Below are 72,089 nucleotides of genomic sequence, written 5' to 3' on the forward strand. Positions count from 1 at the left end.
CTGGTGAATTCTATTTTAACACCATCGGGTTGTAGGCTCCCAAGGTGAAAAATGAGGTGTTTCTCTTCCAGTTGGTGTGAGGTGTCATCATTGCACTGGAGGAGGCTTAGGATGGACATGTCACCGAGGGAGTGGGAGGGGTAGTTCAAATGGCTAGCAACTGGAAGGTGTTGTTTGTCATGTACAGAGCACAGATGCTCCATGAAACAGTCCCCAAGTCTGTGCTTGGTCTCACTTATGTAGAGGAGGCCACATCAGGAGCAATGGATACAATAGACCAAGTTGGAGGATGCACAGGTGAACCCCTGCTAGATATGAAAGATTTGCTTTGGGCCTTGAATGGAGTTCAGGGATGAGGTGTAGGGACAGGTGTAGCACTTCCTCTGGTTGCAGGGAAAGGTGCCGGTTGTGTTGGGGTTACTGGGGAGTTTGGAGCGGATGAGGGAGTCGCAGAGAGAGCAGTTCCTACGAAAGGCATGAGAGGTGGGGAGGGTAATATCTCTTTGGTTGTATGGTCAGATTGTAGGTAGGTAGGAATTGGCGGAAGATGATACACTGGATGCAGAAGTTGGTGGGGTGATATGTGAGGACAAGGGGGATTCTGTCTTTATTTTTGTTGGGGGAGGGTGTTTGAGGGCAGAAGTGTGGGAGATGCAAGAGATGTGGCTGAGGGCATTTTTGCTCACCGGAGGGGGTAATGTGGTGGCCCTTGAAGTAGGAGGACATTGGGATATCCAGGAGTGGAATGCTCCAACTTGGAAGCAGATGTGGCAGACACGGAGGAATTGGGTGTAAGAGATCACATTCATGCAGGAGCATGGGTGAGAGCAGGTGTAGTCTAGGTAGCTGTGGGAAGCAGTGGACTTGAAAAGGGTGTCGGTGTTGAGGTGGTCACCAGAGATGGAGATGGAGATGGAGATAGAGAGAGTCAGGAAGGGGACAGAGGTATTTGTGATGGTCCAGGTGAATGGGAGGTTGGGTGAAAGCTGTTAGCAAAGGTTATCTTCTTCCCCATCTATCTGCCCTATCTTTTCCCACTACTCCATACCTACTTCCAACCTGTCACCACCCCACCTACTATTCCCCCGCCCTATCCATCCTCCCTTTCACCTCCTTGATCTGACACAACCTGTCCATCATCTCTCCCACTTGTCTGTCCACCCATCCCACTGGCTAATCCCCACCACTCCCTACCTGCATTCACTTATCGCCATCCCACCTAACTTTCCTCAGCCCCATCCACCTCTCTCTATTTATTTGCCAGGTCCCTTCTCCCTCTCCATTTCTAAAAAAGGATCCGGACCCGAAACATCAACTTTCCTGCTCCTCCTGATGCTGCCTGACCCACTGTGTTCCTCCGGCTCTGCACCGTGTTGACCCTTTGGAAAAACACAAGTTCTCTTGCAACTAGCAACAGTCGACATCTGCAAATAATTTACTTGTGCAACCATCTGTAAAATCTGCTAAATAATGGAAAAGAATAGAAAGAGGAAAACAGCTGTTAGGCTAATAATGCAAAGTAATTCAAATATTTCCTAAAGAGACTAATTATCAATCAGATAAACCATATTGAAAGAATGAGTGACTTTATTGTCATGTGTATTTTAAGGTGAGATAAACAGTAACATACAGCAAAAAGTTCTTTGACTTTTGCCATGGTCTGGTGCCATTTGGATCGTTTTAAGGATAAGAAAGAAAATAGACAAATATAGCTTAAAGAGAGTCCATCAGTCCTGAGGCAGCTCATTGTCAAGGATGCCTGTGCTGCCAGCCCTCTTTCACAGCCTCGCTACTGCCTACACTGGACCCAACCAACATCGAAGTCACCAGTCCCCAGGCACCATCCTCCGCCACTGGGCCAACCTTGCTGCCATCACAACCAGCGATGTAGCAGCTGCCAAATCCGATGCCAGGTCCGATGCTAATCCTGGAAATGTGAGTAGGGACTGTCTTGCCACCGCCACAGTGTCCACACTGGGCCCACTTGAGTCTGCATTGGGATTCCTCACCACTGCTAATGCTGTCCAAACTCAAGACAAGAGGTAAGTGAAAAAAAACCCCACAAAATAAAAGCGGTCGGAGTGGACGAGTCTCCGCTCAGGCATCCTACTCAGTTGCATCAGTTTCTTTTCCTAATATTTGTTTTCTACCTGCTCAAATTGCATTATATTAATTTTGCTTTCCTATGATTTTATCATTTTGTATTAATTAATCTTACTTTTTAAAAACTCATTTGGATGACTCAAACCTTGCAGGGAAAAGTTTGGAGTGTCACACAGGGAAGCCATGGCCTCGTGTTATTATCGCTCGACTGTTAATCCAGAGACCCAGCTAATACTCTGTGCACCCGGGTTTGAATCCTACCATAGCAGGTGGTGGAATTTGAATTCATAAATGTCTGAATTAAGAGTCTAATGATGACCATGAATCTAATGTTGGAAAAACACACTTGGTTTGCTAATGTCCTTTATGGAAGGAAACTAATCCTTACCTGATCTGGCCTACATGGGATTCCAGACCAACAGCAAACTGGTTGATTCTTACCTGCTCCCTGGGCAATAAATGCTGCCTTGCCACTGATGCCCTCATCCCTTGAATGAATAAAGGAGAAGAAAAAAACTTTAGGAAGTTATGTGTGAGGTGTTAGCCTGGTGAATACCAAACAGAATCATTTGTATGCCAAACAGCATTAGCAGCAAGAGATAGACTGAGTTAAGCGATCCCACTATCAACAGTTCAGATCTCAGCTTTGCAGTCCTACCACATTGAGTTGTGAATGGTGATGGACAATTAAACAACTCATTATAGGATGAGACTCCATAAATATCCCCATCTCCAATGATGGAAGAACTCAGTGCATCATTTGACCGATAATGGCAACAAGGAGCCCAAGAAAAACTGGAATCTATAGGTACTACGGGGAAAACTGTCCACTGGATGGAGTCACATCTGGCACACAGCACGTTGGTTGTGGTTATTGGAGTTCAGTCAACTCAACTCTAGGGAATCTTTGCAGGAGTTCCTCAAGGTAGTATCCTAGGCCCAATCATCGTCACCTGCTTCAGCAGTGTTCTTCTTTCCACTTGAATGAGGTTGTTTGCCAATGATTGCATAATATTCAGCACCATTCATGAATCCTCAGCTACCAAAACAGTCTCTGTCCAAATACAACAAGGCTTGGGGTGACAAGTGGCAAGTAACATTCATATCACACAAATCTCACATAATGACCATTTCCAAAGAGACAATCTAACCACTGCACCTTGACTTTCAATGGTGCAACTGAAATAACTCCACAGAGGCCAGTATTACGTCACACAGTCACCCTTTATTTATAAGTGGAGAGATCTTGACATTGACCCAGCTCCCTCAGAGCCAGGTCCCAGAGTGAATAGGATGTCTAACTCTCCAGCTTGTATCTGTCAGCCAAGGCCCCCTGACTGGTCAGGATTAACAGCCCCAATCAGGAAATCCGTATTCTATGAAGTCCACCTGGCTGACCTTGTTACAATCACTACATCCCTCCTGCTCTGAATCTGGGGATATAGGTGGGTTCTTATTTTTGTAGCTCCTCCTGGGGTGCTTTAGCACTGGGCCAGGTTGCTCCAACTCTGCCTCTGACACAAACAGTGTCTAATGCACAATAGGTCACGTCTTGTACCTGGAGTGTCTCGGGAGAAATTCATTCTCTTCTTCAGTTGACAGAGGTGTTGAGGCAGCGACATCAGCCATATTCATCTCAGATTCCAAGATATCTTCAATGCTTGATGGAGAGGGAGATCCCAGGGGTTCTGGAGCAATCAAAAAGGTATCGGGGAGCTGGCACATTTTGTTCTTGCACCGTTTGCGAGTTTGCAACTTTTATATGGTCCGTGTACTGTTCAGGACCCTTGCATCTACCCAAACTAGATACATCACTGGACCTGACCTCACATCAACCATGCCTCTTACCCATTCCCTTGCTTCCTACACCAAACTAAGCTCCCTGAAATAAACTGTCTCACTTACTTTGTGGAGTCTTGTGCTGAGCATTAGCATTCCTGATACTGTTTCACTCTCCCCTGCTGCCCCAGGTCCTGGAAGATTAGATTTAACCTGGTATGGAGTCTTCTCCCCATTAGCAACTCTGCTGGAGCTATCCCTGTAGTTGCATGAGGAATCGTCCTGTGATCAAGTAGGAATTGGGACTGTTTGATATCTCGTGAAGCTGTAGACTGCTTCTTTAAGCTTGCTTTCAAAGTTTGGATCACTGCTTCTGACAGATCATTAGATGATTGGTGGTGTGGAGGCCTCCTTATATGGCAAATACCATTTAACATTAGGAAATACTCCAATTCCTTGCTGGCAAATGATAGCTCATTATCTGGGCGGCACGGTGGCTCAGTGGTTAGCACTGCAGCCTCGCAGCACCAGGGACCCAGGTTTGATTCCAGACCCGGGTAACTGTCTGTACGGAGTTTGCACGTTCTCCCCGTGTCTGCATGGGTTTCCTCCGGGTGCTCTGGTTTCCTCCCACAGTCCAAAGATGTGCAGGCTAGGTGGATCGGCTATGCTAAGTTGCCCGTAGTGTTCAGGGGTGCATGGGTTATAGGGGGGATGGGCCTGGGTGGGATGCTCTAAGGGACGGTGTGGGCTTGTTGGGCCGAAGGGCCTGTTTCCACACTGTAAGGAACCTAATCTAATCTGTGACTAATGCTTCCGGGAGTCAGTGTATTGATAAAGATGCGTGCAGTTTTTCAATCATTGTCCCCATGTTCTATGAATGAATTCTATGCGCCCAATCATTTTGACTGGGTATTCACAACGATTAAGAACGTTGAGTCCATGAAAAGACATACATAGCCGACATGTAACCAAGTCCAGGATTTACCCGTCCATTGCCACAAATAAGGGGTAGATGCTGATTGTAGTTTTTGTCCTTGTTGGCACTTTGGGCACTGCCCCACCAATGTGGCTTCAACTGCATTCAATCCTGCCCACCCGAAATAACTTTGCGCCAACGTCTTGATTTTGGAAACCCCTGGATGACCCTGGTGGAGTTCAGCCAGTATCTGGTACCTTTGCTCGCAATGATCACTCTTGCTTCCCGTAATAATATGCCGACCTCTAGTGTCACCTGATCTCACCGGGTCCAAAAAAGTTTCAATTCTGGTTGTGCTGGCCCTTTGGTGTACTCCATCGCCACTAGCTGTTTCTGTTTGGCCAGGCCTGAATTTTTCTACATCCAAAGTCTGATATTGTCAGCTGTGTTATGGACCAGGCTAGACTTCCCTCCCGCTATCCTTAAATACCTTAAGAAGGTAGCCGAAATCAGTTAGATATGAAGTGGGTGTTCCTGATGTTATGCATCTGGTCAAAACACTCAGCCTTAAGCAAAACACACTTTATTTAAACACTGCAGTTAAAACACAAACAATTGAAAGTGGAATTTAGAAAACATAACTAATCGACTACTTGTTACAGTAACTTGACTAATTAATTGTTCCAATGTAGCACCATCCCATAAATACATCCCTTCGCAAAAAGCTAAATTCAAACACAGATTCTTACAGGCAGGAGTCCAATCCAGGAGGGAACAACAACCAGAGAGATTTCAGAGAATATCAGTTCGGAATCATTTACTGAAGCCTGCAACCCTTCTGGTACTTACACATCTTGTGGCTGCTACAGGTAAAAAAAACTGGAACATGTACTGGGAGAACTGACCACTCCCCTTCCATTGTTAAACTGTTTTAAAAAAAAGCACTAAAGTTTCAGGCTGGCTCCTTAGCCTCTTCGTGACTTCTGCCTTTCCAACCACGTTTTTAAAAAAAATCAGGAAAAGATAGCCTTTTTAAAGTGACAGCATCGTCACAACTGAGACTAGAAGTGTATCAACAAAATTTAAAATCATTACAGACTTTCAGTGATGGTACTACTGGTGCCAGCAGAATGAAGCTCAATGTAGCCACATTTGCTACTTGGCCTCCTGGGTGGCGTTCCAACTTGTAATAATAAGCAATTAGTATTAGAGCCCACCATTGATTTCTGCCTGAAGTTATGAACAGTACTGTGTTGTACTTATTAAGTAGACCTAGCAGGAGTTTGGGTCTGTTATTATCACAAATTTACCACCATAAAGTTATAGTGGAACTGCCTAACTCCAGATATGACCATCAAACCTTCCTTCTCCATCTGGATGTATTTACACTCTGCATTAACCAAAGTACTAGATGCATTGACTATTCATTCCTCTCTAATGGGCTACCTATGAGCTAATATCACCCTGATGCTGACCAGGGAGGCGTCACATGTCAATACCAGTTCGCACTTAGGATCATAATATGCCAACACCTTAGAGGATGAAGGCTGTTTCTCCACTTCCCTGAAAGCTATGGCTTGGCTACGTGACCATTTCCAAGGCTGACCCTTTTTTAACAGTTGGTGCAAAGATGTTCAGGTGGGAGGCCAGGTTATGTATGAACTTTCTGTAATAGTTCATCAGCCCAAGGAAAGACCTGAGCTCCAGTACAGATGTCGGAGCCGGCGCTCCTTTGATTGCCCTCGCTTTATCTTCCAGGAGTGTAACCTGGTCTTGTTGGCCCTGTAGCCCAAGTAGGTCGCTTGGGATGCTTGGTACGCATTTTTACCTTCTAAGGCGTACACCCACCTGGTAGAAACTTCTTAGGACCATGTCCAAGTTCTTTAAGTGCTCCTCATTGGCCTTCCCTGTTATTAGCATGTAATCTAGATAAATGGCATCCTGGGGTAGACTTTAAAAAATGTTGTCCATCTGAAAAATCTACTGCTGAAAAGTTGCACTAGCTGAGGATATCTCAAATGGCAGTCTCGTATATTGGTACAAACTCTTATGGGTAACATACATCTGGGAATCCCTATCTAATTGAAATTACAAGTACGCATGGCTCATGTCCAGCTTTGTGAAGGACAGGCCACCCTGCCAGCTTTATGTATAAATCCACTACGTGAGGGATTGGGTACTTATTCAATCGCAAAATGCGGTTATCATTTGTTTAAAATCCCCACAAAGGCTAACCGATCCATCAGGCTTCACAATCAGCACAACCGGTGCTGCCCATTCCACAAACTGGGCTAGTTTCATAATTTCTTCGCTTTCCACCTTTTGGATTTCTCTACTTTTGCCCGTGAGGCTAACAGCACTGGACAGGCCTTACAGAATCATGGAATTCCTTCCCGGCCAGCATGCAAGGTAGCCTTGGCTCCTCTGATACTGTCTAGACCTTCCGGAAAAAAACTTGCAGGCGAATTTCTGCAGGAGCGTGCTTTTCTCTTGTCGCCGCTGAACGAACTCCATAGAAGGCGGTATCCTGTCACTAAGTCACCCTTTATTTACAGGTGGAGAATCCTTGACACTAATTTCAGTGGGAAGAGCCATGAGAGTGCGAGCTGGGGCAGCTGGGAAGGTAAGTTTGTGTACAAAATACTTGCCTTGTGAATAGGTGGAGCAAAGGCTGAGCAGGAGCAAACATAGACACAGGACTGCTGGGTAAGTGAACTAATATATTTGGGCAGTGGCTAAACCCAAAACACTACACGTATAGTGTCTCCCACCCATCCTCGTCCTCTAACCAAATAAAGAAGACTGTGTGGAACGTCAGTAAGGTGAGATTTTTTTCTTTTTTTTTCCTTTCTCTTTCCTTTCTTTATCTCTTTGGCAATCTAGAGCAGAGGGGATGGAAGCTAGGGCAGTTGCATGCTCCTCTTGTAGGATGTTGGAGGTAAGGGTCATCACTAGAGTCCCTGCTGACTTCACCTGCAAGAAGTGTACCCAATTCCAGCTCCTCACAGATCTCTTTAGGCTGGAGCTGGAGCTGGAGTTGGATGAATCCAGATTGTTTGGGAGGGTGAGGGGGTGATAGAGAGGAGTAGTCTCACCTAAGTTACAGGATAAAGGTAGCTGGGTGACCGTTAATAGGTATACTGCTTTGGATACTGTTGCGGGGGATGATCTACCAGGGAAAAGCCATAGTGGACAGGTCTCTGACACATAAATGATAGTAAAATGAAGGGTATGCAGATTAGTTTGATCTTAGAGTAGGATAATAGGTCAGCACAACATCATGGGCTGAAGACCCTTTACTGTGCTATACTGTTCTATGCTATATGTTCTTAATCTAGCTCCCTTGGAGCCACCTCTCAAAGTGAGCAGTATGTCTGACACTCTTGTTCTTATCTGACAGCCACGCCTCCTTGAATGGGTCTGTTAATCTGATCCAAACAGGGAACTGATATTCTATGTGGTCCACCTGGCTGACCTTGTTAAAATCACAACAGTTACCATCACTGAAGGCCTCATTATTAACATTCTGGGGTTACAATTGACCAGAAACTCACCTGCAATGAACACATGAATACGGTGACTACAACAGCAGGCCAAAAATACAGCAGCACGTAACTTACCTTCAAAGTCCCCAAATCTTGCCCAAAAGACACAAGCCAGGAGTGTGGTGGAATACTGCCCATGTGCCTGGATAAGTGCAGCTCTAACAACACTCAAGAAGCTTAACACCAGGCAGGACAAAGCAGCCCGCTTAACTGGCACCATATCTGCAATCATCTACTCCCTCCAACGCCAATGCTCAGTAACAATAGTATGTACGAACTTCAAAATGCACTGCACGAATTCACCAAAGTTACTGAGACAGCACCTTCCAAACGCTATGATACTTCTACCTCGAAGGACAGGACAGCAGATACATGGGAACACAACCATCTGCAAGTTTTCCTCCAAGCCACTCACCCGATTTGGAAATATATTACTGTTTCTTCGCTGTCACTGAGTTAAAATCCTGGCCCTCCCTTATAGCATCGTGGGTCTGCTTATAGCATGTGAACTGCGCAGTTCAACAATGCAACTCACCATCCCTCAGGGGCAACTAGGGATAGGCAATATATTCTGGTCAAGTCAGTGATATCCACATCCTACGAGTGAATTAAAAATAAACTGAATCCTAGTGATGATCAAAATAAGGCAGGCACTCAGTTCAATTTTAAATATCTGTTCAAAATGCTATTTTCAGCCAGTACACCCATTATCATTGCTCATATAAGTGTTGCATACTGTAGCGGAGGTAATCAGGTAAAATGACATGGAGGGAGGGGTGTCTAATGAAAAAAAGGAGACCCATTTCAATACACCACTGCATAATTGCTGCCTGACTGAAGCAGCTGACTGGCATGTTAGTGATTCTGTCTAATGTTCAATCACTCATTAGGGATTGATTAACTCCAGGGCTTAGTTTATTTAAAACAGCAAAACACATTGTAAGTTATAAAACAGACATCACAGGAGAGCAATGGAGTTCTGTGTGTGCGGCTGGCAAAACACAGCTAAAGTACTTGGTATGGAGATTTGCAAAATTGTACTTTTTTTTAACCTGTTTTGCTTATTGACCTGTTCAGAGATGTTATTATGCACCTCTGGATCTGCTGGGACTTGAATTCAGACCTCTCAGTCCGGAGTTAGAGACACTACCACTGCAGCACAATATGCAGCACCTGCAATCCATTAAAAGTAAAGTTTCTTAAAGGCAGGTCGACATTACAGAAGATGAAGTGCAGGAGGTCTTTAAAAACATAAAGGTGGATAAATCTGTGTGACCTAATCAATTGCATCCTAGGATGTTGTGAGAAGTTAGGGAAGAAATTGCAGGGCCCCTGGCAGAGATAGTTGATTCATCTGCAGCTGTGGGTGAGGTGCTGGAGGACTGGAGGGTGGCTAATGTGGTGACTTTATTTAAGAAAGACTGCAAGGAGAAGTCTGAGGACTATAGACGGGCCAGTCTGACGTCTGTGGTGGGTAAATTGCTAGCGGTGTTTCTGAGAAAGGATTTACAGGCATTTGGAGAGGCAAGGACTGATGAGGGATAGTCAATATGGCTTTGTCCATGGGAAGTTGAGGCTCACAAACTTGACCGGGTTTTTCGATATGTAACCAAAAAGATTGATGCAGACTGGTAGACATTGTCCACATGGACTTTAGTAAAGCCTTTGACGCAGTTCTGCATGGTAGAGTGATTATATGGGAATTGATACAAAAATAATTTGAAGGTAGAAGACAGAGGGTGGTGCTGGAGGATTGTTTTTCGGACTGGAGGCCCGTGACCAGAGGTGTACTGCAGGGATTGGTGCTGGGTCTACTGCTGTCTGTCACTTACATAAATAACTTGGATGAGAATTTATGAGGCATGGTTAGTAAATTTTCAGATGACACCAAAATTGGTGGTACAGTTGAAAGTGAAGCAGGTTATCTAAGATGACAAAGGGATCTTAATCAATTAGGCCAGTAGGCTGAGGTGTGGCAGATGGAGTTTAATTTTGATAAGTGTGATGTAGTGAAGTTTGGTAAAGTGAAAAAGGGCAGAATTTACATGATTAATGGTAAGGCCCTGGGTTAGTGTTGTCAAACAGAGAGGCCTAGGGGTTCGGGTACATAATACCTTGCAAGTTAACTCTCAAGTAGACAGGGTGGTTAAGAAGCGTTAGCAGGTTTGCCTTCATTGCTGAAAACATTGAGTATCGGAGTTGGCACATGACATTGTGGTTATATAGGTAGTTTGTTAAACCACTTAGTACAGTGTATATATCTGTTCCCCCTGTTATAGGAAGAACATTATTAAATTTGAGAGGGTTCAGAAAAGATTCACCAGGATGTTGCCAGGACTCGAGGTTTTGAGTTATAAGGAGATGCTAGATAGGCTGGGATGTTTTTGTCTGGAGCCCAGGAGGTTGAGGGGTGACCTTATAGAGGCTTTTAAAATCATGGGTGGCAAAGATAAGGTGAATAGCAAAGGTTTTTTTTTCCCTAGGGTGGAGTAGTTCAAAACTAGAGGGCATATTTTTAAGGTGAGAGGAAAAAGGTTTGAAAGGGCCTGAGGGGCAACTTTTTCACAGAGGGTTTTATTTGGAATGAACTGCCAGAAGTGGTAGATGTAGGTACAGTTACAACATTTAAAAGATATTTTACAACTCCATGAATAGGAATGGTTTAGAAGGATATGGGCCAAACGCAAGCAAGTGGGACAAATATAGTTTGGGCATTATGGTTGGCATGGTCGACTTAGACCGAAGTGTCTGTTCACATGCTGTATAACTCTGTGTAATGTACCTTTCAATGGTGCAGTAGCAGTGTTCCTACCCTTGGACTAGAACGCCCAGGTTCATTCCCAACTACTCCAGATGTGTGTAATAATATCCCTGAATGGATTGATTAGAAAAATAAGTTAAAGAAAGATTTTTAAAACATTAATGTACCTCTTAGCACATACCTTTTAAACATGTCCCTTATCAATGGTGATGCATTGCATCCGTGAAAAACAAGGCAGTGAGTTCACCAGAGCAATTTTTGGGCACTATTTCTTCCATTTATTCTTTGTTTAAATTGTTCCATTTGAACCAAAATAGTGATCCTAGGCAGACTCAACAGGAGAAGCTGGATTTATTTAATGTTTTTAGTGATTTAACATCGACCCTTATTTTTCAAAAACAAAGTATGGATCATGAGCTCATCTCAGGGCTGAAATAGGAGAGTAAATCAAATGCATTTTGTTCAAACTAGTTTTCGAAAACACATCAAACAGTTATTGAGGTAAAGGCATTCTGTTCAGTTTTTTAATAACAAAATCAATTTCATAGCTTAAACAAGCAATTACAAATCACACAACTGGGAGATTGGTGATGGAGGAGCAACGTAGTGTGCAGGTTCCTGCTCAGAGCTTATCTGCAGCATCTGCTTTTACATTTCTTTTTCTTTTGCTGGTTCTTATATTCTGCAGGGAGTTCAGCAGCTTCCAGGTGCTTGATGTGGGTTTCTCCATGGCGGTGGAGGTGAAAGGAATCAAGTTTGTTCTCCCAGCGATGGCAGAGGGAGGCGGGTTTGGACCCCGTGCCCAGTGTGGGATCCGACAGCTTCGGCGGCGGCGGCTGCATTGCTGAGATCAGCCTAGGGCAGGCTTGCAGCTGCGATGTTGGTACAGGCATGATGGTGCTGAAGAACAGTAACTCCATTCAACAGCACAGCAAAAGGACTCTAGGCTGGCTGACTTCCTCCTGCTGATGTTGGCCTAAGCATCAGGATGGATCTAGACCCATAGCTAAGCACTTAAGAATGCCTGCAGTGTTGAACTTAACTTCTTTCTTTATTTTCTACATTGTACGTAAGATTTTGTACCTGGATACTTTTGTATCTAAAATGATGCTTGGTACGGCAGCTTTATACACTTATCACAGTGCTCAGGTGTCCTCATACTTCACTACTTGTGACAATAAAATCTAATTCACTAAATTAAACTTTATACAATTAACCTGACTTTTGGTGCAGAAAGACTTGTTTAAAAAATTAATTACAGTATTGAAAACTAGTTAACATTCAATTAAAAAATTAAATAAAGCATGAACTAAATTGAAATGGCAATACCTAATAGAAATATAATGCATGCTTTCCAATATTACTGTTATTACAATTCTGTTTTATTTTTCCATGTTTGATTTATTTTCTTTACTGCTGAGAAAATAATAACAAAATAGTAAATACAGTTGTTTAAAATGGAATCATAGCTGCTGGTTACTATTATCGCCAAATTACTTTCATGCAATTTCCTCTGGCAAGCAATTCATCTTCATGTGATAAGTCAATAACCAAAAGATAACACCCCTATTAAGAGTAATCCATGACAGTCCTTATCTGTATTGATGACAACCACATCCTGCCACTGAATTAAAAGTCAAAACAGCAAGAAGAAAACAGAACAAAACAGAAGAAGAAGAAGAATTGTCATTTTGTCTGAATTGGCTGACGAAACTGGCCACCCACTCTAATCCCACTTTCCAGCACTTGGTCTGTAGCCTTATGGTAATAGCAGTTCAGGTGTTGATCCAGACTCTCTTTGAATTTGTTGAGGGTTTCTGCCTCAACCATGAAATTGGACAGTGACGTCGAGACACTCACCATCCTCTGGATGAGAAGATTCTCCTCATGTCCCGTCCAATTTTTCCGCAAATCACTTCCATCCTGCGCACCGGCAATTGACCACTGCGTTAGGGGAAATAGGTCTTCCCTGCCCACTTGACCCAAGCCCCTAATTGTTCTGTACACGTCAATTAAAACAATCTGAGCCTTGGGGACCGCTTTGCAGAACACCTACAATCAATTCGCAATAAACAACTGCACCTCCCAGTCGCGAGCCATTTCAACTCCCCCTCCCATTCCTTAGATGTCCATCCTGGGCCTCCTGCAATGCCACAATGATGCCACCCGAAGGTTGCAGGAACAGCAACTCATATTCCGCTTGGGGACCCTGCAGCCCAATGGTATCAATGTGGATTTCACAAGCTTCAAAATCTCCCCTCCCCCCCACTGCATCCCAAAACCATCCCAGCTCGTCTCCGCCTTCCCCAACCTCTCACCTATCTCCTCCTCCAACCTCAAGCTGCACCTCCATTTCCTACCTACTAACCTAACCCCGCCCCTTGACCTGTCCGTCCTCCCAGACTGACCTATCCCCTACCTACCTCCTGACCTACACTCACTTCTACATGCTCCATCCCCCTCCTCTTTGACCTGTTTGTCTCCTCTCCACCTATTTTCTCCTCTATCCATCTTCGATCTGCCTCCCCCTCTCTCCCTATTTATTTCAGAACCCTCTCCCCATTTTCTGATGGAGGGTCTAGGCCCAAAATGTCAGCTTTTGTGCTCCTAAGATGCTGCTTGGTCTGCTGTGTTCATCCAGCTCCACAGTTTGTTATCTCTGAGCCTATCCAATCTTTACTCTTGGCTCGATTTTCATGGCCAGCACTGTTCTTGTAAATTTCCTCTAAAGTTCTCTCTAGAACAATTATGTGACCAGAAATGGGTACACAATTCCAGTTGTAGAACCACCCCCCCCCCACTCTCTTATATAGCTCCAACGTTACATTCCTGCTTTTGAATTCAATGCCTCAACCAATGAAGACAAGCATTCTGTATCAATTTTTACCACCTTACCTGCCTGTCCTGCCATCTTCAGAGACCGATGGAGTTTAGTTTAAGTCATTAATATATACCACAAACAGCACTGAGCCCTGTGAAACACCAGTGGAAAGTGCTTTACATTTGCGAAGACCTCCATTGACCTTTAACCTTTGTTTTCCATCACTGATCCAATCTGGAACCAAACTGCCTATCTACTCGGAGCTTTAATTTTTTGAGCTAGTTTGCCTTGTTGTACCTTGTCAAATGCCTGACTAAAATCTATGTAGATAATATCCACTGTTCTAATCTCATAAAACCCTCGTTCTTTCTTCAAAAAATTCAGTTAAATTAATTAGTTACAACATCCCCTTAACAAAGCCATACTGAGTATCTCTGATTAGTCTGTGCCTTTCTATGAAAGAATTAATCCTTTCTCTAAATATTAATTCTAGTAATCTACCTACCATCGAGGTTTTCCTGACTAGTCTATAATTATTTGGCCTACCATTCACACCCTTTTTGAATAAACATACACTGTTTATAGACCTCCAGTCCTCCAGTACCTCATTTGTACCTAATGAAAATTGGAAAATATTAATCAGAACATTCATTATTTTGCCTGGCCTCCTTTAATAGCCTTGGATGTAATTCATTCAGTCCTGTTGATTTATACACCTTCAAGATGATCAGTCCCTGAAGTTTGCCTCCTTCATTATGCTTATTTTATCTCATATTTTACATCCTCTTTAATTAGAATGTCGGCATCGACTCACTGCTTGTGAGGGCAAAGTACTCATTAACTACTCAGTACAAAGTACTCAGCCCACAACTTGTTCATCCATGTGCAAGTTACCTTGAACATCTCTGAGAAATCCAACCCTTTCCTTAATTCATTGAGAACAATAGAATGACTAAATCCTCTTTGTACATTCAGATCTGACATAACTCTTCAGAAGTCTTTAGTTCTGAAGAAGAATGATATTGGACTCTGAAGGTTAATTCTGTTAATGCTGCTGGAGATGAAGTTCTAGAATTTTTACCTGGAAATACTAAAGGAACAGCAAAGTATTTCCAAGTCAGAATGGTATGTGGCATGGAGGAGAACTTGCAGATGGTGGTGTTTCCAAATATTTGTTGCCCTTGCCCTTGGTGATAACTGTCAAAACTTTGGAAAGTGCTGTCTAAGGATCTTCTGGTGAATTTCTGCTGTGCATTTTGTAGATTATACATACTGAGGATTAGTGGTAGAGGGCGTGAATATTTGTAGTTATGGTGTCAATCATGCAGGCATATTTGTCCTGGTTGGTGTTAAAACTTCTTGAGTGTTGTTGGAGTGGCACTCATCCACGTAAGTGGGGAATATCCAATCTCATTCCTGATTTGTGCCTTGAGGTCAGATGCAGAAGTGATGATGGTCTTGTGAGATTATCATTAGATTATTAATCCACAGACCCAAGTAATGTTCTGGTGAACTGGGTTTGAATCTTGCCAAGGCAAATAATGGAATTTAAATCCAATTTTTAAAAAAATCTGGAATTAATAGTCTAACTGATTCACTAATGACTGCCCTTTGCAGGACGAACTTGCCCTGTTTTGGCCTACATGAGACAGTAATGTGGTTGACTGTTAACTGTCCTCTGAAATGGCCTAGCAAGCCACTGCAACAGCTGTTAGATTGGCTCAAGAAAGGAATGAAACCAGATAAAAACCACCTGGCATTGACATGGACATCAGAAATAATGACGGTAAACACAGCCCTATTGACCCTGCAGAATCCTCCTTACTAGCTCTTTGAGGCTAATCTCTAAGACTTGTCAAGCAATGGCCTGACATTGTCATACTCGCAGAATCATACAAACAGACAAAATCCCAGACATTACTATGCCCATCTCTGCATATGTCCTGTCCTGCTGGCAGCATAGTGGCATAGAGTGTCGAGGGAGATGCCCTAGGAGTCCTCAATATTAGCTTCAGATACCATTAAGTCTTATGACCCCATGTCAAATATGAGCAAGAAAATGGCTGATTACAACATATCATCCTCACTCAGCAGATAGTTTGGTTCTTCGCCATTTCGAATAATACTTGTGGGAGGAACTGAGGGTGGCTAAGTGCACTGGCACTAGTATTGAAACAGGAGGGATCTGTACCATTGGGCCAGTCTCCAAATGAATCAAGCTGGGACCAATGTTCTAGCGAAAAGGGTATAAAGTCTGGTCAACAGGATTGTAAACTAGAAAGTGGGGAGGGAGGGGGAGGGAAGGCTAAAACTTCCCCCAATCGGGAACAAAGCAACAGGCTAATATCTGTAGGTGTAGATTACACTGTGTGGAAAAATATGAAAAAAATGGCAGGAAGGGAGGACTCAGGAGAGGTTATTAAAGTCTCTAGCACAGACACAGATAGTACAGAGTATTTGGAAAGGGTTAGGAATCATACTTCACGCATAAATAAGTGGCATTGAGAAAAGGGATGGTTAATACAGGACTGAAGGAGTCGTGTCTGAATGCACGCAGTATAAAAAAGAAGGTAAATTAGATTGTGGTGGAGATCAAAATTGGCAGATATGATATGGTGGGTGTCACAGAGATATGGCTGGAAGGGGATCAGGATTAGGAGCTAAATATCCAAGGATATACATCTTAACGAAAAGATAGGCAGCTGAGCAGAGGGCATGTCGTTGTCTTATTAGTAAGAAATGAAATTAAATCAATAGTAAGAAACAAAGTAAGATCAGATGGTGTAGAATCTGTGTGGGTAGAATTGAGGACCCACAGAGTTAGAATTATGTACCAGCCTCGAAACAGTAGTCAAGAGCTGGGATGCAAGGTACACCTGGAGATAGAAAATGTATCTAAGAAAGGCAAAGTTATGATGATCATACGGGATTTCAATATGCAGGTGGACTGGGAAAATCATGTTGGCAGTGGATTGCAAGAAAAGAATTTGTGGAATGTCTACGAGATGGCTTTTTGAAGCAGCTTGTAGTGGAGCCCACTAGGGAACAGGCAATACTGGATTTAGTGTTGTAAAATGAGGCAGACTTGATAAGGGAGCTTAAGGTGAAGGAACCCTTATGAGGCAGTGATCATAATATGATTTGAATTTACTCTGTAATTGGAAGGGAGTACATAGAATGAGAGGTAACTGACTAATGACAAATACAGACGCATGAGGGAGGAGTTGGCCAGAAGTGACTGGGTGAGGATCCTAGCAGGAAAGACAGTGGAACAGCAATGGCAGGAGTTTCTAGGAGTAATTCAGGAGACACAGCAAAAATTCACCCCTAGGAAAAAGAAGCATGGTACAGGGAGGAAGAGGCAACCATAGCTGACTAAGGAAGCCAGGAATAGCGTAAAAGCAAGAAAGAAAGCATATAATGTTGCTAAGGGTAGTGGGAAACCAGAGTTTTGGGAAGCTTACAAAGATCAACAGAGGGCAACAAATAAAGAAATAAGGAGGGAGAAGATTAAATATGAAGGTAAGCTAGTCGGTAATATAAACGTGGACTGTAAGAGTTTCTTTAGATATATAAAGGGCGAAAGAGAGGAAAACGTCAGCATTGAACCGCTGGAAAATGGCCCTGGAGAGTTAGTAGTGTGGAACAAGGAAATGACTAAGGAACTGAATATTTGCTTTGTGTCAATCTTCATAGTGGAAGACATGAGTAATATTCCAAAAATTCAAGAGAGTCAGGGGACAGAGCTGAGAATGGTGGCCATCACCAAGGAGAAGGTGCTCGTAAAACTGAATGGCCTGAATGTGGTTAAATAACCAGGACCAGATGGACTACACCCCAATGTCCTTGAGGAGATGGCTGAAGAGATAGTGGAGGCGTTAGTGGTGATCTTTCAGGAAGAGTCAGGGACGGTTCCAGAGGACTGGAAAATCACTAACATGACACCCCACATGTTTAAAAAGGGAGTCAGGCTAAAGACATAAAATTACAGGCCAATTAGCTTAACCTCAGTCATGGGTAAGATTTTGGAGTCCATTGTGAAGGATGAGATTTCTGAATACTTGGAAATGCATGGTTATCTAAGGTAAAGTTAGCATGCTTCATCAAGGGAGGGTCATACTGAACAACTCTGTCATAATTCTTTGAGGAAATACTGAGCAGGTTAGACCAAGGAACGTCAATAGATGTTATCTACCTAGACCTTAAAAAGGCCTTTGACCAGGTGCCGCACTGGAGGCTGCTGAGTAAGATAAGGGCCCATGGTGTTAGAGGCAAAGTGCTTGCATTGATAGAAGATTGGCTGTCTGGCAGAAAGCACAGATTAGATAAAAGGGTCTTTCTCAGGATGGCAGCTGGTGACAAGGGACCACAAGGATCAGTGTTGGGACCACAACTTTTCACTTTATACATTAACGATCTAAATGAAGGAACTAAGGACATTCTGGCTAAATTTGCAGACAATATACAGATGGGTGAAGGGACAGGTAGTATTAAGGAGGCAGGGAGGCTGGAGAAGGATTTGGACAGGTTAGGAGAGTGGGCAAAGAAGTGGTGGATAGAGTATAAGTGGGAAAGTGTGAGGTTATGCACTTTGGTAAGAAGACTAAAAGCATGAACTATTTTCTAAATGGGGAGAAAAATTCAGAAGTCTGAAGCACAAGCAGATTTGGGAGTTCTAAGCCAGGATTCTCTCAATATAAACTTGCAGATTGAGTCAGTAGTTAGGAAAGCAAATGTAACTTCGCATTTATTTTGACAGGACTTGAATATAAAAGCAGGCATGTACTTCTGAGGCTATATAAGGCTCTAGTCAGGCGACATTTGCAGTACTGTGTACAGTTTTGGGCCCCATATCTCAGGAAAGATTTACTGGCTTTAGAGCAGATTTAGAGGAGGTTCACGAGAATGGTCCCAGGAATGAAAAGGAACATTTGACGATTCTGGGTCTACACTTGATGGAGTTTAGAAGGATGAGGGGGGATCTAATTTAAACTTATAGAATACTGAATAGCCTGGACAGAGTGGATGTTGGGAAGATGTTTCCATTGGTAGGAGAGACTAGGTCTTGAGGGCACAGCCATAGAATAAAGGGAAGAACTTTTAGAACAGAGATAAAGAGAAACTTCTTTAGCCAGACAGTGGTGAATCTATGGAATTCACTGCCAAGAAAGGCTGTGGAGGCCAGGTCATTGGGTATATTTAAAACAGATATATATTAGTTCTTGACTATCAAGGGACTCAAGGGTTACAGGGAGAATGGGGTTGAGAAACTTATCAGCCATGATTGAATGGCAGCGCACACTTCATAGGCTGAATGGCCTAATTTCTACTCCTATGTCCTATGGTCTTATGGTCTAATGTACACTGGGTGGGGGATTCTGATATTCATCATCAAGAGTGGCTCAGCAACACTACCCTATCGATTTGGTTGGGCCCTAACGAACAATTTTGCTAGACAGAGTCTGTGGCAGCTGGTGTGAGAACTAATAAGAGGGAAGAACCTTGTTCTCATCAATCTGCCTGCTGTGGATGCATCTGTCCATGATAGTATTGATAAGACTGCCATTCACACAGCCCTTATGGAGTTGAAGTAACATTTTCACATTGAGAGTACACGGTGGTGTGTACCACTATATAACGCTAAATGGAACAGATTTCAAACAGACCAAGAACTGAGCATCAATGAGATTCTCTGGCCAGCAGCAGCAGAAATGCACGCCAACACAAACTGCAGCCTAATGGTGCAGCATATCCTCAGTCTATGATCAAACCTGGTTCAATGAAAGGAGCAAGAGAACAAGCTACCATCAGGTGGCATACCTAGAAATGAAGTGTCAACCTGATGAAGCTACCAACCAGGACATTGCCAAACAGCAAAAGCAACCAGTGATAGACACAGCTAAGCAATTTTACAACTAATAAATCAGATCTAGTCTCTGCAGTCCTGCTACATCCAGTTGTACATGGTGGGGGTTAATAGAATAACTCACTGGAGGAAGATGCTCCACAAATATCCCCATTCAGCATAAAAAATAAGGTCGAAGTATTTACAACAATCTTCAGCCAGAAGTGCCAAGTGGATGATTCATCCAAACTACCTCTCGAGGTTCCCAAAATCACAGATGCCAGTCTTCTACCAATTTGGTTCACTCCACATGATATCAAGAAAAGTTGGATGCACTGGATGCTGCAAAGGCAATGGGCCCTGAAAGCAATAGTACTGAATACATGTGCTCCAGAACTTGCCATACCCCTAAGTTAGGTATTCCAGTACAGTGACAACACTGGCATTTATCCGACAATTGGGAAAATAGTTCAGGCATGTCCTGCGCACAAAACACAGGGCAAATCCAACTGAGCCAATTACCATCTCAATGGTCCACTCTTGATTATCAGGAAACTGATAGAGTAATCAACTGTGCTATCAAGCTTAGCAATAACTTGCTCACTAGCACCACTGTTTGGATTCTGCTAGGGCCATTCAATTTCTGTCTGCATTATATCCTTGATTCAACCCCAGGCAAAAGAGCTGAAAATTTGGGGTGAGAGTGACAGTCCTTGATACTGAGGCTGCATGTGACCAAGTGTGGCATCAAAGACCCCAGCAAAACTGGAGTCAATAGGAATCAGGAGAAAATGCTCCAATGGTTGGAGTTATACTTTCCCTTCATCATAAGGTCAGAAGTGGAGTTGATCACCAATGATTGTACAATATTCAGCACCATTCACAACACCTCAGATGCTAAAAAAAGTCCATATTCAAATACACAAGATCTGGACAACATTCAGTTTTGGGCTGTCAAGTGGCAAATAACATCATACCTTACAAAAGTCAGCAATGACCATCTCTTAACATGAAAAAATCTAAACATCACACCTTAACATTAAATAGCATTGCCATCACTGAATTCTGGGGTTTACCATTGACCAAAAATTAAACTGGACTTGCCAAAAAAAATACAGTAGCTACCAAGTAACCAGCAGGTCAGAAGTTAGGAATCCTGCAGTGAATAACTTGCCTCCTGTCTCTCAAAGTCCGGCTCCATTGCTAAGGCGTAAGCCAGGAGTATGATGGAATACTTCCCTAATGCTTGGATGTATGCAGCTTTAATAATATAAGAAGCATTGTCACACCATCTAGGACAAAGCAGCCTGCTTGATAGGCACCTCAACCATAAATGTCCACTCCCTGTCAACTTACACTCAATGGCAACAGTGTGGACCAGCTACAAGATGCTCTGCAGAAACTCACCAAAGTTTCTTAGGCAGCACTTTCCAAACGTATGGTCATGTCCATCTAGATGGAATCAAGTCTCCTACCAAGCCACTCCCCTTGCTGGCCCAAGGAGAGACAGAGACAGACTGAAGAAATGCCTGCTGTCGGCCTGACAACTGCTTGCTTAACGTGTGATGCTAACAGACCTTCCCAGAAAGCTGTCAAACAGTTGTCTCACCTGCTTACCAAGACCCCTTTCACCAGTACAAAATTCAACCCAACAAAATAAATTAGATGTTACCAATAGTCACTCCGAATGACATCCAGACCCTATTTTTGAGGACGCTATCATTCCTGTAGCAAGTGACAGATTTCAGTGAAGTCATCCTGAGTGAAGTATAGCCATTTCATACATAGCTCCTTAAACAATCTAAACATCAACGAGAAACAATCTGGGTGAATATGGTTTGCTAATGAGAACCTTTCTTCCCATTTCTGCCTTCCTCTTACAGCAGTTTGTCCTATTCTGCGTTCATCCTTCAAAACAAGATTCAAATGGAATGCCTCTTGGTACAGCCATGTGTCCAAGTGGTTTGTGCAGAAGCCTGGATATCAGCAAATCGCTTCCAGCCCCTGCCTCAGCTTTGCCTGTTAACTTGAAAAATCATGAAACGTTATTATGATCACAGCATCAACCAGAACATAGCAACCTTCACCTAATCTGTGAGCACTTAACAATACCGTTAAATAGTGCTGTTGGGCATTTGGTCCTTCCTGCTTCATGTTCAGTTCTTTTGTTTAAAGGGGGCATCACTGGAATTTCAAGATTGGTGCTACTGGTGTAAAATCAGCACAACATGCTGATTGGCATCATAATCTATTTGCTGCGCATATTTCAGCGGATGTTAGCTGCATGTACGAGAACACCCTCACCAAGGCGACATTCAATCTGATTTGTGCCTTTATATGTGCTCACAGGAATCAGATATCATTTTGGCACCCACATAATGATCTGGGATTCAGCCTGATTCAGCCTGCATGGTTAAAACATGACTTCTTGATAATTCATTTAGTAGGACAAAGCGTTAATACCTGAGCATGTAGGTAGTCAATGTCAATGATGATATCATGATCAGATAATGACAAAGCTTTTAAAATGTCATGTCAATTAGCCATATCTTTAACGTAGATTAGTGCATCCCAAACTTCCTTTAAATCTCTACTCAACAACAACAACAAACTGATATATGGCTCGTCCAGATCAGTTGTTGGTCTAGCCAGATGAATACTGTGGCTACAAAAACAGATCAGAGGCTAGGAGTACTGCAGCAAATAACTCTCCTACTGAACCACAATGCCTATTCACTATTTATAATGCATTTGAGGAAATGCTCCCTTTTTGACTGGCATCACATCCACAAACATTCACTTCCTCCAACACCTATGCTTATTAGCAGCAGTGTACACAAGTTGGATGAACTACAGGAATTCACCAAGGCTCTTTAGTCAGCATGTTCCAAATGCACAATCACAAATATTTAGAAGGACAAGCACAAAAATTACTTGGGAATACTACCACCTGTAATTTATCCTTCAAGTCATTCACCATTCAGATTTGGAATCATATTGCTATTTCCTCAATGTTGTTGGGTCAAAATCCTGGAAATCCCTCCTAACAGTACCCATGCCAAATGAGCTACAGTGGTTTATGAAGGCAGTTCACCTTCTCAAGTGCAATTAGGATTAGCAATAAATATTTGCACAGCCAACAACACCGACATCTTATGAATAAATAAGAAAAATAACAGACAAGGGAACCATCAAAATCTCAAGATTCTAGAAATATGATTTGTTTTGGTTTCACAATTCATATGTTGATGTTTGCTGATTTTCATGGCTTGTTTATACAACATTATTATCTAGTTTTGTGAGACACATTTTCTGATTCTGATGTGAAATCATTTAACTCATAACAATAGTTGTGATTGTGGCTTATGTCAGTCTTAATAGGTAACATTTACTTGTTTGTACAGGAAAGGTACGTAATATGAATCCTTTGTTATTACCAACACAGTTTTATTTTAGAATAAGTTTATAAAGTATAACTTCTTGAAAATGCAAGCTATAATATATTTTTGTAGCTCATGGGAGGCTTTAGTACTCACAAGGAACTGATTCAAAGTCTTCTGGAGGGGCAACAATGTTCAAAGTCAAAATTGTCAAATGTATTATCTGGCACTCGAATGTAAAGCAAAAAGATCAAAAATGTTTCACGTGAAAAAATAAATTGGACAATTCCCAGAAAATTCAAAATCCCATAAAATCTGGAGGTTTTTAGTATTGACGATTTTAGTTCAGACAGCCTGGTTTTAACAAGATGCCACCAGTCTTAAGATGACAGTGCAACATTTGACTCTGAGCTCCTTGTTCCCTGCTCTAATCCTACATGCTGTTGTTTTTCTGACCACCTTTATAACCTTTACTTTATAGCCCTTGGATTCAACTGAATTGGTGGGAGCCACATTAAGTATGCAAGTCTAGGTCCTAAAATATCCTTAGTACTGGATGCAGTTTGTAAGTACAAATGAGTTGGAATGTGTACTTAAAACACAACGTTGAAAACTGGGAGCTGAGCAGAATGAACAATGGTCCTTAAGGAGATGTTTTTTGTTCTTTAAATCTCCCAATTTTTAAAAAAATCCTGATTGCATTTTTGTGAAAACAGGAAGTTGTAATGGTTTGACTATACATTGCATAGAACTAATTGGCAGCCTGGAGTAAAGTTCAGACTTTTGGACTGGTTCAAGGATGGACATGTCACAATATCAGGTCACCGAAGTTCATATTTATAGCAATTACACACGTATTCAAACAGTACCAGTGGCAACATGTCAAATTGACAAATACCTCGTGTACTGTACTCACTGTCTCCTTTTCATGTGTGCTTTAGTCAAAGGACAGGTCCATTCGCGAAGAAACAGGTTGAAATATTTGGCCCTTGCAAATTATTTTTACAGCTTTTCTAAACCAGGAAAAGAAGAAGCCATAGATTATAGGATTAAGCGTAGAATTCAAGTAGCCAAACCAAACAAAAGCATCAAACAAAACAGGAGGGATTGAATAATTGACAAAACCATCTATTGTATTGCAAATAAAAAATGGAGACCAACAAATCAAAAATATACCCATAACCATAACTAGGGTTTTGGCAGCTTTTCTTTCATTATTTTGTGAAAATCTAGTTTTGCTATTTCTGATATTTTGAATTTGACTCGCTATTTTATTTATATTTCTGACCTGTTTCTTTGCCACAAAATAAATCTTAGAATAAATACACAGCATGATAATTCCTGGGATATAAAAGGAAACTATTGATGCAACCAGCCCTGATATTTCACTGAACGTAAGTATGCAACTTCCATAATAAGCAAAGTTATTGTTGTAAACATCATCCATTCCTTTTAAATTTAATTTTAAGAATACTACAACAAAAGCAAAAATAGCTGAAACAGTCCAACTGACGATGATCATCTTCTGCACTGAGGAGAAAGTAATCCTTATTTTGTATCTCAGTGGGTCACACACTGCGTAGTAACGCTCAACAGAGATAAAACACAAATGTAATATTGAAGTTGTGCTGAGCATTATATCAGAGCTGGAATGAATCTTGCAAAACAATTGTCCAAAATACCAACACATTTCTACGGATCTCACCATGCTGTAAGGCATAACCAAACAGCCCAACAGAAAGTCAGCAGTGGCCAAAGAAAGAATAAGATAATTGGTGGATATGTGAAGCTGTTTGAAATGCAAAATCGAAATAATGAGTAACATGTTACCAATAAGAGTACAGACAATTATTAGCAGCATAAATATATACATTGTAAACCGAACGCCATTTGATCGGGTTGCTTTAGGGCAAGATTCATTTACAAATTCATAACAGCATTGAACAGTTTCTGTTGCCTCAGAGAGATTTGTGTCCATTGCATTTCCTTTCAAAAGCTCATCTGTATTTGATTTCTCAATCTAATTTGAAGTCTTCATTGAATTCCATAAATTGGTGTTGCCACGCTTCATGACATCAATCTAATTTAGAAGGTGCAAAACAGAATAAAACTGTTTAATTCCAACATTGACTCTAACCTGCTAAAATATTCAAAATGTCACATTTACAAAACTTAAAAGTAGTTTGAGATTATGAAGTAAAATGTGACAAACTGAAGGGTTACCCTTTCCAAAATGTGTTTGATTTTATTTCAAACACCAAACTCAAGATTACATTGGCTAAAAGTGAATCAACTCTACTTGAATTGTTGATTTTACACTAAAAATAGATCAGTACTTGGTTTGGTCAAGAATGTTGTAGAGAAACAGTATAATCGGTTGTATTTATAGTTCTTGGATGCCACCCATTAATGATTCAGATGAGGAGAAATTTCTTCACTCTTTTTGTTTTTTTCTCGTTTTGTTTTTTGAACAAAAATGGATAAAAGGCAGCTTTAAACCAAGGATTGTGGAAAGAATTAGTGCAATTTCATTGTTCTGTTGAAGCTGTTCAGGGGAAAATGGCTAAAGTGATATATCACCATGGATGTGCACTGCGCAAGCTCACTCAGAGACAGAGAGCTGGTTGCACAAACCCATCAGGAACAGTTGTGGAGGCCAGGGGGCTCAACATGTTCCTGGGCAGGTGAACAGAGAATATGTTTGAAACACAGAAGCAGAAGCTGGCAGACTGCAAACAAGAAAGAGTCTGTCACTTTCTGCAGTGAAGTAAATGAAACTTGAAAGAGGCCGAGCTATTCACTCCCACCACTTGTTGCAAGCAGTTGTCTCTAACTAGTGACTGAGGAACTGTACACCTAGTCTGCAGCAAAGAATTTGGAGCAACCAAGCAGCTTGGAGGTCTAAAATGCTTGGGAAGCAAAAAGGTGACTTCATTGATTCTTTGAGACTGGTGTTATAGACATGTGCTTCTGCAGTGATCTTTCCTTCCACCACTAACTTCCATGTTTGTTTGTTTGTCTGCGCAGGGGTTTAAGAAGGAGTGTGGAGTTTCAGCTAGTAGAATTCTACGTTGAGAACTTAATTTTGTTTGCCTGTGGTTAAAATTGATTTCTTTTGTAATAAATAGTAGTTTTTTGTTAAGTACAGAAACTTGGTTAGTATTTTCTGTTAACCTGAATTCATCTGACAGCAAGATTCAGGATCTTGAATAATTTGATTTAAAGATTTAACTTCTGTAATGATTTCAGGAGTAGCATGTCTCGAACATCCGTACACTTTCTCAAGTGTCATGCTCTTTCAATCGCATCGCGTCATACTTCTCCACTGTCTGACCACTCAGCTTTCACTATCTGCTCAATCCATCAACATGTCAATGACTTTTCAGGTTCAATATAATCTGCATCATAGTTTACAATGTTTCCAAGTGTTGTGTCATTTGCAAACCTTTAAATTGTCCCTTGCACATTAAGATCCAAATCATTAATATTTATCAGGAATGCAAGAGTCCCAATACTGGGATGCACTGCTACAAAATTTTTTTTTGGTCTTGACAACATCCATTGACAGAACTATTCTGTTTCCTGTAACTGTGCTGAGTCTGTTATGGCACCATATAGAAAGCCTTTTGAAAGTCCATGCGGACCACATCTCTACAAAAAGACTCCAGCAAGTCAGTGAAACATGAGTTTCACATTTTAAAAGAATCTTCCTAATCAGCCCTAATTCATTCTACACTGCATCTCAACAAATATCCTCTAACTTTATGATAGAGGGAAGGTGATTGACAAAGAACTAAGGATACTGGCACATTAAACAATACCCTTTGGAACCACTATACTGATGTGCTATAGCTGAGCAACTTATCAGCATAAATCTGTTTCACTGGATTAGTAATTCAGAGGCTGGGGTTGGTGTTCTGGGAACATATGTTCAATGCCACCCATGGCAGCTGGTGGAGTTTAAACCTATTTGATAAACTTGGAATATAAACTTGACCATGACACTTTTAAGAAGGAAAGCTGTTACCCTTACCCAGTTGGCCTACATGTAACTCCAAACTAACACCAGCAACTGCCCTCTGTAATGGCTGTGTAAGTCATTCAGTTCAGGGGCATTTGGAGATGGCAACAATTGCTGGTTTCACCTGCAATGCCCAAGTCCCACGAAATGATGAAGAAATTAGAGATTTAATTATCCAAGATGTAAAATTGTATTTTATAATTCTACAGAAAGTATAGTTACAGCAATATATATGTGAATTAACTTACCTTTTTAGCTTATAAATATATTTGTGGAAATCCTTTCTTTTTGAAGTACACATCGATAATTATTTAATTCCTAATCATTCCCGTATGTGATGTTGATAATCTGTAGAAAATGTTGCAATGAAGTACAGTTTGATATGACAATGTTTATCGTAGAGTAATAAATGATTCATTATTTAAAATAAATTAAATAGATGAATATTTATCCATGTATTATTTTTCTATCATGAAGTTTAATTCAAACACAGTTATTGCATTTTATTATTTAGGTTGCAATAAAGATTGCACTTTTTGATTTTCTTAACCAACAAATACTTGGGAAGCCAACTTCTCAAATTGAACAATCTTCTATTTTCAAGGTAATTTGAATACTTACACTAAGACTCGTCCTTCATTTTCATTGTCAAATTATTTATAAAACCCTAAATTAAGTTCAACACACAAACATTTATGCTGAAATTTTACACAGATTATAGTTGGTATGGAGTCCCGTATGTTGAGTGATGTAACTTAACTTTGAGTTCAAAACATTAATATTAACCAAATGTTTACCTGAAGCTTTTAATTATATTGTTTCTATTCAAAGATTTTGTTCAAAACTAATACTGAGCTATTCACGTTATATAGAAATTCGTAACGCCTAATAGGAATTAGTTAAAATTTAATTGCATGGTTATTTTGATGTTGATTTCTCTTAACGATTCAAAATCATTGTTTAACTTGCATGAATTTATAAAATTTCTTAATTTATGTTTGGATCGCATGAGCAGAGAGTTCAGGATGTTGATCCAGTAACACTGAAAGAAAAGCAGGACATTTCTGAGTCAGGATGGCAAGTGCCTTGGAGGGAAACATGCCCATTGTGGTGTTTCCGTGTATTCACTGCCCTTGTCCTTCTGTATGGAAGCGGGAGGTGATAGCCTAATGGTATTATCGCTGGACTGTATAATCCACAGACCCGGATAACATTCAATTAGTGACAATAATAATTAGGGATGGGCAATAAATGCTGCCAAACCAGTGATACCCTCATCCCATTGATGAACAAAGTAAAGGTCATGGGTTTGAAAGGTGCTGACTAAGGAGGCTTGGGAATTTCTGCAGTGCATCCTATAGATGCTGCTGCTACTGAGCGTCAGTGATTGAATGTTTGTCAATGTGGAGACAATCAAGTGGGCTGCAAATGCTGGGGTATCAACTAAAAAATAGTAAACTGACTTCCCAGTATTGTTATATAGTAAGGAGCAAATATAGGATTTGAGAATAACCAAAATCATATTTCAAAAAATGGTGTTTAGCAATCCTTATATTTTCTTACATAATCAAATTGGAATCATTGTAGCACTATTACACCTCTTTAGCACAGCAATCTAAAACTTCAGCTCAAACGTATCTAAGTTGTTTTTATCTCCTTTCTAATGAAAGGCACTGTCACATTTTCAGATTTGGCTCCATAGAATAATTGATTTTTTTTCATTAATTAGCTACAAAGATTAATTGGAATGTACCTATTACAAACCTGACTGAATCACTCAGCACAGAACAGATCACTATCAGTAACAGTAAAGGTAACTTGCGTAAAATATGAGTTATCTATATCCAGTGTTTAGAATGCAACAACATGGAATTCTATATGAACCATATATATGGATCAGCTGTTTAAACAGATAAACAAATAAAATTGCAAAATTAACCTGTATTTTAATGTTTTTGATAAGTTACAGAAACAGCTCAAAATGGAAGAAGCTTGATCAAAGGATATAACAATAGAATGAATGAAGAAGTTAATACCTTCTGTACTCAGAGCTGGCTTTTAAAAATGGTGAACAGAATGGTCAACACTGAAGCAATGCCAAAACCTGTGTTGCTCACTGTAGCATAGCAAATTCTGGTAAGATGATTTTGATTAGTAATTAGCTGAAATTAATTGTCTTGCAGGATTATTAAATAGTTCTCAGATAAGGTGAGGGGATGCTAATTCAAAATTAGTCTGCATAAGGAAAAATCAGAATAGAAGAACAATAATGAGCTGAGAATTGCAGGATCAGGTGTTATTGACCAGACAAACACCTTCTCAAAATAATATTAAGAAGATAGCCTAGACTTTAACTTTTTTTATTTTAAAGGCAAGTGTAAGATTTTGCATTGCAGATGCAATTTGATTGGTCAAACTACTCAACATTAAGCAAAACACACTTTATTTTTACACTGCAGTTAAATTACAATCAAAATAAAAATAAAAGAATTGGCTTAACTGAAACATTATCAAAATGCTTAACAAAATAATAGATATATTAACTGCTGCTAATTAACTTTTAATATAATAACATCCCATAAACACCTGTGACAAAGGCAAGTTCAGAAAAATAGATTGTCTCACAGGCAATTCTCTAGTCCAGGAGGAAAAACATTAAGAGAATACTCACAGACAGTGAGTAACAGGGAGAGAGGTGCTGCAGCTTCCAGCCAGCTTCAAGACCCACCAACTGCTACTGTAAACAAAAACTAAAAATCCTGGTTTTGTGGCAGCTTGTCCCACCCATTCAGGCTGTTCCTGTTGTTCCTATTTTTAAAAAAGAAACCAAAGCCTCACAAGCTGTTTACTTTACAGACTTTCAATAGACAGTTTGTTACCTCTGCCTTAAAACCTCTCTTCAAAAAAAAACTTCATTTTAAGCTATAGTATTATCACACAGGCAATGTCGATTCCAATAGGATATCTTGTGATTTTTCTGGCTGACCTATTTAGCAATAAATGAGTGACTAAAATTATGTGAACACCTACAATATGGGATGCTCAAGGCTCTTGCTATCTAAAATGCACTTATTAAAACGCATGTGCAGCATGCATCTGGAATCTATACACTGCTGTCATTTGAGTGCCTCTGCAAACTGCTATATGTTCCATTCTTGCTGACCATAGTGGGGATAATGGGTGAGGGGCAGGGGTTGGGTTTGAGAGGTAAGATATTAGGATGGGATGTGAATAAAATTTGAGCTATAATTTTACAATAGCTGAACACATGAGAGTTCATACATTTACACCACATATCCATAATTATACAGACAGTATACAGCTATGTGTGCACCACATGCATGCACACTATGTATACATGTTTACATATGTAACTGACACGCACAAACATATGCCCATCTAAGTACATATACACTCTACTGGCAGGTATATACACAAATATACTGCATACACAGTACTTAGATGTCTGAACTCCAAAGCTAGGGGGCACTGTTTAAAGATTCGGTATTGCCTTTTTAGGACACAGATAAGGAACAGTTTGCATCAGAAGGTGGCAGAAGCAGGGTCATTGAGTAAGTGGATAGATTTCTGTTAAAGGAATCTTGTTCAAGTGAATGAAAAGCTTACCAGGGTAAATGAGAAAGTGGAATTCAAAACAGAAACAGATCAGCTATTGTCTTATTCAATGAGAAAGCAGGCTGAAGAGGCCAAAAGGTCTATTTCTGCTCCTAATTCACACATTCATTTGTATATTTGTATATATGACTGCATGTCCAACATTTACAAATATGAACTACACGTAGGACACAAAACAACATATACAAGCATAGGAACATACATAACATGACATTCTCAATGACCATAATTTCATTGCATGAATAAGCTTAATCAATAAAGAGGAAAGTAAACATCTACAAATGCATTAACACATTCATTATCTTGAGGTGTATGTAACAATTCTGATTTAGAGGAAAAGCAGAAATTTGAAAAGGTTCGTACTAATTATAAGAAACAATGACCTTTTGCTTGATTTTGTTACAGCTATACGAAATAGCAATAGCAATAGCAATACTTACAGTACAAATGATATGCATGTTTATTTGAAAATTAAAATTATGAAGTCTTACAATAATAATATAATCATCTGCAGTTCTTTGTGTATAATTTTCAGCAAATTAAATATGTATGACTAAATTTAATGGATCATAAATAAAACTCTACACTTACCATAGGTATATCCAATCTTATTGCCTCCCATCATGATCAGCGCCCACCTCCTTAAAATAATTAATTGTTTAAATATATGATGTTGTTCTATCCTTGAACCAATTTGTACTGTGAATCAGATTTTAGTCACAAGCATTGTATGATAGAGACTGAATACAAGCGAAGCAATTAAGATTTCCCACTCAAGGAACAAACAACTGGGCTCAACAGCCAGCACTGGTCATTAGAGAACATTCTCAACTATTTATGAACAGCAGTGTTAGCCCTTCACAAATATTTACTAAGCGCAAGAAGTTAGACAATATTGCCTATACTACAAAATGTTCCTGCACAAATGATTTTTTGACAATGCCCTTTGCGTTCAAAATGTCAATTAAACAAAAGGCTAATGGCAAACAGTATCAATGAATAGGTTGTTAAGGGAACGAAGGTTCTCACAATAATTGCTTTGGCCACAATTAAATACCAATATTAACGTGTGTTGACATATGTTCTCATCCAAAACTATATTTCACAATATCATAATGTAAATTATATTAGTTTCTTATAAAATACTTCAATTTTATTAAATTTTACATTGAAGAAAACAACAAAATTTAAGACAATTGATATGAAATGTTATATCAATGTCAATTATATAGAAGAGATAAAGGGTAATAAAATAAGTCACTTTTCTTCCACCTACTTAGGCAATAGGGTTCATAGGTCTATTATTAGCTTCCTCTCATCCAGAAGAGTTAAATATTTGTCCAACTCTGAGGAATAAAACACTAGCTCACACATTAGATGTGTGCAATTTGGTTTCCACTTCAAGGATTCTAAACAATGGGGTTTGGGGGGAAAGGCCAGTCCAAGAGATCATTTTATATATGCTGTTCTGAAACTACTTTTTTCCATGACTTTTATATCAGTTGTCAGAATTAGATATTTGGATTTAGATGGATAAACCCACACATTTTCAAAGTTTTGATTGAAAATTGTGAGCATGAATTTTATGCAAGGTCCCATTATGGGGACTGGAGGCAGGATCAAGCTGGGTAGTTAGGAAGTTGGATGGAGAAGGCACCTCAGTGGCAACACTCTATTAAACTGTTCCTTCCACAAAGGCAGAATCCTTTGAACCCCTTTGGAAGAAGGTTTTTGGAGGATTGGCTGCATGATGAACCTTGCTTGGCACAGGATTCAGTGATGCCTTTCTGCAGGCTCTCTTCCAGGTTGCTGAGATGAGGAGTGATGACCTCTTCCCAAAATGTGGCTGAAGGAGTCTGTCCCATCAAACCAAGCCAACCTAGGTATAACTTCATGAGGGGCTCAGTCGTACTGGAATCGTCTCCTGACCTGGTAGAAATGCTATAAAGAGGGCTGATGACCTCAGGTGACCTGTTAAGGTGAGGGCACTATGGACTGCTTTCTGTACTGATTCCCATTTGTCTATGGGTGAATGTGTGCCTGGAAGATAAAGATGCCTACTCAGTTATTGCCAATGGCCACATGATGCATTGTCCATCAGATACATGGACACTATTTAATGTGAGAGCCTAGCTTCTTCTTTTTGAGAGATTCATAATTGTCATAGACAGCCAGATCCAGCGAACCATCTAATGGCTGATGAAGGTGCTTGCGGAGCAATGTGACACCTTTCCCCAGTGACTTTTGTATTGCAATAGGTTCTTTAAAAATTTGTTCATAGTATGTGAACATCACTGGATGGGTGTCCTGCCATTCCCAGGGGACCAAGGTACGATTTGGTACTCTGAGGAGGAATGGGATCACTGGGCCATTACCTCCCTTAAACTAAAGTTTAAAATGAAGACTCACTTACTGAAATCATGCCCACAGGGGACAGAGCGATAGCTGGAGATGTTCCAAAAGGTTCCACAGGCTAGAATTTGGGGAATACAAATTTAAACCGGCACATACACACCAAACACATTAGGGGGCACAAAGCAAAGTCGGAATCAATTGGACAGCACAGTATCAATCCCACACACCCAACTCTAGAGACAGTGTACAACAGGCTGGAAGTGTGTGCCCAATATATACACTGTGGACTATGCCTGCATGTTTTAACTTTCCCTAACGCTGCCTTGTGTTTTCCTTTCAGCGGACAATGCACTGTCATTAAGGGAGGAGATGTGTGAGTTTGGGGTTCCGGTCTCGATGAGTTTTCACTCACCCAGAATGATGCTCTAGGATGTGGAGCATCAAAGGGGCGATATGTGGGATTGAGCAAAGATCCTCATATTTTGAAATGTTGGACCAAAATCCTGGACTTTGCAAATAACTTTTACAAGTTTAAAAAAAAGGCAGCTCGTCTATGCTCTGGGAAAATTACACAGACAGAGACAGCTGTTTGGAACCATTGTTTAGCCTGAAAATCCAATTTACACCTCACCTCTAAAAGAACAATTAACCAAATCTAAGAAACCAACTTAACCCAGATATATGGAACCTTTACAGATACCAAGACCAATTAATATTCATTCGCAGAAATACTGGACATGCCACTTAATCAAAATATATCTACCCTAAACTATCAGGAAGCCAATTCACCTCAAAGGGGACGACAAAAACACAATGGCTAACACAGATTTGAGAGCTGATAATGCAGCACACGGCATGTATAATTGCTGGCCCTGATCTGGAAGAGGGAGAGACCATCATTCCTACAGCTATCTCCAGAAGAGGGATACCAGACAGCTACTCTCACCAGAACTATTTGTGCAGCTATCTCCCTGAAACCTACTGACACAGGACTGTTCCATACCAGCGGAACCACTGGCAACTGACAACAACCAGCAGATATGATGACCCACGACCTCCGAAAACTATTGACATGACTGACAAGGCCTCAGACACATGCTGAGGTGAAAACCGGCTCACAAAACCACTACAAGTAAGAAAACCCAAGTTCTCAAACCAGACTGCATGTCTACATCATCCGAAGTCTTCAGCGAACAACTGGCTATGGGAAGTGGGAACAGCCAGCTGTATTACAACCAAGGATTGTGTTTATCCCTGGTTTATCCTTGAGATCCAAAGCATCCAACCTGTCCAGTAGGGAGGAGAATGTGGGTTGGTGACAGTGCAGGGCACCCCCAACCTCAGGAAGTCTGATTAAAGTGTCTGTGCTTGAAACTAATGTTTAGTTTCTAAAAGTAATTAGGCCGTGTTAATAACTGATAGTGTCAGTTTCACTGTTTTGAATTTGCATTTTTATCTCTTGTAATGTATTCACCTTTGCGTTATTTCCCTCTTTATTACGTTTGCTTTTTCTCTTGTGATATACTCACCTTTGTATTTAATAAACGCAGGGATTCTTTGTCCTGAAACACCTGTCTGTAGCATTCTTCATAACAAAGTGTGAAGCTGGATGAACACAGCAGGCCAAGCAGCATCTCAGGAGCACAAAAGCTGGTCTAGGCCCGAAACGTCAGCTTTTGTGCTCCTGAGATGCTGATTGGCCTGCTGTGTTCATCCAGCTTCACACATTGTAATCTTGGGTTCTCCAGCATCTGCAGTTCCCATTATCACTGTAGCATTCTTCACTTCACATTCCTAAATTAAGTCCAGTGTCAGAACTAGGGATCTGCAAATGATTTGAACCATCTAAAGATCAGCAGATTATTGATCGCAAACCAGAGTCCCTGCACAGGACACATCGTCAGGATTCAGGGCAGCCCCAGGACTCATGCAGTCAGATGATTGATGCTAAGGTCATCCAAAGCCACAGAAAAACACTATCAAGAGTTTACCTTCACTGCAAAACACAGGCAACACCACATGGGCATGCAGGTAAGGGATTTAAGAAGACCATGTAGCTACATTTGTGATTCACCTTGTTGGTAATCTTAGTGCGCTCTAAATGTGGAATGCCGCATTTGATATGGGCCATGGTCCCTCAGCCGTACCTTGACTTGTTCAAAGGTATCATGAGAGGCTAACACCGCATCAGGTTAATGCATTCCCCATGCTGCAATCCAATGTCTAGACTGGGAATACCACAGTGTTAAAGGCTTGAATGGGGAGGAATTTGCTAAATGTTTTCAAACAAATTTTCTTGATTAATATTTAGATGTACCTATTAGAGAAGGAGCAAAACTGGACTTCCTCTTTGAGAATAGGGCAGGGCAGATGCCTGAAGTGTTAGTTGGGAGCACTTTGGAAATGCTGACCATAATTCTATTAATTTTAAAAGAGTTGTGGAAAAGAATACTTGTACAAAATTTAAAGTTCTTATTTGGAGTAAGGACAATTTTGATGAATGCAATAGGAACTTTCAGAAGTTCATTAGAGTGGGCTGTTTGTAGGTAAAGGGATGACTGGCAAGTGTGAGGCTTTCCAAAGTGAGATAACAAAAGTTTTGAGGCAATATGTGCCTGTTAGAGTAAAGGGTAAGGGTGGTAGGAGTAGGGAACAATAATGAATAAAGATATTGAGGCTGTGATCAAGAATAAGAATGAGGATTATGTTAGGAATATAAACAACTATGATCAGATGAGTCGGTTGAAGAGTATAAGGGTTGTAGGGACATTCATAAGAGGAAAATCAGGAGGGCAAAAGGGGAATATGAGACACCGTTGACAGATAAACTTAAAGGATAATCCAAAGAGATTCTACAAGTATATTAAGAGCAAAACAGCAACGAGGGAGAGAATAGAACATAGAACATTACAACGCAGTACAGGCCCTTTGGCCCTTGATGTTGCGCTGACCTGTGAAACCAATCTGAAGCCCATCTCACCTACACTATTCCATTATCATCCATATGTTTATCCAATGAGCATTTAAATGCCCTTAAAGTTGGCGAGTCTAGTACTGCTGTAGGCAGGGCATTCCGCACCCTTACTACTCTCTGAGTAAAGAACCTACCTCTACCCTCTGTCCTATATCTATCATCCCTCAATTTAGAGCTATGTCCCCTCATGCTAGCCATCACCATCCAAGGAAAAAAGGCTCTCACTGCCCACCCTATCCAATCCTCTGATCATCTTGTATGTCTCTATTAAGTGGCATCTTAACCTTCTTCTCTCTAATGAAAACAGCCTGAAGCCCCTTAGCCTTTCCTCATAAGACCTTCCCTCCATACCAGGCAACATCCTGGTAAATCTCCTCTGCACCCTTTCTAATGCTTCCACATCCTTCCTATAATGCAGCCACCAGAACTGTACGCAATACTCCAAGTGTGGCCGCTCCAGAGTTTTGTACAGCTGCAGCATGACCTCATGGCTCTGAAACTCAATCCTTCTACCCATAACACCTAACACACCATACGCCTTCTTAACAACCCTATCAACCTGGCTGGCAACTTTCAGGGATCTACGTACACGGACAACGAGATACCTCTGCTCATCCACACTACCAAGAACCTTGCCATTAGCCCAGTACTCTGTATTCCTGTTACTCCTTCCAAAGTGAATCACCTCAGACATTTTTGCATTAAACTGCATTTTCCACCTCTCAGCCCAGCTCTGTAGCTTATTCCATGTCCCTCTGTAACCAGTAACATCCTTACACACTATCCACAACTCCACCGACTCTAGTGTCATCTGTAAATTTACTAACCCATCCTTCTACGCCCTTATCCAGGTAATTTAAAAAGCAGTGGCCCCAAAACAGATCCTTGTGGTACACCAGTAGTGACTAAACTCCAGGATGAACATTTCCTATCAACCACCAACGTCTGTCTTCTTACAGCTGGCCAATTTCTGATCCAAACCACTAAATCACTCACAATCCCAAGCCTCTGTGTTTTCTGCAATAGCCTCATGGGGAACTTTATCAAACGCTTCACTGAAATCTATATCTACCACATCAACTGCTTTAGGCCTCTTAAAAATCGACAAGGTCATCAATGTGTGGAGCTACAGGAGATCAGGGAGATACTAAATGAATAGTTCATGTCAGTACTTGTTGTGGAGAAAGATACAGAGGCTAGGTAGCTCTGGGAAATAAATAGTGATATATTTAAAACAGCCCACATTACAGAGGAGTTGGTGCTGGAGGTCTTAAAAAGCATAAAAGCAGATAAATTTCCATGTCTTGATCAAGTGTATCCCAGGATCTTATGGGAAGTTAAGGAAGAAATTGCTGGGCACCTACTATAAATATTTGTATCATCTATAACCACGGGTGATGTGCCAGAGGACTGAAAGGGAGCTAATGTTGTGCCTCCATTTAAGAAATTCTGTAAGGACAAGTCAGAGAACTATAGACTGGTAAGTCTGACATCAGCAATGGAAGTATCATAGAATCCCAACAGTGTGGAAACAGGCCATTTGGCCCATCAAGTCCACACCGCCCTTCCGAACAGCATCCCACCCAGACCCATCCCCCTATCCCTGTCTTTCCCATGCCTAACCCACCTAATCTAAACATCCCTGGGCACTATGGGCAATTTAGCATTGCCAATCAACATAACCTTCTCATCTTTGGACTGTGGGAGGAAACCGGAGCACTCAGAGGAAATCCACGCAGACACGGGGAGAATGTGCAAACTCCACACAAACAGTTGCCCGAGGATAGAATCGAACCTGTGACCCTGACGCTGTGAGGCAGCAAGTGCTAACCACTGAGCCACCATGCCATCCAAATGGGTAAGTTGTTGGAAGGGATTCTGAAAGATAGGATTCACATGTATTTGGAGAAGTAAGGACTGATTAGGGACAGTCAGTGTGTCTTTGTGCATGGGAAATTATGTACCACAAGCTTGATTGAGTTTTTGAGAATGTGATCAAAAAGACAGATGAGGGCAAAATGGTAGACTTTGTCCATAGATTTTAGTAAAGCCTTTGACAAGTTTCTGCATGCTAGATACCTTAGTAAAGTGAGATCACATGGGATTCAGGGGCAGCAGAGGGTGGTGGTGGAAAGGTTGTTTTTCGAACTGGAGGCCTGTGACAAGTGGTGTGCCACAGGGATTGATGCTAGCTCCACTGTTAGTTGTTATTTATATATATAATTTGGATGAGAATTTAGGGGATATGGTTAGTATGTTTGTGGATAACACGATAATTGGTAGAACAGTCGACAGTAAGATCTTGATCAATTGGGTTAATAGGATGAGGATTGGCAGATGGAGTTTAATTTGGATAAATAATGAGGCATTGCATTTTGGTAAAACAAACAGGGTGGGACTTATATAGCAAACGATATGCCACCTGGTAGTTCTGTTGAACAGATATCTAGGGGTTCAGGTACATAATTCTTTGAAAGCTGCGTCACAAGTAGACAGAGTGGTTAAGAAGGCATTTGGCACACTTGCCTTCGTTGCTCACACCATTGAGTATAGGACTTGGAATGTTATGTTGAGGTTGTACTGGACATTGGTGAGGCTACTTTTGAAGTACTGTGTACAGTTCTGGTTGTCCTGCTATAGGATGGATATTATTAAATGAGACAGAGTTCAAAAAAGACTTACAAGGAAGTTTCTGGGACAGGAGAGTTTGAGATGTAAGGAGAGGATGGATAGGCTGGGATTTTTTTCACTGGAGCATAGGAGGTTGAGTGTTGACTGTGTAGAGATTTATAAAACCATGAAGGGTATGAATAAGGTGAATGGCAGGTGTCTTTTCCCTAGGGTGGGGGATTTCAAAACTGGGGGCATATTTTTAAGGTGAGAGGTGAAAGATTTGAAAGGGGAACAAGGGGACTTTTTCACAGAGGGTGGTTCGTGAGTGGAATGAACTGCCTGAAGAAGTGATAGTTGCAGGTACAGTTACAACAATTAAAAGACATTTGTGCAGGTACATAAATAAAAAAGGTCTAGAAAGATATGGGTCAATTGGGACCAGTTTAGTTGAGAAAACTTGGTCTGCATGCATGACTAGGACCAAAGGGTCTGTTCCAATGCTGTATGACTCTCTCAAGAAAGCCCACTGAATGATGGTTGCCAGCTGTTGTATTTCTGCTCCACGTCTATCCTTGGATTTTGTTGATCAAATTGCACATGGTACTGGTAACCAAAACAAGGTAGCAATAACTGGAGACTGGGAGGTTCCACAAATATCTCCAGGGGATCTGAGGAATGATCTTGAGCTGTAGAGGTTCAGTGTCATGGTGGCCTCCTTGGAGAGATGGAGTCTGCAGCAATATGACTGCATCTATATTTAAAATATCCCATGCCTCAAATGCTGGCTGATCAATGTCTATGAAATAAAAAGGTGACTGGGAAGAACCGGAGGCTTACTAGCAAGCATAAGCACAGGGAATTTGGATTTCTAGAAGTGGGAAGAATGGTGAAGGTGGCTGCTATTTAAAATAACCAAAATGTTTACCTTATACTGTGGAGTCACAACCTCATCAGCTGGCCAACTCTCACAATGGCAGCCCCACTCAAATAAATCAGATGTGACTGTTCAGTCTCCCTAAGCTAGTGTTAGAAACACAGGATGAAAGATATTCTCTGAAGGATGTAGGACAAACATACATTTAGAATAAGGGGTGATCCATTAAAATACGTGGTAGTTGGTCATCCTTCTTAGATAGTTCACTATCTCTGGTGGCTAACCTCCTAAACGTGCTACAGGCTGGTTGCAGACCCCTTGTCTTGCTTTAACCCTGCTTCTGAGAGTGAAGCTCCTCCGGTTGGTCTCCAGGGTATTGTTGATCCACTGCCTGTAACTGCTGTTCTCTCCCTCTCAGATGCTGCTTCTCACTGGAGATCCTGATACTTGACTCAATGACGCCATAGGAGGAAGCTCACTCTGTCTCCAGAGCTCTCTAGAATCTTTGTAAAGTTTGAAATCCCCAGGAAAGTTGTAGTCAGTTTGCAGTCAACAGGCTTAAGTGCCTTCCTGCTATGTTTAGTTATGATGTACTTCAGCTCTGCAAGCTGTCCTCCACAGACCCTAGTTCCAAAAGAAAACATTGGGCTTCTGTCCCAAGACCTAACATCATCACATTCTGACTCCCCTCACTTCCTACTCTGTTGACACAGTGAAGTTCAACCCTGAGTTTGACTTTTGCTGATTCAGTCACAAAGATAAAATATCACAATCACCTGTAATGTCATGTCCTGTTTCAGTGTCACAGCAGATGAAGTGAACACTTCTGCTCAGATTCTATCAATGTGAAAGTGCCTATCCTTAGTTTGGATGCCAGGAAAGAATATTGAGATTGTAGAGTAGTACAGAAATGATCTACTGAGATTACGCCAGGGATAAGAAGCTTTAGTCTTGAATATAGATTAGCATGTGTGCATATTTTCACTAGAATAGCGAACATTAAAATCAGTTCTAAACAGAATTCGTGCCAGTTTTAAAAGAAGTAGTAACATAGAAACAGAGAAAATAAGAGCAGGGGTAGGGCATTTGGCCTTTCAAGCCTGTTCTGCCATTCAATATGGTCATGGCTGATCATCTAGTTCAGTATTCTGTTCTAGCCTTTGCCTCATATCCTTTTATCCTGTTAGCCCTAAGAATGGCATCTAACTCCTTCTTGAAAACAAGTTTTGCTTTCTATGGCAGACATTCCATAGATTCACCACTCTCTAAGTGAAAAAAATTCTTCTCATCTCAGTTCTAAATGGTCTACCCTATATGTCTAGACTGTGGAGCCTGGTTCTGGACTCCCCAGTGATTGGAAACATGCTTCCTGATTTTAGTCTGTCTAATTCTGTTGGAATTTTATAGGTTTCTCTGAGATCTCTCTCATTCTTTTAAATTCAAATGAATATAATCCTAATTAATCCAGTGTTTCTTCATATTTTAGTCCCATCATTCCAAGAATCAATCTGGTAAGGCTTTGTTGCCCTGCCTCTGTAGCCAGCACATCCTTCTTCAGATATAGTAGCGATGTTATGTTTCAGTTATGCAGGACATTGAAGACAAATTGAGATTATTGTGTTCAGAATTGGTGTCCTTATTTAAGGGACGGTGCAAATGCACTGGAATCAATTCAGAGAAGATTCATTATACTAACACCAGGAATGGGCAGGCTGTCTTACGGGGAAGTTTCGGGCAGACTTAGCTTATTCCACTGCAATTCATACGATCAATAGGTGACTTAACTGAAATATATAAGATCCTCAGAGGTCTTTACAGGGTGGATTTGCAAAAAAAAAGTTTCTGGTTGTGGGATAATCTAGAGTTACAGGTCACTGTTTGATGTACAGCTTGATTTTCCTTGAAGTTAGTGCGGACGCAGCCTATAACATTGCCTGGCCATGACAGGACAGGCTGCAGGCTGGGTCACTCTATATGATAAAATCAGCATCAATGACAAAACACTCACAAAGGGTTAGGAAACCAAGGTGGTGGCTGAGGCCAGAGTGGGAGCAAGGACATAAGCTGGAGGTTGGAGCAGGGAACATTAGTGTGACAGGCAGGTTCTGCAGCAGGAATAGAAGGGAGGGGAGAGTCTGCAGCAAGAATGAAGGGGTGGGGGTGTGGTGTTCTGTGGAAATGGAAATGTAGAGGAAGGCTTCCATTGGGAGGCAGCATCCTTTTTTGCCTGGGGGTGACGGCTATGCTTAGAGAATGATGGGTAGCTGTAGAGGGAGAGGTAGAGAGAAGAAAGTTGCTCAGATAAAAATAAACTCCTTATTCTGTTAGAGATAATGGGAACTGCAGATGCTGGAGAATTCCAAGATAATAAAATGTGAGGCTGGATGAACACAGCAGGCCAAGCAGCATCTCAGGAGCACAAAAGCTGACGTTTCGGGCCTAGACCCTTCATCAGATCTCTGATGAAGGGTCTAGGCCTGAAATGTCAGCTTTTGTGCTCCTGAGATGCTGCTTGGCCTGCTGTGTTCATCCAGCCTCACATTTTATTATCCTTATTCTGTTGTGCAGGCTACTTCATCTTCCGTCTGCAGCGCCATCTGTAGACAGGCAGCTGCTTCTTTTTGTTTGACAATGATGTCCATTTTCTTTCTGCCCTTTGAACTGTCTTCAACAGCGTTCATGGGAAACAGCCTTAAAAATAAGTGCTTGCCCGTTTAACAAATAGATAAGGAAATAAATGTTCTCAATGGGTTGAGAGCCTATGGAACTTGCTTCCTCAAAAGGTGGGGGAACTAGAGTTTGGAATATGTTTTCAGCAAAGATAGATAGAGTCTTGATAAGCAATGGGGTGAAAGGTTATTGTGGGTACTCAAGAATGCGAAGTAATCAGATTAACGGCACATGAGGCTGACTGGCCTACACATGTTTCTACTTCAAACGTTTGGAATGGTCTTTCCTGACTGTTGGGCATTTGAAGCAGAATTTTTGCAAACACTGAAGTCTGATGGGTGGGTGAGAAGATGAGAAAGGAGTGGGCAGTGGAATACTGCCCCTAGAAAAAGGAAAAATAAACAGATACTGAATGCTAGAGAAGCTAATGACTCTCTTAGAATCTTGTATGCTGCAATAAGATCACCTCTCATCTGTCTAAGCTCTAATAAATAAAAGCCTAGCCTACTTAGCCATTCCAGATATAGCAAAGCCTCCAGCCCAGGGATCAGCCAAGTGAATCTCTTTTGAACTGCCTCCCATGCCAGTACGTCCTTTTTAAATATAGGCAAGAATCCAAGATGGCAGCAGAGATGAGGCTCCTGAGTGGGAGCTCACCCACTTTATCCACTTTTCTTTTTTCTTCTCTGACTTTTTTTTTCTTTTTAAAACTTTTTTTCTTGTTTTTCTCTACTTGCCTTCTGGAGGGAGCTTGGTGCTGAAGGCAACGACAGTGACAGCAGTGGCTGGGACACAGAGTGGTGAGTTTAGCGGTTGGCCATGTTGCGGTTGGTGTGTTCGGGCAGATCTCCGGTGGTTGCCAGCATCGTGGAAGCAGCTGGGAGCCCACAGCAGCACCACAGCAGGACTCTGGCAGCCTGAGGTGAGTCCGGATGGTGATCAGCTGCAAGACGGCAGCGTGGAGGCACGGGGAATGAGAAATCGAGCCCCAGGCAGGAGAGAGATCAATCCCCGCAAGAAGGAGAGATTGAATCTAGTGCAGGAGAGAGATTGAGGCCTCATGGAGAAAGCCCAGCCTGATGTGACTGCAGGCCCATAGTTAAAGAAGGACACTAGTCTAGAACTTTTAATTTTATTTCTTATCTACCACATTGTAATGACAAGAATTGTAATGTTGATCTTTTAACTTATTTCTTTATTTTTCTACATTTTACCTAAGATTTTGTACTTAGGTACCTACCATGGGGACATTGCAAACTTTTCACTGTACTTGTTTATCCCTGTCTTTGAGTACACATGACGATAAAGCCGAACTCTAATTATAATTCCAATATAAGGTCCAAAATTGCACATGGTCCTGCAGATGCTTCGTCACCAACACCATGCACAATTGTAACAAGAATTCTGTATTTTTAAACTATGAACCCCTAGCAATAAATACCAAAATTCGATTTGCCTTCTTAATTACCTGCTATACCTGTGTGTTAACATTTTGAGTTCTATTCACAAGAACACCCCAATCATCCTATGCTGCACTTTTCTGGAGTCTTTCTCTCTCTCCATTTAAATAATAGTCTGCTATTTGATTCTTTCTGCTAATATGCATGACCTCACTATTTTCCTATATTCAACCTCCCTGCCAAGTTTTCGTCCATTCACTCAAACTATTAATACCCTCTTGTAAATTCCTTTGTACTCATCACAACATGCTCCCTCCAGACATTATTATATTGTGTCTGAAGCAATGGAACTGCTTCCAATGCCTCCGTAATCTTGTGTTGGCCCTTCTACACCAGTTCTCCAGTTCAATTGTTCAAACACTCTGTAGGTAAGATTAGGAGGGAAATTAGCATTTCAAGATTGACTTAATTTGGTTAAAATCACACAATCAAAATATACCTCGTCATTAATATAATGTATAATTCTGCTTGATCGTAAACGGTGTGGATTTCAGTATCTTAATGTTATGTGACTTTTTCATTTGTAAAAGAAATGCATCATGTGATGGTGAACAGATTGAAGACAGTGCTCCAATGTCTTAGAGTTATGGTTACATGGTTGAATCACTCTACTTATCTTAATTCTATTTAACAGCCAGACTTCAAATGTTGGATAAGGCAGAATTGGTATCTTCCCAGTGTGTTAACCTAAGGAATCACAACCATGGCTGTACTCTTGTACTGATTTTGTTTTAACTTGTTTTAGAAGGTAAGAATGTTTTGACCAAATGTGACCTTACTGTCAGAGTTAATTTGGTAACAATGCGCTTAATTTTTAAGCACCTAAGACTATGTATTAAAAAAAATTCACTCCTTCAGTTTCTTCTACATTCTGCATAACAATTTTGCGGTCTTCAGTATTACATTCATATAGCTTTGGGATTATAAACACATTTTAATGTTCTATCCTTTGTCTTTAAAAAAAAACAAGAATAACGAAAACTTTTTCCAGGCATTCAAGCACCATAAGAGGAAAGAAAAACATACTTTAATAAAGGACTCTAAGAAGAGCAAATGAGTAGTATCTGTTCTAATGAAAACTTTGTCAATTAAGCAAGAGCTGACACATATACTTAAGGATATCAATCATTTGGTCCTGACTACACACACCGGTTTCTTAAAAAAAAGTGGGTGAAGAAAGAAAAAAGTCTTAGCAAAAAGTTTGATAAGTTACAATAAGAACACTCATTAAAAGTGGATTGAGCCCATGGGTAATTGATAAGTTAAGGAACCAATCGTAAGATAGTGGGCGGTGACTTCAGTCAATAGCCATCACAATTGAGAGCCAATTCAAGATAGATTGTGACTGAAACTAATTAGCAATAAACTATGACTAACCTCAATAATTCAGGGTAGGATAATACAATTTATCATGCTGTGGAATGTGGTTTGGAAAGAGGTAATAAGCAGCAGGCTTCAGTGATCAAAACACACATCAAGCTTGGAATTTATCCTGTTGTCCAAGTGTTACCAGAAGATCCTTGAGGTTTAGGAGAAAGACAAGAGCCTAGATGTTGACTTGCATCTTAAACTGAACCAAAAAGCAAAAGCCATAGAATACCCATAAAATTGCAGCCCTGCTTCACAGAATGGAAACAGACACTTTGGTCCAAATCGTCCATACTGAACAGATATCCTAAATAAATCTAGTCCTATTTGCCAGCATTTGGCCCATATCACTCTTAACTCTTCCTATTCATAAACGCGTATAGATGCCTTAGTTTGTAACTTATGTAAGGTTTTCTGAATTACTGCACCAAACCATTTCTTTAGCTTTACTGGTTAACATCTTCAATAAGCAAATTAATATTGGGATCCAAGTTTAGATTTTAGTGTAGAATTTACACTGAACTCACAAATGTATGAGATTGAATGTAATCATGAGATTACTTCTCTTGTGATACTGCTTTCCAATCTCCCTCCTAACACACTGGAATCTGGTTTCAAAGTCATATCTGAAGAACCTCTTTAAATAACAAAAAGAAAGAAGCCAAAGTGAGTACAGGCTTCTTAGAGAACAAGGCTGAAGGATTAATAGTGGGAATCAGGAAATGGCAGAGGAGTTAAATAACCACCATGCATCATAGTAGAAGGTACTAATGGCATTCTAAAACTACTAAACAACCAAAGGGAAAAAGGAGATGAGGAAATGAATATTTCCACCATCACTAGAGAAGAATGTTTTAGGGGAACTAATGGAACTAATGACCGACATTTCCCTTGAATCTGAGGAGCAGCATCCCAGGATATTAAAGGAAGTAGTTACAGAGATAATGGATGCATTGGTAGTAACATCCCAAGAATTCACAGCTTCTAGAAAAGTCCCAAAAGACTGATAGACTGACAATTAATACAGCTATTTAAAAAGGAAAGCAGGGCAGAAAAGAAAACAGGTCATTACAGACCAGTTAGCTTAATACCTGTTGTTGGGAAAATGTTAGAATCTATTATAAAGGATGTAAAAGCAAAACATTTAGAAATACATAATTGATTAAGCAGAGCCATCATGGCTTTGTGAAGGGGAACTCATGCCTGACAAATTTAGTAGAACTCTTTGAGATAATAATACGGAGGATAGATAAAGGGAAAGAAATGAATGTAATATATCTGGATTCAATTAACTACTTAAGAACACATGACATTGGAAATAGCAGATTAGCATGGATAAAGGATTTGTTAGCTAATAGACAACAGAAAGTTGGGGTAAGGGGCTATTTTCAGGATGGTAACCTGTAACTGCAAGGATCAATGCTGGGGATATACTTATTTTCAATATATATTAATGAGTTGGATGAGGAAAGTGAATGTACTACAACCAAATTTGTGAATGACACAGAAATATGTGTGAAGGCAAGTGGTAAGGAATACAAAGAATCCCCAGAGGAGGGTTTATTATAGATAAATTTCACTTGTACTGACACATTAACACACAGCCAAATTTTTAATCTTTTCATTTGATTTTCTTTCCTGTTCAGTCAGGTCCTAAATATCGCTAATTCTTTAATGCAACATGAAGAAGGCCACAACAAGCAGTCTTGAGTGAAGTGTATTGAACCAGGGCCAGAAACCAAACAACAATGGACTAGACAGAATCCAGCAGTAAGTAAAACCTCAAGGCAGCCATGCCTGAGCAGATAGTGAGACTGGTAGTCAGCACAGACCATGCTGTTGAAATATTGATAAGAGATAGAATCAGTCAAGATTCACCATATAGCCATGTAGTGAACGTTTTTGATGAGTGTTGTTATTTAACAAAGCGTTGTGATTGACCATGTTGTGTCGGACTTCCTGAAGTGCAGAGACGATGTTATGTTGTTGAAATCAATGCAAGGGACTAGGCAGTGGGAACTGTGAAAGCAGAATAAACACTGAATTACAGGAGAATGAGATTCATCCAACCAGCTTATGGTGCAGTTTGTTAACCAAGGGGCTTCAATATGCATGCTAGTATATTGCCTTGACCAGAATAAGGCACCACTGGCACTCATTTTCCAGATGTAGAGTCAAGAGTACCCACGGATTGGAAGTGTGCCCCACTGCCACTGTGGAATGGCAAGTCTATGGCACAAGAGGCTATTTCAGCACAATGTGACACAGTATGACTCCATGAGCCGGGGCTATCTCATGGAGGGTCATAGACCACGTGACTATAGAACTCCAATATGGTGGACAGAAAGTTTGACAGACTCTCCAGGTTCATCCAAGTCAACAGTATTCTTTGTTGAACAGAAAAATACATGTGGTCTTACAGTTTCTTTACTCCCTAATAACAGAGAAAAATATGCTGAATTCAGATCACATCATGACACTTCCTACTGATGACTTTCCACATGTGCAGTCATAGGTAAATGTCACAGACTGTATGCAACTCTTCGGGGAATGGGTGGACGAAAATGCAGAGCTGAGAGCTATTAACTATAATGAGCAGTCAGAGCTGGAGACTCTGAACCTTATTGTGTTCTTTAATGGGGAATGGAGAATTATGACCCTAAAGGACCAAGGTGGAAGAAGAAACTTTAGACTTTCCACAGAACTTTGACAAGGGGAATAGCAACTTCTGAGAAGAAGCACAACCCAATGCAACAACTGTGTCTTTGGGGAGATCAAAAATATCATTATTTTAAATTCTTTCATGTGTGGCTGGCTAGGTCAGGATTTATTACCCATCCCTACTTGCCCAGAGGGCAGGTAAGTGTCAACCACTTTACCATGAATCTGGAGTCAGGTGTGGACCAGGTCAAGTAGGGACAAAAATTTCCTTCCCTGAAGGGCTTTAGTGAAACAAATGGATTCTTTTCCCCCTGACAATTGTTCATGGTCATCATTAGACTCCTAAGTCCAGATATTTATTGAACAGAAATCCCAGCATCTAAACCCAAGTCCATAGAAATTACCAGGGTCTCTCAATTAATAGTCTCATGATAATACCACTAGGCCATCACCTCTCCTTGTATCCTGTTCATGTGCCAACTATCAACAAGGAACCTTGAAGGGCAGCATTCATCACCAGTCCGGTTACTGGCCCAAACACACAGTGTATCACAAAATAACTTGACAAAAATAACGATGCAATTTCTGCAAAATCTTTGCAGCGGGCAATAGACTACAAGGTAGGAGAATACTTACAACCAGTTTCAGGTAAGGATATTGAAGGGGTTACCACGAGACAAAGCCTCAGCCTGCAAAAGCAACTTGCTTCCAAAAGCTGTAAACATATCCACAGAGAGCAGAAGGACCCTCTAGTTCACCAGCAGACACACACCAGAGAATGTGCCAGGCAGATGCAGCCTCTTCAATGTCCGAAATTGTTCCAATGATTAATTCCTCTGAGAACTGCCTCACAATACATTGGTTGTCATATGGGAAGATAGTCCTCAAGCAGCTCTGACTAGACAACTGGCCCTGTAGCATCACAAACCCAAGCTGCACTGTTAGAAGCTCAGCCAGATTTAGCCTAACAACATTTGGTGGAAGATGACAAAAGTTTCATCCTACCAACAAGACTGGTGCATGATATTCCACCAAGGAGCATGTCTTCAAAGAAACAAGACTGGCCAATATTCATCACTTGTTTCTGAGAAGGAAACACATATACAGAAGGGGCCCTTCTCGCTCTCTCACTTCAGGAGTGTCAAGAATACATCAATACGGAAGCCACACCACAACAAATGTGGTAGGAGGTAGAGTGGGATACCGGTTAACAATGATAAGAAAGATGTAGACATGGGATAATAAATTGAAACGTAGCAATGTAAATGAGGACAAAATGTAAACACGTCAATAATGGGGCTGGGTAAACATTCAGAAACTGGTTGGATACTTGGAAGATGCTATAATACGAAGCTGCACGTATTGATGTGTCAGCCGATTGTATCACAGGAAATGGTGTGGATCATGTGATAGCACATGGATAGATTTGCTCCAACACTAGATTTTGCTCAGCAGCAAAATAAATAGCCAATTAACAGTCTTGGTTACCAAGACCTAGGGGTAGCGTGGTGGCTCAGTGGATGGCACTGCAGCCTCACAGTGCCAGGGATATGGGTTCAATTCCAGCTTCAGGTGACTGTCTGTGTGGAGCTTGCACATTCTCCCCATGTCTGGTGGGTTTCTTCTGAGTGACCCAGTTTCTTCCCACAGCCCAAAGGTGTGTAGGCTAGGTGGATTGGCCATGTAAACTTGCCTGTAGTGTTCAGGGGTGTGTGGGTTGCAGGAGGATGGGTCTGGGTGGGATGCAGCAAGGGTCAGTGTGGACTTGTTGGGCCGAAGGGCCTGTTCCCATACTGTAGGAGTTCTATAACCTACTCCACCTCCACTTTCAAAGCACACTTACAATAATTATATGCTACAGTGAATTATTGCTCGTTAAGTATGCTGAAGTGCAAAATACAGAGCAAAAAGCTACATTTAGAAAGTGAGAAATTAAGAGGCTGTATACCATCAGAAGGAGAGCAACCAGTCACGAAAGTGAACTCACTTAAGGCTAACATAGATACCTGCTCTTGTTAATGGGCAAAAAGCCTTGTTAAAGTTAGTTTATTGTTTGGTGAACATATGTGCTGGCAATGAACTGTGAAACTTTAATCAAGACTATACTGTAAACATAGAAAATGATTTTTTTCCCATAATTCTTCCTCTCATGACCTGAAACGTATGTGTTCCTTGCTGAGGTTTGATTCTGTATATACCTGTTTCTCATTTGTATTATATCAAAATTGCTGTAACTGCCAGGTATATGTTCATCGGCTAGTCTATCATTAGTATCATTCGAATCAAATCTCATCTTATCTTTGGTGAACAATGCTTTTTACATTTTTTATTAACCTCTTTTTCTAAACAACGTGATCATAGATATTGAAGATGGAGCAGGTGCAGCTTGAACAGGGGCCTTCTGGTCTAGGCGTAAGGACTCAAGCTCTGCTCCTCAGGATGGCAACAATGCTTTCTATTGGATTATAATGAGGGGATAAAACAATGGTCAGCTTCCTTCTCAATTTCCATGGATAACATGAACTATTGTAGCACTCCTCCTGTAACACTTCACAAGTCTCATGATCAGAAATTGTGTTTACAATGTGGCCAGTGAGTTGCCAATTAATATTGCTCATGTATCTTCTTTTGATTTGTAATGCTTCCAGTAAATGCAGATCAGTAATGATTTTGTTCACACAGGTTAAAGGCTAGTTTATTGCAAGTAATTAGTGAAGCTTCCCTAGGCACATCGAGAGAAAAAGAAGGCTGTTTTAAGATTTTTCTCTCTCTTTCTCCTTTTTCCTTTCACTGTCTCTCTCCACCTGGAGGAGTGTTTTCACCTGGAATGATTCAAGATGGAATTTCTCCTTGTCAGTACTCCCCATTCAGGGTGATTCTCAACAATTTTTAAAGTTCTGTGCATTTGCTGTTTGTAAATAGTTCAAAATCAGTTCCAAAGTTGTATGTTAAATTTGAGCAATTAGGGATCCTGTAAACAAATACGTTAATTAGGCAAATCATAGAAATAACCTTGGAAGTTGTTTCTTTTATTTGCTGTTTCCTGAAGCTAGAATTCTCACACCTCCACTGAAATATTTCAAAAGCCTTTTGCGTATAAGACCACTTCTCTTTGCAATCCACTTAAACTTGTGTCTATTTAGTAAGATCACCTGCAGCAGCCTTTCCTTTAACCTTGTGTGTTTGGTTAGAGTTGGATTTTTTTCTTTTTCTAAAATCATTCTGTTGTGATTCTTGAGGAAACTATAAAAACTGATTGTAAAAGCTTCTATTAATATGAGAAGTTAAAAAGACTAGCGAAGTCAAATGAAGGTCCCTTGCAATTAGAATTAGGTGAATTCATAATGGATAACAAAGAGCTAGTAGACCAGTTGAACAGATACTTTGGATCTGTCTTCTCTAAGGAGGACACAAAAAGTCTGCAGGAACTGCTGGGGACACAGGGTTAAGCATGAAGGAGGAACTGAAGGAAATCCCTAGAAATACTGGATGCATTGGTGATCACTTTCTAGCATTCTGTAGACTGTAGAAGAGTTCCAATAGACTGGAGTGTAGCTAATGTGACTCCACTCTTTAAAAAATGAGGGAGAGAGAAAATGAGGAATTATTGGCTGGTTAGCCTGACATTGGTGGTGGAGAAAATGCTGGAGCCAATAATTAAGGATATAACAATTGAGCATTTGGAAAGTGCACACAATGGGCCAAAAGACTAATGGTGAATGATGATATTCGACAGCTGCATGAGAAAATAGATGGAATATGATGGACTGAAGGTCAAAAATTGTAGACGATACGTGACAAGCTGCATGACCTTGAATGAGTCCTGTGAACGTTCCTTTTCAGGCCAAAGAAAGTGCCAGCAGCTTGTTTTTTCTGTAGCTGTGTTTTCTGTACTAGACAGTAATTTATTCTGCTGTATGTTTTCTTTGTGCTGGCTGTTTGTTACACTGTATAAGCGGGAGACAGTATTGTTCCAAGCTGCTGGATTTTGCCCCAGCTTGGATTTGTGAATGGTGCGAGGAATGAACGTAAGCCTCCAGGCCAGCCATCAATCAAGGGGTCCCTGATGGGCAGAAGGGCATGAGACTTATTGTTTTTTCTCTTTTCTTTTCCATTTATTACTACCACTATCATCATTATTATAACTTAATAAAGATTCATATTTAAATACATTGCTGTTGTCGTGCCTTCTCTTAATTATATTTAACAAAATCCAAAAGAACTGCTTGGAAGCATGCTTTGATCCAAGGCATTTTTGGCGATGAGGACTGGTAAGAGAAGGATAAAGCAACCTGATACTCCAGAGACCTTTCATATTCCAGGGAGGAAAGTGGCAGACTCAGCATTTGTGTTTGTAGCTAATATATTAGCATGATCAGGATTCTTGAAAGGATTATAGATGGTCATAAACGGAGAAAGAGAAAACTGGAGTCCAGGTTTCTGTGTTGTGCAGGTGCACTGAACCTTATATAAGTGTTAACTCTTTGTGGTCTGGTTTGAATGCACCTTTGTTTGTTGTTTGCTAAATGTCATCTCATACAATTTGTGTTGGTTTTGTTTCCTGGAGCTTGCATTTTGGGAATGTCTAGTGATTTGGAAGTGTGTTGTGTGACTGTATCTATGTGGAACATGTATGGTTAATGTAATGTCCTTTTAAGAAACCATCAGTGGTTGTGTCAAGCAAAAATCTCCGAACTGTTGATTTAAAAATTGGGTTTGTGAAGCTTAATAAAAAAAATTACCTTTTGGAATTAGTTCCGTGTTGTGTTTGGACTTGGGTAAATTTTAATCCCAGAAATTACCATGTTTAGGTTTTTATTTTCTGGCCAGAGCGAACTTCTAAATATTGTTTCAACATGAGCAAATCTTTGATTCCAGATGATAAGTTGACTCATTATTAATAACCAAGTAATAGGGACACTGGAATGTTGAAAATGCAACTCCCTGTGTGTGAGGAGGTAAGAAGAGGCAAATTTTACAAAGGGCTGGGCTTTTCCTTCCTTTAAGTAGGAGGCGAGACAGATGATGTAATTATGTGCAGGAGTTTACGCCCACTCCCTTTTTGAATCCACAGTAGATTAATACTAATTAACCCATTCTGCTTGAAATGGGATGGATGGAGTTTTCTTTTAGAAATTGGAGACGCTGAAGGCTGAACTCATTTGCAAAATTTCAACATCATAATACAGTGATGGATGAGGCACCCTTAACCCATCAAACCCTTCGTCAATTCCACATTTCAGTGTTGGGGAAGCACTGTGGAAATATTATCTGTAGTGAGTGCCAGGAACCTTGAAATGATTGAGCCTGGGTACACTTAAGCACATTATGACAAAAACTATATTAAGGTTCAAAAACAAAGTTGGTGGAAAAGCTCAGCAGATCTGGCAGCATCTGTGCAGAGAAAATTAGAGTTAACGTTGCAGATCCAGTGGGCCAGTTCTGAGGAAGAGTCACCGGACCCAAAACGTTAACTCTGATTTTCTCTGCACAGATGCTGCCAGACCTGCTGACCCTTTCCAGCAACTTTGTTTTTGTTCCTGATTCACAACATCTGCAATTCTTTCATTTTTTAGTTTATATTAAGGTTCCCATGCTCTGGTATTCTAAAACATTCAAATGGAAGAGTTACCTGAAAATTTAAAGGAATTCTGGAAAATGATAAAATGCATGCGCACAGCCTCAATGGTTCAATACATAAAAATGGTTATTAACTTTAAGAGAATAAACAGAATATTGAATGTGGAAAAAATTACGTAGAGATATATCAAAAATTTAGAATGCATCATCAAGTAACTTCACAAAAAATGTGGGCATCTTAGGGAAAGAGCAAAGCATGTTATGCTGGAATCAAACAGAAATGTTTGACGTTTGTTTTTAAATATCATAAGATAATGTTCCATTGACTACAAATCTGTATGGGTCTCTAGAATTAGATATGATGGTAATAGTTAAGTTGCAAAATTGGATGAGATGCAGTAACTAAGGGTGGAGACTGGTGGCAGAAGAAAAAAGAATTAGAATAATGGGTTGAAAGAGCAATTGAAGTTAAAATGCAATTCAGAGAAAAGGAGGTTTAGATGAGAGCATTGAGCAGATAGCTTTCTCTTGGTGATATTTGTGTCCTTGTCCTTTGATTTGTGAATGGTGCCACGAATGAACATAAGCCTCCAGGCCAGCCATTGATTGAGGGGTCCACAACGGGCAAAAGGGCTTGAGACTTGCTGCTTTTTCTCTTTTCTTTTCTATTTACTATAACCACTAGCACTATTATTATTACATAATAAACATTCATATTTGAGCAAATTGCTTTTGTCCAGTCTTAAATATATTTAACCAAATCCAAAAGAACTGCTTGGATATACTCTGTGATCCAAGACATAATGCAGTGACAGAATCCATCCTAGTCAGCATAAATTCATGAAAGGGAAATCATACTTGACAAATCTGTTGGAATTTTTTGAGGATGTGACCAGTAGATAGGCGATTCTGAATCAGTAGACTTTGAGAAGGCTTTTGACAAGATTCCACACAAGAGATTAGTAAGGAAAATCAAAACTCATAATATCGGAGATAATATATTGACACGGATAGAGAACTGGTTGACAGACAGGAAGCAGAGTTGGAATAAACAGGTCCTTTTTAGATTGGTAGGCAGTAATGAAAGGAGTACCACAGGGTTTAGTGCTGGAACGCAACTGTTCACAATTTACACTAATGATTTGGATGAAGGAATTGAAGGCACTATCACCAAATATGCAGATGACACTAAGCTGGGTGGCAGTGTGTGCAGTGAGGAAAATGTTAGGAGGTGGCAGCGTGACTTGGACAAACTGGTTGAGTGGCCAAATACTTGGCAAATGCAATATAGTGTGGATGAATGTTAGGTTATTCACTTGGTCACCAAAACAGGAAGGCAGATTATTATCTGAACAGAGGCAGTTTCGGAAAATGTAAGGTGCAACAGGACCTGGGTGTCGTGGTGGAACAGTCACTGAAAGTTGGTATGTTCAGGAAAGAGCTAGATATGGTCCTTGTGGCTAAAGGGGTCAAGGGGTATGGGAGAAAGGGAGAATGGGATACTGAGATTGCATGATCAGCCATGATCATATTGAACAGTGGTGCAGGATCGAAGGGCTGAGTGGCCCACTCCTGCACCTATTTTCTATGTTTTTATGTTCCTGACACCATATGAATTTTAACAGCTCTCTGGTTACTGCTTAAAGAATGTTTTACTCCCTTTGCTACATTATTGAATTGAAATATAACTTTACGTGTTCAAAGAATTATGTTTAAAATCATTGGAACTTTCAGAATTTAATTTACTTTTACTGAACCTGCCCTTTTAATAAATCAGATTCATCAATTAGAGATGAGCAGAAATTTTTGTTTGAGCCAGTGAATGAAGGCAAGCTTTGGAGCCTGAGTTTTGAATCTTTCAACCAATCTCAATTAAAATTGGTTATTCCATTTGCAAAATAAACATACATCTATGACTAATCAATTACTGTCACGATCTGATAGCCATGCTTTTCGCCTTTGTGAAAATGTGCAGGTGAGACTTATTAAAAAGGTTTCTCCAAAGCACGGAGTCAACGTTGATAAATTTGATATAACAGATGTTAGCATGGATTAATGATTAACACTTTAAGACAGATAACCTTTAATTTCTGTGAATCTAATTTCCCAGTGTCTTACCGATACTGTTGCAACATTTAAATGTTGCGAAACAAAAGACAGCAGATTGTAAAACAGAATACTGAACGAGAAACAGAGGGCAGTTCCTACTGATTATTTCTGGCATTTTATGATTCACACCATGGCCAGAAGGTGTTTTTTTTTAAAATAAACAACTCCACATCATAGGCAGTACAGTAGCTCAGTAGTTAGCACTGCTGCCTCACAGTACCAGAAACTTGGGCTTGATCCCAGCCTTGGGTGACTGTGTGCAGTTTGCACATTCTCCTTGCGTCTGCATGGGTGTCCTCCGGGTGCTCCGGTTTCCTCCCACAATCTGAAGATGTGCAGGTTAGATGGGTTTCCATGTTAAGTTGCCCATTGTGTCCTGGGATGTGCCGTTAAGATGGATTAGCCATGGGGAAATGCAGGGTTACAAGGATAAGGTCAGGCAGTGGGCATAGGTGGGACAATCTTCAATAGGTTGGTGCAGACTCGATGAGCCAAATGGCCTCTTTCTGCATTGTAAAAGTTCTATGATTCATCAGAAATAACTATGATTGATAGCTGTAATCCAAATAAGACCAAATTCTCCAGAAACCAACTTTCTCCGTTTTCATCAGGCAGCTGGGTGATAGATATCCTAAGTGCTATACCTCCATGAGGCAGTCAGCCTGGTAATGGCACCATTTTCGCGACAGGTCCTGATTTAAAATAACTTGCTGTTAAAATGCAACCTAATTCTTATCAGCAGCAGGAGTGGGAAATCCAGCTGGTTGGCTGGTTTCAGCTTGCATTATCACCCATGAGCAGAGTAGAGGAGCTAGTATGAATGGAAGGGGTAAGAAAAAGGCAGGTCGAAGAAGGTGGCAAATTTATCACAGCAGTCATTGCAGCAAGCACGCTAACAGTGAAAGTCTTCGCACTTCAAAACTCAATAACATAACAAATGTATGCCAATCTTGTCTCCAGGTTTCCTTCACTGACAGTGAGGGTCTGTTTCGTATATATTGCTCATCCCCAACATCAGACTCCAACTCACTTTTATTTTTTAAGGTATTTCTAATCAATCTGTTCACAGCTATTACTACACACCAGCCTCTTGATTCTAAGGTAGGAACACTGCCTCTGCACCACAAGACCCATCTGATCCACTTCTATTTTTGTTTTTGTTTCTACTTAATACACAAGTGTTATTGAATGGCATTCTTCCCAACACTAAATCCTCCATTGTCCTTATCATTTATCTTCCACCGAAAATCACCTGCATTTCCATTGATTCAAATTATCTGCAATGTCCAGCAAGTGCAATATATTGTTATTAGATATCTCCTAACAACCCGTTCTTGGATGTTAAGCCATACTTCTGGGGCAAATGGGACTTGAACACAGGTCTTCTAGCCCAGAGGTAGAGTCACTACCACTGTACCACATGAGTCCTCGATTCACTTTTACATATTTTTCATCAACCCAGAAATGTCATGACATAGGGGTTTACTACAGGCCCCCCAATAGCAGCAGGGAGATTGTAGAAAGCATAGGTCGACAGATTTTGGAAAAGTGTGGACGCAGTAGGGTTGTTGTAATGGGTGACTTTAACTTTCCTAATATTGATTGGAACCTCCTTCGAGCAGAAGATTTGAATGGAGCTGTTTTTGTAAGGTGTGTTCAGGAGGGTTTCCTAACGCAGTACGTTGACAGGCCGACGAGGGGAGAGGCCATTCTAGACTTGGTGCTCGGAAACGAGCCGGGGCAGGTATCAGATCTTGTGGTGGGAGAGCATTTTGGTGATAGTGACCATAACACTCTCTCATTCTACATAGCTATGGAGAAGGAGAGGATTAGGCAGAATGGGAGGATATTTAATTGGGGAAGAGGAAACTATGATGCGATTAGACACGAGTTAGGAAGCATGGACTGGGAGCAGTTGTTCCATGGTAAGGGAACTATAGACATGTGGAGATGGTTTAAGGAACAGTTGTTGGGAGTGATGAGTAAATATGTTCCTCTGAGACAGGCAAGACGGGGTAAGATAAAGGAACCTTGGATGACGAGAGCGGTGGAGCTTCTAGTGAAAAGGAAGAAGGTAGCTTACATAAGATGGAGGAAGCTAGGGTCAAGTTCAGCTAGAGAGGATTACATGCAGGCAAGGAAGGAGCTCAAAAATGGTCTGAGGAGAGCCAGGAGGGGGCACGAGAAAGGCTTGGCAGAAGGAATCCGGGAAAACACAAAGGCATTTTACACTTACGTGAGGAATAAGAGAATGGTCAAAGAAAGAGTAGGGCCGATCAGGGATAGCATAGGGAACTTGTGTGTGGAGCCTGAGGAGGTAGGGGAAGCCCTAAATGAGTTTTTTGCTTCTGTCTTTACGAAAGAAACGACCTGTGTAGTGAATGAAACCTTTGAAGAGCAGGTGTGCATGCTGGAATGGATAGAGATAGAGGAAGCTGATGTACTGAAAATTTTGTCAAACATTAAGATTGACAAGTCGCCAGGCCCGGATCAGATTTGTCCTCGGCTGCTTTGGGAAGCGAGAAATGCAATTGCTTCGCCACTTGCGAAGATCTTTGCATCCTCGCTCTCCACTGGAGTCGTACCTGAGGACTGGAGAGAGGCAAATGTAATTCCTCTCTTCAAGAAAGGAAATAGGGAAATCCCCGGCAATTATAGACCGGTAAGTCTCACGTCTGTCGTCTGCAAGGTGTTAGAAAGGATTCTGAGGGATAAGATTTATGACCATCTGGAAGAGCATGGCTTGATCAAATACAGTCAACACGGCTTTGTGAGGGGTAGGTCATGCCTTACAAACCTTATCGAGTTTTTTGAGGATGTGACTAGTAAGGTTGATGAGGGTCAAGCTGTGGATGTGGTGTATATGGACTTCAGTAAGGCATTTGATAAGGTTCCCCATGGAAGGCTCATTCAGAAGGTCAGGAGGAATGGGATACAGGGGAACTTAGCTGCTTGGATACAGAATTGGCTGGCCAACAGAAGACAGCGAGTGGTAGTAGAAGGAAAATATTCTGCCTGGAAGTCAGTGGTGAGTGGGGTTCCACAGGGCTCTGTCCTTGGGCCTCTACTGTTTGTAATTTTTATTAATGACTTGGACGAGGGAATTGAAGGATGGGTCAGCAAGTTTGCAGACGACACAAAGGTCGGAGGTGTCGTTGACAGTGTAGAGGGCTGTTGTAGGCTGCAGCGGGACATTGACAGGATGCAGAGATGGGCTGAGAGGTGGCAGATGGAGTTCAACCTGGATAAATGCGAGGTGATGCATTTTGGAAGGTCGAATTTGAAAGCTGAGTACAGGATTAAGGATAGGATTCTTGGCAGCGTGGAGGAACAGAGGGATCTTGGTGTGCAGATACATAGATCCCTTAAAATGGCCACCCAAGTGGACAGGGTTGTTAAGAAAGCATATGGTGTTTTGGCTTTCATTAACAGGGGGATTGAGTTTAAGAGTCGTGAGATCTTGTTGCAGCTCTATAAAACTTTGGTTAGACCGCACTTGGAATACTGCGTCCAGTTCTGGTCGCCCTATTATAGGAAAGATGTGGATGCTTTGGAGAGGGTTCAGAGGAGGTTTACCAGGATGCTGCCTGGACTGGAGGGCTTATCTTATGAAGAGAGGTTGACTGAGCTCGGTCTCTTTTCATTGGAGAAAAGGAGGAGGAGAGGGGACCTAATTGAGGTATACAAGATAATGAGAGGCATAGATAGAGTCGATAGCCAGAGACTATTTCCCAGGGCAGAAATGGCTAGCACGAGGGGTCATAGTTTTAAGCTGGTTGGTGGAAAGTATAGAGGGGATGTCAGAGGCAGGTTCTTTACGCAGAGAGTTGTGAGAGCATGGAATGCGTTGCCAGCAGCAGTTGTGGAAGCAAGGTCATTGGGGTCATTTAAGAGACTGCTGGACATGCATATGGTCACAGAAATTTGAGGGTGCATCCATGAGGATCAATGGTCGGCACAACATTGTGGGCTGAAGGGCCTGTTCTGTGCTGTACTGTTCTATGTTCTATGTTCTATGTTCTATACCACTGGCAAAGGTGGGTCTTGAACCCAGATCTTCTAGCCCAGAGGCAAAGATACTACCACTGGACTACAACACCTATTGATCGATCCCCTTTTTCTCTTTTCTTTTTTGTTCTTTATATCCAGAAGTCCTCCTACACACAATTGAATTTTTCCCCATCACAAAATCACCTGGGTGTTTTTCAACTATTAACCATCAACAGTGAATTATCCATGTCTTCCAATTGATTAATTTACATTAAGGGCAATGAAAATCATCAAAAGTGAGGAGGTGGGGAAGGGGACTAAATCAAAATGGAGTTGGAAGGTTAAAGGTATCTTTATTTACTTTGAATTCATTATTTAGGTACTCATAGATATTTTTATTAATTTGCTCAAAAATAATTTGTCACATCTCTGGAGCAGATGGGACTTGAACCCAGGCTTTCTGACTCAGAGCTAAGGACATTACTACTGCACTAAAAGGGCTCAAGAGAGATGTTGGTGAGATGAGGTTTTATTTTGTGCTCAAAAGTTTGGATTGACGTGAACTTATAACCTGCTGACTCAGAGATTTGACCTCTACCTGCTGAGTCACAACTGATACTGGACCCATCCTCTTTTATAGATATTTTTAATCAGTCTGTTCAGGCAGATTGTGACAGACTTCTGGAGGAGGTAGAAATTGAACTCAGGTCTTCTTGCCAAGAGGTAGAGATGCTACCACTGTACCGGAAGATCCATTGATAAATCCACTTTGAACTGTATTTTTGAAGTTAGCCTGTTGAGAGATGTTATTATATGCAGGGTGAGACTAAACAGCCTCCACAGCCCAGAGGTGGGGATACTACCATTGTGTTACAAGGGCACTAAAATTAATTCACTGCCAAAATGCAGGATTGAGCCAGGCACCTTTAGAGTTTCAGTCTGACACCCTTCCAACTGATCCATTTCCACCATGCTTCAATCTACCTTTATTCTTATTTTGGAATGCTGACCACCTAGAGAATGGTTGCATATTGTAATGAAACACTCAATCCACAGTTCAATCAGTTGAGCCCATTCTCTCCAATTATATCACATTTTGAAAACCAGATGGGCAGTAAAGCTTATCCACAATTAGTAATCCGGCCTCTACAGATAAAATATCATTATTAAAAAATCGAATGAATATTAAATGTCAAGTTGGACATATTACAAAGCTTCCAAAAGGCACTGCTTTCATTTATACAATATCTTTAATGCAAAACAGCAATTCTGAGAAGTTTCACAGAAGCGCAATTGGACAGAATATTGACATTAAACCATGGAACAAACTTGAAAGAGGAGACAGACAAGAGACGTATGTCTAACTTGACACTTAAATATCATTGGATTTTCTTTTAAGAATATTTTAACTGTAGGGGCAAGAAATATTGACCTCTCCTTTCTTTCGGATGCTGCCTGTCTTGATGAATTCTTCCAGCCTGTGGTTTGTCTACCTTGGATTCCTGCATCTGCAGTTTTTTTTTGTCTCACTACTTGCATGGTCCAGGTTAATAGTATTCAGGTCTGTTTAGCCTGCAAAGTAAAAACTAGAAACCATAGCCACCCCCTTATAACACCGGTTTGTCTAGCTGCCCCACAGTCCAGGCATAAAACCCACCATCAGACCACTGGCTGCCTGCTGCCCTCCATGTATAAAGTCTGTCAGTCTGCCCAGTGCCAGCATCCTTGCATAAAGCCTGTCATCAGTCCCCTGGGTGCTCCTCGCTCTCCAGGCACGAAGGCTGTCAGTAATGTTTTGCTTGCCCCAAGCTAGTTAGGCATAAAGCCCATCATCAGCCCTCTGCTGAACCCCAAAACCCCAGGCATAAAGCCCATCCTCAGCTCATCAGCTGTTCCTAGTTCTCCAGGCATAAAGCATGTCACCAGTACCAGCCCCACAGTTCAGGCAAAAAAATCCATTAAAAAACATGTTAGTATTAAAATTCCATCCTTGAATGAAAATGGTTCCTGTATTGCAGGCGCAAAGCCTCAACTGTTTAATCTTGGGATCACCACAATATCCCCATCAAGTAAACAGCTACACATCAATTTTAAATTACCAGAGCAAATAAAGATTGTAAAACAGAATACTGAATGCATAAGAAAATTCTAAGAAGCAGCCCACTTGCAATTTTTACCGTTAAGCTCCCAGACAGGCCAGTAAAAACACTTAAAATCCTAAGTAAACTTTCAAGAATAAATTCTAACCATCGCATGGAATACAGGGAGAACTAGATACAGATCTGGTTCACAGGTAGAAGACAGAAGGTAGTAGTGGTGGGTTGTCTCTCAGGCTGAAGGCTTGTGACCAACGGTGTGCCACAAGGGTCAGTGCTTGGTCCACTGCTTTTCTTCATTTATATAAATGATTTATATGCGAACATAACCTGTTCATGGTTAGTAAGGTTGCAGGTGACACCAAGATTGGAGGTGTAGTGGGCAACGAAAAAGGTTACCTCAGAGTACATCGGGATCTTGATCAGATGGGCCAAAGGGCCAAAGAGTGGCAGGTGGAGTTTAATTTAGATAAATGTGAGGTGCTGCATTTTAGAAAGGCACATCAGGGCAGGGCTTGTGCACTTAGCGTTACGGTCTTAAGGAGTGTTGCTGAACAATGGACCTTGGAGTACAGGTTCATAGTTCCTTGAAAGTGCAGTCAAAGATAGGCAGGATACGGAAGAGGGCATTTGGACTGCTTGCCTTTATTGGCCAATGCATTGAGTAAAGGAGTTGCTTGGTCAGGCTACGGTTGTACAGCACAATGATTAGACCACTTTTGGAATACTGCATGCAATTCTGTTCTCCCTGCTATAGGAAGGATATTGTGAAACTTGGAAGGGTTCAGAAAAGATCTACAAGGACATTGCCAGGGTTGGAGGGTTTGAGCTGTAGGGAGAGTCTGAATAGGCTTGGGCTATTTTTCCTGGAGTGTCAGATGCTGAGGGGTGACTGTACAGAGGTTTATAAAATCATGAGGGGCATGGATATGGTGAATAGCCAAGGTCTTTTCCCTGGCGGGGAGGGGGGGAGGCGGAGGGGGAGAGTCCAAAGTAAAAGGCATAGGTTTAAGTACAGGGGGTGAAGATACAAAAGAGACCTAAAGAGCAACTTTTTCATACGGAGGGTGGTGAGTATATGGAATGAGTTGCCAGAGGAAGCGGTGGAGGCTGGTACAATAACAGCATTTTAAAAGCATCTGGATGGGTATATGAATAGGAAGGGTTTAGAGGGACATCTTAATGGGACTAGATTAATTTAGGCTATCTGATCAACATGGAGGGGTTGGACTAAAAGGTTTGTTTCCATGCTGTACAACTCTATGATTCTAAAGCTCTGTGATTACTGCTATTTCTCTTATAACACATTAGCTGCGTTCTTGTGTGAACTTGTGCTTTGGAAAATCTCCATAGAAAAATCATGTAGGGAAAACACTGTAGAAAATCGTTATGCTGTACGGTAGAAAGTTTGCGTTGTCCAAACTGAGTCCACGACTCATCAACTGCATTGCAGAAAATTTGCATTATTCTGCCAGACCAGCTGAGCTTTTCGAGAAACTTTGTTTTTGTTGCATTAACAAAACACGTGTTATTAACAGAAATAACTGTACTGCAGTAATGGAGTTCCGTAGGGTTGGAGGGATAACAAAATGTGGTAGGCAAGGCCATGGAGGGTTATAAGAATGAGACTTTTGTAACGTGAGTAAACCATCAATCAATACAGGTTAGCTAGCATAGACGTAATGAATCCGGTTCATATTTATATTCAGATGGGAGAGGTCAATTTCAGGTCATTCAATACAGTGTATGCCAAGGTATCTGAAAGACTTCTGACCAGGTGTTTCAAAGAACCTTGGATATTTTGTCAAAAGCAGACTTAACTGAAAATTTCTTAATGCTGGACCTCATCTGCCATATGTGCATGTTAATAATTGATTATGTGTTGCAAGTGCAGGAGCTACTAACATTCCTGTATATATCTATTTGCAGTTGCCGTTGTGAACCACAAGCCCCACCCTTACAGTGCTATTCATAATTACAGAAACAGGTAGTAGGACTGGATATGGCCAAAGAAACTTTTATGTAAAGATTTAAGATTTCCCAGGATGTATGCTACTGACGAACACCAAGATGGCAGCGGAGTAAGCAATGCAGCATGGAGGCTCCTGAGTCCAAGAGCCTGAGGCTCATCCACTTCTTTTTTTCTCCATTTCCTTTTTATTTGACATACCATCCTGCGGAAAGCTCAGGCGGCATTGGTGGCGGTAAGGTATCCAGCGTGTCAGAGGCAGGTTTGTGTTCCCAGCAGTGGTGGAAGGAGATGTATGCGGGGCCCAGTGCCAAGTGTGGGATCTGGTAGCGTCAGCAGTGGCTGCTTTGGCGTGATGGGCCCAGCATCGTGTTTGAGTCCAGTTTGGGGCGGTGACTGTGTTGCTGAAATTGGTCCAGTGCAGACTCATGACGGCGATCACATCTGTGGAAGAAGAGGTGGTGCTGAATAATGGTGACACGGTTCCAATGGCGTCGCGAAGGGACTTGAGGCTTCCCGACTGCTTTGTGTTGGTGTTGGACTCAGCATCAGGGTGGAAGAGCCCGGATCCAGGCCCATGGCTAAAGCAGTGGTTAGCACTGTAGCCTCACAACGCCAGGGACCCAGGTTCGATTCCAGCCTCGGGTAACTGTCTGTGTGGAGTTTGCACATTCTCCCTGTGTCTGCGTGGGCTTCCTCTGGGTGCTCCAGTTTCCTCCCACAGTCCAAAGATGTGCAGGCTAGGTGGAATGGCCATGCTAAATTGCCCATAGTGTTCAGGGGTGTGTGGTTTATAAGGGAATAGGTCTGGGTGGGATGCTCCAAGGGGCGGTGTGGACTTGTTGGGCCGAAGGGCCTGTTTCCACACTGTAGGGAATCTAATCATTTAACAAGAAGGACTATAATGTCAAACACATCGTTTCTTTATTTTTTACCTTTATATTCTATGCCTTAGTTTATTTCCTGTGTTTTTAAGTTGACACCCGACAGTAGCAACATTCAACAACACTTTTCATTGTATTTGTAATAATAACATGTATTACGAACATGCAAAAATAAATAAATAAATACATATTGCTATCACGCTAACTTCGTAGGCAGGGCTGTGTTTGTCAGTGACTGTCAGGATAACTTATGCCACTCGTCCTTCTAAGCAATGCAGGAAAAGCCTGATGAATTACGATGGCTTTGATTCTTAATTCGTAGATTGTGGGCATTTCTGGCTAGGCCTGCACTTGTTGCCAAGCCCTGAATTACCCTGTAAAAGTTGGTGGTGAGCTGCCTTTTTGAACTGTGGCAGCCTTTTGGTGTAGGGACACTAACAGTGCTGTTACAAAGAGAATTCCAAGGTTTTGACCCAGTGACAACGAAGTATCAGCGATATAGTTGCAAGTCAGGATTGTGTGTGGTTTGGAGGAAAGCTTGTGTCTGCTGCCTTGTCCCGCTAAGTGGTAGAGATTGCAGGTTCAGCCGATGTTACTAAAGGAACCTGGGCAAGTTGTAGATGGTGCATATTGCTGCCAGTGTGTTAGTAATAAAAAGAAGTGTTAAAGTTGAAGGTGTTGGAAGGGGAGGCAATCAAGTGTTGTTTTTTCCTGAATAGTGTCCAACTTCTTAGGTTTTGTTGGAGCTGTTGGCCTCCAGGCAAGCGGATTGTCCATGTGACATGCAAGTAGCCCTGTACTGTAGCTTCACTAGGCTAACCAACCACCTCAGATTCAGGTATGTCTGGATTAGCTCATAGAAAGGTAGAAAATAGGCCATTCAGCCCACTGAGTCTGAACTCGCATTCAATATAGTCAGGCTGATTCTCTTTCTCAAGGGTATACTCCTATGCCCTCCCCATATCTATTAACATGATTAACATTTAGAAATCAATCCAACTATTTCTTAAATACATTCAATTACTTGGCCTCCATTGCCTTATGTGATAGAGAACTCCGTAGATTTGACCAAGTTCTGAGGGAAAAAAAAATCACTCATCTCCTCAATCTAAAATGGTTTGTCACATATTTTGAGGCAATGACTCCTTGTTCTAGAGCCCCTGGTCATGAGAAATATCATCCCTGCATCCAATCTCTCTAGCCTTGTCAAAATTTTCTATGCTTCCACAAAACTGCTTGTCATTATTCTAAATGCCAATGTGGACAAATTAGCCAATGAAGCCTCTCTTCATACAACAGTCTTCTTGTCCCAGGAATCAGTCAGGTGAGCCTTTGCTGTACTCCCTTTATGACAAGCCCTTTTTTGAGGTAATACACAAAGTATAGTCTCAGCGAGGCCCTGCAGAACCATAGCAAAACTTCCTTGCTCCATTCTCAAGTCCTGTTGCCATGAAAGCCAGACTGTTACTTACTTCCTGTCTGCTTGCTGCATCTGCATTCTTGCTTTTAGTGACTGGTGTATATTGCATATCAGCATCTACCAATTTAATATATTAAGATCGTTCTGTCATTCTGTTTTTCTTTCAATGGTCATACTCTTACATTTATCATTGAAAGTAGAATTGGACTTTCAGCTGGATGGTAATGGCAGAGTGGTTCTTAGGCCAGGGCACAGATTGTGGTTGAATTCAATGCTGTGGCTGCTCATGGGCCACGACATCTAGCAGATGCCCAATTTTGAGTTGCTACTTATGTTCAAAATTTATCTCATTGAACAAGGTGGGAGTCTTCTCAATGTGTCCACATTGTCTTCACAAGGACTCTATGGTAATCATTCTTACTGATATGGATAGATGCATCACAGCAAGTAGGAGGAGGTGAAGACGTAACTGGGATGCCCTCTATTTTGGCTCACTTCCCTCCTGCTGCAGACAGAGCATTGAAGCTATGTCCTTTAGGATTCAGTCAGCTCAGCCAGTGGTGTTGGTGTCCTGCGCTCAGTGTGTTATGTCCCCCAACACCCTCAGCACTTCTTTCAATTGGTACATTCAGTGGTAATTAACAGGAGGTTACCTTGCTCATGGTTGATCTGATGCCATGAGACTTTGTGGATCCAGAATCAGTGCTGAGGACACCCAAAGCAACTTCATCTTCTCTATATACTCTAGTGCTGCAACGTTTAGTAGATCTGTCCTGCAGGTATGTTTGGATATACCCAGGGATTGTGATGGTGATGCCGGGGACATTTATTGTAAGACTTGATGGTCACGTGCATGACTATTTCAAGCTGCTGATTAACTTATCTGTTGGACAGTTCACCAAATATTTGCACAAGCTGTCAGAATTTAGTAAGGAGGGCTGATAGGGTCAACAGGATGGATTTGCCATTGTCATTTTTAGTGTCTGGATCAATAGTAAATGATACACCTTATTCTGTTTTGTTTCTCAGATTTAGTAGCATTTTGATACAATTGAATGACTTGGTGGGCCAGATTGGAGGCATTTAAGTGTCACCCACATTATTTCATGAAAACCACAGATAATTTATTCACTTAGATGATTCAAAATCTTCACTTGCCCATTAAAAATACATGACAGCACTAAACTAAATATACATAACCAATCTGTTAAATTCCCTTGCGATGAAATGAAACTGCAAGGTTTTTCTTTTGTTTGCAAGGGCAATGAACTAATTTTCTTGGAACTTGCAGCCATGTTCCAAATTGAGAATCCAGAGAAAGAGCCAAGATTGGAGAAAGAATGGTGAAAAAATCTTCCCACTATTTTGCATGCAGGTCATATGGAGGGAGTTGTCAATAGCAGTCTTGCCATAGGCAGGCGATGGGCATTGCAGGATAGGTGGTGAAACAGCTCTTGGCCTATCTAAATCTTTCACTGCCATGAACCCAAACAATTTTGTAGGTGATCCTCACAGAGAAACTGATTTATTATTTGTCTAGTATCAGTTGGTTGTGCTCTTTATGTATTATGTACCCTCTCTGTGCTGGTGTTTGCTTTTTTGTTAAATGCACATTGAAATCCCTTTTTTGTCAAAATAGGAGAAATCATTTAAAAATATGAAACATATTTTCTGAGTATTGTATTTGGTATGATATTTTGTGCTGCTTGCCCTTGAATGTGTATATTACTGGGAATGTATTATAGATAGTTAAAGCTATAACCTGTGAGATGTTCACACCGATTTCAAGGCTGGATTATTCTGAGAGGTATTTCCGGACAATGAGCGGAGTGAAAGCCACACAAAAGACAAATGATTAATGTGTAAAAGTGTTGGGTAAATATGATTTACAGTTTTCTGATAATCTAACAGAACACGGTCTATTCCTCATCCTTGTACCATTGATTCATAACTAGCTACAAAAATAAAATGAATGCATTTATAAACAATTAATTCATTGTGAACAAGCTTACGTAAATAGAAGATGCAAACACAAGAATAATATCATTTGTCAAGCCAGGCTTGAGCAATCCCTAGTTCTTTCTAGTCTAGCACAAACAAATCAACAATGGTTTGACTTTTAGTACTTGAGCTGACGTCAATTGCACTGGTTTAAACTTGCAATTAAGAGCTTGATTAATGCTTCAGATGTGGATAAAATAAGTTATTGTGGAAAATGTTGTCTGGGATCAATTTAACAAGATAAAACAAATGTTATTTCTGCTTCATGATGTGCAAATAAGAATTGACACAAATCCAAGAAATTCAGCTAAGTAACAGAACGGTGAAGTTTTTGGATGTATTTTGCGATCTCCTTCAATGCTGTGAACACAAACAATGAAATTGGAACAATTTTTGAGATTTCAGGATTGGAACATGATCTTCAAATGATTCATATGTAAACAAGAAAGTAAATAACAATACCAGCTTATTAGAAGGCAGCAACGAGAAGTAGTCAGCAGCACTGCAACCGGTACAACAGCAACAATGTGAAGAATCAGCAATAGCTGTTCAGATCTACATGTTGGTGCTAACATATAACAACTTTACCAGTAAGTGTACATCTCTGATTTTTCATGCTAATGTGCTTTAAAAACAACATTGATGTAGCTTGAAGGCAGTACAAAATATAAATACGCAAGATATTATATACTAGTTTATCAAACATAAGTTAATTTATTAAATTAAGCAGCAAAACACAACTTTATTTAAACATTTACTTTATATTATCATATTAACTATCAGGTCTTCCAGTTTCCATTTGCTCATGTTTTTCCTTTTATGAATATAAATTTGTGTTTAACTTTAATTGCTTAATAATTAGTGCGATATTTTAAAAATCTTCTTTCCTTATTAATTTTGGCTTTTATCACTTTTTAAATGTGGAACATCTTTGCAACAATTTACATATAATTTGCTGGAAATCAGTTGAAAAAGCCATTCATGGAAAAATGCAAACAATGAATACTGTCATTCTCTAAAAAACATTATCTTCGATTCTAAGATAAAACCTTTACGACTTAGGGTGTACAAGTAGAATAGAAAAAAAGGATGAATAGAGACTGAAAACTAAATCTTTGGAGAGTAACAATGAAAACAAAATATGCAAGATATTGCAGAATAGCAAACAAAAATATCCATCATCAAGAATGATTGTTGTAATGCAAGGAGGCATCTTATGTTGTTTATTCTTAAGTAACCAGTCCACTTTGATAACTGGACATTCATTCCAAATGAATCGCTTCACTTCCACAAGATTATTTTACAATAGTATCTGAAACAGAAAAGTCTCATATTTTTCATGGTAAATGTGGTTACCTTCATTGAACAAACAGAACATAATCTTTGTGGGATATAACCTCCAACTCATAGAGCTTTCTTTTTTCATTGGTTATTGCAGTCATATATACGTGAGTTCAGTTTAATTTAAACATTATTAAGGGTTAAGTGATATAATGAAATTAAAGCTAGCTATTGTAACTCACATTAAAATGTGAACATCTATAATTTGTATTTGAAGACTTTATAAAATTAAAATGCAAGCTGTGGGATAATCTGCAACGTAGCAAATTGGTGCAAAGGAATGTGAATAATTTCATACAAATTAAATAAGTGTTCATGTTTCCTCAGAATGAGATCACATTGAATAACTTTAAAAAATGGGCTCACCAAAGTTTATGTGAAACAAAATATTCAAAATTAGTAGGTCATTATAAATTAGAACTAAAGTAATTTGGAAGAGCTTTTGCAATTGCTCTTTAAGGATTTTGTTGCTTCATGGATCAGAGATGAATGAGTTTATGAGACAGGTGGTGAATTTTCATGGATTAACCTGTGTAATTGAAACTTTACCAGTGTCATTACTACATATGATAAACAAAGGCCTTGCAGTAAGAATGCAGTACCTCATAGTGTACTAATGTAAAAATGATAGAGTTCATTTCAGCATTCTACATGGGAAAGGTGAAAACCAAAGAACTGAGTGAATTACATCGATCACTTGAGTTGTGATCACTTGAGCTGTTGGCTTTGTTGCTGTGCTGTCTTTTTCAGTTCAGGTTAATATTTTACAAAAGAACATGACTGAAATTCTGTCAGTAACAGATAGAGCGGAGCTTTCAAAGAAGAATCATTCAGTAATCGATTGCTCCTTGCAGAAATCGTTTAGTCAGTTTTTGTTTCATTACTGTTACTTGTAGCTAAACCATTGGAAAGAATCCAACTGTTTACTTGGCTTAGTGTAAATCTGAAAGTGACAGCATTCTCTGCGCAGCAGTTTACACTGACAGCAGAGACAGGAACAGTGAGATGTATAGGGGTTTTTAATACCCAGCTATACCGTCTTGATTTAACATATCTCAAGCATCCGTGCTTCTATATTCCATACTTTCTGCAGTGTTATGTCAAGATTTTGTCCCTTATGTTCTGCCTGTATTATGCCAACTCTACAATGCAAGCGAATATACTGAAAATCTGAATTTCCATATTGAATCTAAACTGTCACTTGTTATTTGCAAACGTTCTTGTTGTGGTTGTAAAAATTGTCTACCCATTTTATAGCCAAACATATAAGAGCTGTCAAATGCATCAAATATATTTGCTACCATTTATGCTATTATGTCTCTGAGCATAATGGATATCTATTTGTCCCTCATGTCCTGCACGTTAATATTGGTGGACAGACTATATTAAAAAGATAACTTTGCACAAACCTTCACCAAGAAAGCTGGCCAATTCATCAAAAGTGTTGTTCCAGCAATGTGTCATGGCTAATCTTCAATATGCACATGCAGGGGAATTCCTACAGCAGATTAGCAATCCTGCCTAAAAGATACAAATGAACCTGACCACATTAAACTATCATAGATGTCCCTCCTCTTCCAGGCACATCAGCTTACTGCTGTGAGTTTCAATTATTTCAGGATTTCTAACAAAGTTACTGCAGGAAGACTGAGGGGTTCTAATGGATATTTACTCTTTAGACGATGGGGTAAATGTAAAACATATCTTTAAAAGAAGAAATTTAAACCTCACAAACTGAACAATGTTTAAACAGCAGCACAAACAAATTGATTGTTGACTGAATTTGCAAGTGGAAAATTCATTTGTCTCTCATATGAGTTGGAAGGAGACTTTTATTCATGTAGAAAATCATAATACAACACCATAATCACTTTTCATATTATTTCAAAAGATTTGAATCATATTTGACAAATCCTTGTAGCTGATAATCAATTAAACTTGATGGTGTTCATTGCAACAACTCTTTTTATAAGTTTCAAAGATATAATTGTAAAGCACATTCTGAGATAAAATAATAAATTATCAGAAATGCACAAAGAAACTATATTAAGAACAGCAGTGCCTTTCTTTCTAGCTTCACATTCCTTATGCTATTTTGATGGAATTAACTCAGAATAGATTTATTCTTGAGGAATCAGTTGCAAATATTTTAAAGGTTAAAATATTTTTTAGGGCTTTTCGGAACCAAGAATAAAAAAATGCATAGATCACGGGGTTAAATGCAGAATTTAAATAACCAAACCAAAAAAAGAGATCAAACATAATAGGCGGGGTTGTGTGTTCAATGAAAGGGTCTATAAAATTAGAAGTGAAATATGGAGACCAGCAAATTAAAAATACGCCCATCACTATTCCAAGAGTTTTTGCAGCTTTCCTTTCACTTGCCTGAGAATTTACGTTTTTACTGTCTTTGATTGCCTGGGTTTGCCTTGCAATGTCATTTATAGCTCTGGCTTGTTTTGTAGCTACGAAGTAAATCTTTGTATAAATACACAGCATTATAAATCCAGGGAGGTAAAACGAAATTAGTGAATAAATCACTGAACAGATCTTCCCCATCAGCAGTATACAGCCACCATAGCAATAAATATTATGGTAATAGAAATCCCGAATTTCAATTAAATTCAGTTCTAAACATATCATGCCAAAACCCACAAAAGCTGAAAGAATCCAACTGATGAAGATCATTATGAGGACAATTTGAAGCGTAATTCTGGTCTTGTATTTCAGTGGGTCACATACTGCATAATATCGATCAATAGAGATAAAGCACAGGTGGAATATTGACGCTGCACAAAGCATAAAATCGAAGCTTGCTTGAAGTTTGCAGAACATTTCCCCTAAGTACCAACAGTTTTCTATAGATCTCATCAAACTGTATGGCATAACCACACAACCGAGCAAAAAATCTGCA

At 40.6% G+C, this 72,089-nt stretch overlaps 2 protein-coding genes across 5 annotated transcripts in view; both read right to left on the minus strand.

The window, feature by feature from the left end:
- Nucleotides 1-23,537: 23,537 nt before the first annotated feature.
- Nucleotides 23,538-29,951, minus strand: LOC125452759 (trace amine-associated receptor 1-like). 2 transcript variants are annotated; one of them, XM_048531568.2, is made up of 3 exons: nt 29,846-29,951; nt 27,423-27,522; nt 23,538-25,233 (listed from the first exon to the last, which is right to left on the minus strand). In XM_048531568.2, the coding sequence occupies exon 3, from the start codon at nt 25,129-25,131 to the stop codon at nt 24,091-24,093; it is 1,041 nt and encodes a 346-aa protein (XP_048387525.1). In that variant the 5' UTR covers nt 25,132-25,233; nt 27,423-27,522; nt 29,846-29,951; the 3' UTR covers nt 23,538-24,090. The 2 variants fall into 2 exon arrangements, with proteins under 2 accessions (XP_048387525.1, XP_048387524.1); XM_048531567.2 differs by lacking the exon at nt 29,846-29,951 and adding an exon at nt 29,211-29,310.
- Nucleotides 29,952-71,284: 41,333 nt separating this feature from the next.
- Nucleotides 71,285-72,089, minus strand: part of LOC125452622 (trace amine-associated receptor 1-like) — a 10,435-nt gene continuing 9,630 nt past the window's right edge. For all 3 annotated transcript variants that reach the window (XM_048531286.1, XM_048531287.1, XM_048531288.1), the window contains one exon: nt 71,285-72,089. This exon is cut by the window's right edge and continues 361 nt beyond it. In XM_048531286.1, coding sequence (XP_048387243.1) covers nt 71,285-72,089 — 805 coding nt within the window.

The sequence above is a fragment of the Stegostoma tigrinum genome, chromosome 4 (assembly GCF_030684315.1).
Source record: "Stegostoma tigrinum isolate sSteTig4 chromosome 4, sSteTig4.hap1, whole genome shotgun sequence".
NCBI classification, from domain to species: domain Eukaryota; kingdom Metazoa; phylum Chordata; class Chondrichthyes; order Orectolobiformes; family Stegostomatidae; genus Stegostoma; species Stegostoma tigrinum.

Excerpts from the sequence above, each read along its gene's own strand:
- LOC125452759 (XM_048531568.2), bottom strand. The coding sequence starts at position 25,131 with ATGGACACAAATCTCTCTGAGGCAACAGAAACTGTTCAATGCTGTTAT.